General features: G+C 35.4%; 6 protein-coding genes across 7 annotated transcripts; 4 read left to right on the top strand and 2 right to left on the bottom strand.

The window, feature by feature from the left end:
* Nucleotides 1-22205: 22205 nt before the first annotated feature.
* Nucleotides 22206-25924, top strand: LOC133333605 (forkhead box protein A2-A; the record flags this gene model as incomplete). The annotated part of the gene is made up of 4 exons (XM_061541918.1): nt 22206-22377; nt 22449-22959; nt 25493-25690; nt 25811-25924. Coding segments are annotated over 4 exons (961 nt in total), but the record flags the coding sequence as incomplete, so codon positions are not given.
* A 4976-nt stretch (nt 25925-30900) lies between these two features.
* Nucleotides 30901-39686, bottom strand: LOC133333627 (DNA-directed RNA polymerase II subunit RPB1). 2 transcript variants are annotated; one of them, XM_061541934.1, is made up of 5 exons: nt 39561-39686; nt 38975-39499; nt 32898-36672; nt 32639-32827; nt 30901-32040 (listed from the first exon to the last, which is right to left on the bottom strand). In XM_061541934.1, exons 1-5 carry the CDS (start codon nt 39636-39638, stop codon nt 30929-30931), a joined length of 5679 nt encoding a protein of 1892 aa, XP_061397918.1. In that variant the 5' UTR covers nt 39639-39686; the 3' UTR covers nt 30901-30928. The 2 variants fall into 2 exon arrangements, with proteins under 2 accessions (XP_061397918.1, XP_061397919.1); XM_061541935.1 differs by lacking the exon at nt 39561-39686 and having other exon boundaries at nt 32898-36669; nt 38971-39109.
* An 858-nt stretch (nt 39687-40544) lies between these two features.
* On the top strand, nt 40545-41876 carry LOC133333594 (nuclear speckle splicing regulatory protein 1). Its single transcript, XM_061541907.1, has 2 exons — nt 40545-40562; nt 40625-41876. Exons 1-2 carry the CDS (start codon nt 40552-40554, stop codon nt 41874-41876), a joined length of 1263 nt encoding a protein of 420 aa, XP_061397891.1. The 5' UTR covers nt 40545-40551.
* Nucleotides 41877-47719: 5843 nt separating this feature from the next.
* On the top strand, nt 47720-50666 carry LOC133333572 (uncharacterized). Its single transcript, XM_061541884.1, has 2 exons — nt 47720-48971; nt 49326-50666. The coding sequence occupies exons 1-2, from the start codon at nt 47721-47723 to the stop codon at nt 50664-50666; spliced, it is 2592 nt and encodes an 863-aa protein (XP_061397868.1). The 5' UTR covers nt 47720.
* An 11909-nt stretch (nt 50667-62575) lies between these two features.
* On the bottom strand, nt 62576-63315 carry LOC133333583 (NFU1 iron-sulfur cluster scaffold homolog, mitochondrial-like). Its single transcript, XM_061541895.1, has 2 exons — nt 63158-63315; nt 62576-63096 (listed from the first exon to the last, which is right to left on the bottom strand). The coding sequence occupies exons 1-2, from the start codon at nt 63282-63284 to the stop codon at nt 62576-62578; spliced, it is 648 nt and encodes a 215-aa protein (XP_061397879.1). The 5' UTR covers nt 63285-63315.
* Nucleotides 63316-65972: 2657 nt separating this feature from the next.
* LOC133333615 (transmembrane protein 242) lies at nt 65973-66744 on the top strand. Its single transcript, XM_061541928.1, has 3 exons — nt 65973-66084; nt 66194-66432; nt 66608-66744. The coding sequence occupies exons 1-3, from the start codon at nt 66033-66035 to the stop codon at nt 66737-66739; spliced, it is 423 nt and encodes a 140-aa protein (XP_061397912.1). The 5' UTR covers nt 65973-66032; the 3' UTR covers nt 66740-66744.
* Nucleotides 66745-72089: the final 5345 nt, after the last annotated feature.

Below are 72089 nucleotides of genomic sequence, written 5' to 3'. Positions count from 1 at the left end.
ACTTACAATTTTGGGCGGAAATTTGGTTTTATTGAAAAATATCATCAAAAATGATGATAATATTGACACAAAATCATATTCCAATTTTTTTCTAAAGGCCAAATACCCAATATTAAAATTATTTTTTTCCGACCAAAAAAATTTATTAAAATTTTAGTCGGGTTTTATCTGTCGAAAAAAAATAATAACATTCATCAGGATAACAATTATTTCCATAAAAAATAAAACCTACTTAAAAAAATAATTTTTGGTACAAAATTGCAAATAAAATTTTTCAAAATTGGCAACCCTCTTTGACTTGTTCGGTGGTAGTTTTTCTATTTTTTTTTCAATTTTTTTTTTTTTTTTTTTTTTTTGATTTCGTAGGTATGACAGGTAATTGTGAAACTATGTAAATTCATATATGATTTATACACGCAATCTTTATTAACATTTCTTTTTTAAGTGGTTTTTCGCTTAACTTTCTTCTTCGAGGGGCAATGGGGGCTGGAAGGGAATTATGAATTAAAGTTTTTTTAGATAAAAAAGAAATCATTTATTTTATTTAGTTTTTTGTTTTTATTGTTGTTTCTAGAAACCTTGAAAATCTAGTGATAGATACTTAACCTACAGAATAATGGCTTATAATTGGTGTTCATGGATCATATCAGTGGGTTGTGCTTGGAGGGTTGGGTGAGGAAAAATCCAGGAATATGAAAATTGAAATCTAATTTTTTCAATAGAAAAAATAACCCAAAACTGTAGTCTGTTCGATTTTTTTCTATAGAAGAAATATCTCAGTGAACTGAGATCTATGCGATTTTTTTCTATAGAAAAAGAGACCTCAGTGAACTGAGATCTATGCGATTTTCTATAGAAAAAAATACCTCCGAATTGAGGTCTTTGCGATTTTTTCTATAGAAAAAAAATACCTCAGAACTGAGGACTTTGCGATTTTTTCGACAGAAAATAAGACCTCAGAACTGAGGTCTGTGCGATTTTTATACCCTTCACCACACTGTGGTACAGGGTATTATTTCTTTGTGCATATGTTTGTAACAGGCAAAAGAAAACGAGATAGACACATGGTTTCTTTTGAGAATATGCATATAATCACTTTCTGAATCGATTTATGCATGTCCGCCCGTCCGTCCGCCTGTTGTTGTTAAATTTTAAACAAAGTACAGATCGCATTTATAATCCGATTTGGATGAAATTTGGCACATCTCATTTGTTTGGCCCAAGGACGAACCCTATTGAAATTGAGAAAAATCGGTTCAGATTTAGATATAGCTCCCATATATATTTTCGTCCGATTTAGGGTAAATGGGGCACCAAAGTCCTCTATATATTTCGATTTGCATGAAATTTGTCATAGAGTACTGAATTAGGTCTAGAATGACGTGTGCTAAGTTTCGTGAAAATCGGTCCAGATTTAGATATAGCTCCAATATATAGTTTCGTCCGATTTCATGTAAATGGTCCACCAAAGTCCCTATATATCTTTCGATTTGCACCAAATTTGGCATACCGTACTGAATTGAGCCTAGAGTGATGTCCGCCAAGTTTCGAGAAAATCGGTCCATATTCAGATATAGCTCACATATATAGTTTCGTCCGATTTCATGTAAATGGTGTTCCAAAGTCCCTATATATCCTTCGATTTGCACGAAATTTGGCATAACGTACTGAATTGAGCCTAGAGTGATGTCTGTAAAGTTTCGAGAAAATCGGCCCAGACTTAGATATAGCTCCATTATATAGTTTCGTCCGATTTCATATAAATGGTGCACCAAAGTCCCTATATATCTTTCGATTTGCACGAAATTTGCCATAACGTACTGAATTGAGCCTAGAATGATGTCTGCCAAGTTTCGTGAGAATCGGTCGAGTTTTAGATATGGCTCCCATATACATTTTCGTCCGATTTCATGTAAATGGTGCACCAAAGTCCCTATATATCTTTCGATTTGCACGAAATTTTCCATAACGTACTGAATTGAGCCAAAGTGATGTCTGCCAAGATTCGAGAAAATCGGTCCAGATTTAGATATAGCTCTCATATATAGTTTCGTCCGATTTCATTTAAATGGTGCACCAAAGTCCCTATATATCTTTCGATTTGCACGAAATTTGGCGTAGCGTACTTAATTGAGCCTAGAGTGATGTCTGCCAAGTTTCGTGAGAATCGGTCGAGATTTAGATATAGCTCATGTAAATGGTGCACCAAAGTCCCTAGATATATCTTTCGATTTGCACGAAATTCGGCATAGTGTACTGAATTGAGCCAAGAGTGATGTCTGCCAAGTTTCGTGAGAATCGGTCGAGATTTAGATATAGCTCCCATATATTTTCGTCCGATTTCATGTAAATGGTGCACCAAAGTCCCTATATATCTTTCGATTTGCACGAAATTTGCCATAACGTACTGAATTGAGCCTAGAGTGATGTCTCTCATATATAGTTTCGTCCGATTTCATTTAAATGGTGCACCAAAGTCCCTATATATCTTTCGATTTGCACGAAATTCGGCATAGTGTACGGAATTGAGCCTAGAGTGATGACTGCTAAGTTTCGTGAAAATCGGTCAGGGTTTGGATATAGCTCCCATATATATTTTCGTCCGATTTAATGTAAATTTAGTCCAGAAGTTTCGTGAAAATCGGTTGAGATTTAGATATAGCTCCCTATTATTATAGATTGATTTTCAGTAATTGACGCACCAAGGAGCCAACTCCTCATGTTAGTCAGATTGGAATCAAAGTTTGCACAACGTACAAAATTGAGCATAGAATTACGTAGTTGCGTTTTCTAGAAGTACAGACATAGCCCAACGGATGACCTATATATATTTGTTTGAAGTCGATTTGCATACTTTTGTCCCATTGTAACAAACGAATGACATGTTTATGGATAGATCTCGGTAGATTCACATTTAGATAAATATCACATATTTTATTTCATTCAATTTCATGTTTATTGTCCGGTTTAGTATACCCATAGTGGTGAAGGGTATCATATAGTCGGCCCCGTCCGACTTTACTACTTTCCTTACTGGTTTTCTATAGAAAAACTGAGATCAGTGAAAAGTGGTCTATAGATAATAATACCTCTGAACTTAGAACGGATTTGTTTCTATAGAAAAAACACCTCAAAACTGAGGTCTGTGATTTTTTTTCTATAGAGGTCTGTGAATTTTTTTCTATAGAAAAAAATTCCTCATAACTGCGGTCTGCAATTTTTTACTATAGAAAAAAAAACTTCTGAGGTCAGTGTGGTTTTTTTTTCTATAGATAAAAGAAGATCTCATTTCTGTGGCCTCACTTCTGAAAATATAAAAATTGAAAACAACAGCTTTCCATATTTTTAAAAATTGTTCGCATCATTGCATTTAACGTTCGTGTTGAAATAATAATTCAAAATTGTTTAATTGGCATTTACCCTTCTTCATGACCTTTAGCTCGAAGGTATTAACGACAATGTGTTAAAGGTTACATTCCTACCCGGGAACCACCCCTACAATTTAAGGACATTTCGAAGCGATAAACGATCATAAATTGCAGGATAGTTTTCACAGTCAGTCATGCATGTATGACACCCCATATCAAGGGGCTATCTAACCGGAAAGGACAAGCTATGGTCAATAAAATAAATGTGAATTTACATGCCAATATCCGTTCAATTTCTAATTCACGAACAAATGGTTGCTGTGTAGAGGTCCTTATCATTAAACCAATATCGGGGAACATATGACAGCAACACCTGATGTTTGATGGGTGGGTGCTTGTGTGTGTGTGTTGGGGGAAAACGTATGTCCAGCGATGGCATATGACTTTGAAAAGCGGAACTGTAATTAAACATCACGTGGCGCCGGTGCATATCCTTCAATTGGGAAAATAAAGAAAATGATGACCAAAAGTTTCCATCTACCTGTCCGGATGCACTGACACATTGCAATTCAACGGTGGTCTTATGACACAAAATACAACCCTTATTGGAATTAAAGTGAAATTTGAATTCTTACTACAATTTCAACGTTTAGTTGTTGCCCCTTCCTCCATCCCTACCCAAATACCAGTTAAACGTTTTTTTAACGTTATAAGCAAAAAATTATATTAATTACTTTTATTGTCATCATTATACGAATAGTTAATAGTTAGGAGCATTGTAACGACCTACTAGCGAACTAGGGGCGGGAAGCATGACGAAATTGTATTCGATGGAATGTGTGTAAACATGCAAACATAATACAGTTCTGAGGAAAACTTCACTTCGAAGGTAGTTTGTTTATATGAAATAAATCAGATTCCAGTTCTGAGGTTGTTTTTTATATGAAAAAATCAGATTCCAGTTCTGAGGTTGTTTTTTTCTATAGAACAAAATATGAGGCCTCAGTTCACTGCGGTATTTCTTTCTATCGAAAATTTTATCGGACTTCAATTCTATAGAAATATATCAGACCTCACTTATCTGAGACCAGTGAGTGGAGCAGTAAAGTTGGACGGGACCGACCATACGATACCCTACTCAACTACCTCGGAACTCTAACTTTCTGCGGATTTTTATTGCAATCCTGGGCAATATATCGTGATAGTTGCACCCTCTTGCCCGATTAGAGGTCAAGAGGTCACCTCTTCCTTACACTGACATTTTTTCCGAATATTACTAATATTCCGTACAGACCTTCTTATTACTTGCCTATATTCCCTTTACCGTGGGTTGTGTTGTGATGTTCGGCTTAAAATTGTGGCTATAAATCGACACAAAAAATACAAAAAATCAAGTTTTCGGTCCACTTCGTCCCAAAAATTATTATCTGATCATCACCGACAATTATAAGCATTGTCCTTGACCATAACTGGAACATTTCAAAGCGATCAGCGCTATACTTCCGCCCTCCAGTGTTGTAATGGGTTACTAAATAATATCTGAATACGTAAGCACCTGAAAATATTTAAGTGTAGCTCCCACATCCGAGTAATTTGTATCAATTTAAAGGCCAACCACTCTTCTTGGATATACTGTCAACTTCTAGGGTATACGTTCTTCAGAAGAAAATATATCCGGCATAAAACACAAATTTTGTAATTTTTCACACAAAAATCAGGGTTCATTTGATCAACTAAATATTGACCGATTTTTATCAAAACAGGCATGCTTATTCTTTGGTCCTATCTCCTTCTCAATGTAAAAATTCCCGATGTTTGGGCCATAATTGCAGCCCCTGAAATCCATTTCATCCCGTAAATATGAACCGATCTTTACCAAAAACAATAGGGGTCTCCATTGGGCAGAACCCATCCCACATGCAAAATTTCATGAATATTGGTCCATAACTGTGGCCTGTATCGTTTTTACAAATTATAATGGACAGACGGACGGAACGAAATCGACTCTGCTAGTCGAGATATGACTAAAAGGTGGGTCTAGGACCAATATTTCGCGGACGTTACAAACTCTTGGGGCTGCACAAAGCTATAATACCCTGATTACATAGTTGTGTAGGGTATACATATCGGACCTTAGTTTCAAAAAAAATAAATTCACATACATCAGGTCCGAGGTATTTTTTCTATAGAAATAAATTAGACCTAAGTTCTGAGGTCTTTTTCTACAAAAAAATCAAACTTTAGTTCACTGAAGTATTTTTATAGAAAAAGTAGAAGATCTCAATTCTGAGATCTTTTTTTCTGTAGAAAAAAAATCACATACCTGAATTTATTGAGGCATTTTTTTCTATAGAAAAAAATCCCACAGACCTCAGTTCACTGCGGTTTTTTCTATAGAAAAAAATCGGACCTCTACTTACTAACCTCAGTTCACTGAGGTATTTTTTCTATAGAAGAAAATCGCACAGAACTTAGTTCGCTGAGGTATTGTTTTTCTAAATAAAAAAATTCCCCTTCTTCTCTAACAGGTCAGTTCACTGAGATATTTTTTTCTGCGCATTTTTTTCAGTCCACTGAGGAATTTTTTTCTATAGATAAAATCGCATAGACCTCAGTTGACCATTGAAAAAAATCAGGGCTCTGTTCTGAGGTTTTATTTTTTCGATAGAAACAAATCTGACCGCATTTCTGAAGTCCTTTTTTCTATAAAAAAAAACAGTAAGGAAAGTAGTAAAGTCGGACGGGGCCGACTATAAGATACCCTTCACCACTTTGGGTATATTCAATAGATTTTGAAGGACCATTAAAATTAAACATGTCATTCTGCAACCTATACTAAATTTTGGTCAGATATAGAGTTGCTTCTTACAATGGGACAAAATTATGTAAATAAATTAAAAACAAAATATCGAAATCTAAACCGATTTCATCGAAACTTGTCACAGGTTCGGCCTCATTTTGAGTTCTTCATTTTCTTATAAATCCAAATTTCTTGCAAATAGAAGGATATATAGGGACTTCGGTGCACCATTTACATAAAATCGGACGAAAATATATATGGGAGCTCTATCTAAATATAAACCGATTTTCACGAAATCGAAGGATATATAGGGACTTTGGTCCACTATTTACCTAAAATCGGACGAAAATATATATGGGAGTTATATCTAAATCTGAACCGATTTTCACGAAATTTAACACACGTCGTTCTAGGCTTAATTCAAAATCCTATGCCAAATTTCGTGCAAATCGAAGATTTTAAAGGGACTTTGGTGTACCATTTACATAAAATCGGACGAAAATATATATGGGAGCTATATTTAAATCTGAACCGATTTTTCCCAATTTCAATAGGGTTCGTCCATGGGCCAAATAAGTGAACTGTGCCAAATTTTATCCAAATCGGATCCCAAATACGACCTGTACTTTGTTAACAAAAATACTTGGACAGACGGAAACAGACGGACATGCATTAATCGACTTAAAAAGTGATTCTATGAATATTCTCAAAAGGAACCATTTGTCTATCTCGTTTCCTTTTGCCTGTTACAAACATATGTACAAAGACATAATACCCTGTACCACAGTGTGGTGAAGGGTATAAAAGGAATTTGGTTCTAGATATCCAAAATACCGAAAATTGGGGGTACCCTTATATGGGGGCTACCCGAAAAAATTGACCTATATTTATAATTTATAGTGGAGAGATTTGCTACCTAATAAGAACTCGATGTACTAAATTACAGTCAATTCGGTCGAAAAATACGATCAGAATCTCAAAATACCAAAAATTTTGGGACTACCAGAAAAACTGGACCTATATTTATAATTTTTTAGTGGAGTAATTTGGTGCCCAATAAGAACCCAATGTACAAAATTTCAGAGAATTCAGTTATAAAACGAGCCCAAGAACCCGAAAATACCGAAAATTGGGGGTACCTTTATATGGGGGCTATCCGAAAAAATTACCTTTATTTATAATTTTTGGTAGGGAGATTTGCTACCCAATAAGAACTCACAGTACCAAATTTCAACGAATTCGGTCGAAAAATGCAATCAAAATCCCCCAAAACACCGAAAATTGGGGGTACCCTTATATAGGGCCTATCCGAAAAAATTGACTTTTATTTATAATTTTTGGTAGGGAGATTTGCTTCCCAATATGAACTCAAAGTACCAAATTTCAGGGAATTCAGTTTAAAGACGCGCTCAAGAACCTCAAAATACCGAAAATTTGGGGGTGCCCTTATATGGGAGCTATGCCTAAACGTGGACCGATTTTCTCCAATTTCAATAGGGTTCGTCCTTGGGCCAATTAAGTGACCTTTGCCAAATTTCATTCAAATCGGATCATAAATGCGACCTGTACTTTGTTCACAAAAATACATGGATGGATGGACGGATGGACATGCATAAATCGACTCAGAAAGTGATTCTATGCATATTCTATCTCGATTATTTTTGCCTGTTACAAACATATGCACAAAGACATAATACCCTGTACCACACTGTGGTGAAGGGTATAAAAATCAGACCACAGTTCTGAGGACTTTTTCTAATGAAAAAAATCAGACCACAGTTCTGAGGACTTTTTCTATGGAAAAAAATCAGACCTCAGTTTACTGAGGCATTTTTTCTATAGAAAAAAATCAGACCTCAGTTTACTGAGGCATTTTTTCTATAGAAAACAATCGCAGAAACCTTAGTTCACTGTGTATAGAAAACAATCGCAGAGACCTTAGTTCACTGATGTATTTTTTCTTTAAAAAAAATCGAAGATGTCAGTTCTGAGACCTTTTTTCTGTAGAAAAAAAACTCACAGAGCTCAATTCACTGAGTTCACTAAGGAATTTTTATATGAAAAATACCAAGGATCTCAGTTCACTGAGACATTTTTTCTATGGGAAACAAAATTATTTTTTCTGTAAAAAAAATTCGCACAGACCTTTATTCCTGAGCTATTTTCAGGCCATTTTGTGTGATTTTTTATAGAAAAAAAATCGCAGAAACCTCTGTTTACTGAGGTTGGTTTTTCTATAAAAAAAATCACAAAGGCCTCACTGGGGTATTTTTTATAGAAAAAAAATGGAACAGACCTCAGTTCCAAGATTTTTTTCTATTAAAACATCGAAGACCTCAGGTTGAGGTATTTTATAAAGGTCATACCTCAGTTCATTTTTTTTTCTATAGAAAAAATTAGACTTCAAAAAATCATTCACTAAACGATTTTTTGAGCTATTTTTTCACAAACCTCAGTGAAATGAGTCTATGTTTTTCTATAGAAACAAATCGCACAGTCCTCAGTTCCAAGGTATTTTTTCTATAGAAAAAAATTATATCTCAAAAAATCCTTATAAACAAATCTCAGTTCACTAAAGTTTTTTTTCTATAAAAAATTATACCTCAGTTCATTAGGATATTTTTTCTATAAAAAAATTGAGGTCTTTTTTCAAAAAAACTAAAAAATCGCTGACCTCTGTTCTGAGTTTTATAGAAAAAATATTGTCCTCAGTTCCACTGTGGCCATTTTTGACTCAATGGAACAGATGACTCTTAGAAATCTCTGTTCTACTGAGGCATTTTTTCTCCAAAGAAAAAAATTTCAAAAACCTTCGTTCCAGTGAGGAAATATTTTAACAAGACATGAAAAAATCCATGAACTCATGCCTTGTCATTAACATTCTCCTAATTGACTTTAGCAGGCAATCATTAAAAAAAAAAAACTTTCTTCTGGACGAATAAAAAAATCCCTCAAACTACTACAAAGTTTTCTCCACGTTCCTCTCCCTCACTTGACATTTTATATTCGAAATTGTAGGCCTGCAAACCAAACCAAAAACTAAACCTGAAATAATGATATTCACAAAAAATCCATTTGAAATGATGACGACGACAACAACAACAACAACGTAAAAATATGAATAAAAATAATAATAATAAAGAATTGTAATTTATGAACTCGTTCTTTTCTCTTTAGTTGAGGACTTCACAGAATGTTTTGAAAAAGTAGCTGTTCGACTACTGGAACCCCCGAGCACAGAAGAATGGTTGGGATAGAGAGAGATACAACTCCTTTTTGGTATAACGTTTTCTTTTTTTTTGCGTTGTTGTTGTTGTACAACTACAACTATAGCCAGTCAACCATTTAGAGGCGAACGTTTGGACGTTCGGTGGTACCAGGTTACCGATTGGCACGAAAAATCCATCATCAAAAGGATGACTAGTTCGTCGGGCTGGCTGGTCTGGCGGTCTAGTTGATTACTTTCTGTTCTGCTTCATTGGTATTTTCCCACACAGAGAACACCAGTCAACCAGCCAGCCAGCCAGCCAACCATTGAATCTCTTTCTTTTACAGTTTGTCCAAACCAACAAAAACCATTAGGCCTTCTCTTGATGGAGGCTATTGCTATTATCCTTTTACATGGCCATTCCGAATGGAAAGCAACAAAAAAAAAAAACTCGATTACCCTGTGAAACATCAATCAAAACTTTGCATGATTTCATTCGGGGTTTTTTGTGTTTTTTGGTTTAGTTGTGTTAAACATTCGGCTAATGGACATTTTGTAGGAAATTGTCTAATATTTTTTATAACCTTCTTCCTTTTGCCCACACAACGTGTTCGAGGATTGTTCGAACATTTAGGGAAACATTTTTTTATATTCTGACTACATAGAAAACTTAAAATTTTGAATCGAAAATAAATTTTCAAAAATGTTAATCAAATTTTGTTTCATTCCATTTCGTTCCATTGCAATTTAGCTGTATTCCATTTCGTTACATCGAAATGTTGTTTCATTCCATTTCGTTCCACCTCAATTTTATTACATTCCATTTCGTTTCTATTCAAATCTTTTATATAATTTCCATTGTTCTGAATTGTTTTAATTATTAAGAAATGTCCTATGTGGTTAGAAGAATTCGTAGAATGAAATTGGCCGGCGTATGGTAAGGGAGATTTTAAATAAAATAAATTTTCCATAATGCTAATAACATTTTCATTCATTCCAGGCATTTTTTTTGTTTCTTTCCATTTCGTTCCAATATTTTTCTGTTTAATTCCATGTTGTTCCGTAATTAATTATTATAATTATAATCATAATTATTCGAGCGTATAGATGTCTCACAATTCCTAGGGAAATATCGTATACTAATTATTCGAAATTATGTTTGTCCATATTGTTCCATTTCCCGTTCGTTCCATTGACTTGTATTATAATGTTCCGTTTTATATTATTTATGTTCACTTCACACACACTCTATTTTCAATACCAATTTAATAGCATAATCATAGTTTCCTAATGTTCCATTCCATTGTGTTCCCTATAGTATTTGTTTGTTTCTTCCCAGTTGTTCTGCCCACATTATACGAGCTCTCTTGCATTTTGGAAACCATATATAAGGTCTTCGCACTATAAAAATTCCTAGAATGTTTGTTTGTAGAAAATGGTCTCCGTGGAACTGAGGTCTCGGTGAAATTTTTCCTATAGCAAAACATTGTTCCAGTAGCAGCTCAGAGACCTCATCTATAGACAAGCATTTTTTTTCCATAGGAAAAATACCCAAAACTTACCTCAAGATGCTTTGAGAATTCTTTTCAATAGAAACATATCTGTGACTTCACTAAGTGGAATGATTTTTTCCCAATAGAACAAATATCTGGGGCCTTAGTTCTCTGAGGAAAAGTTGAAGCACTCTGAGGTCGTAGCTTCGAAAACGACGATGAAAATGCTGATAAAAACTGTGGTATCCAATTTATAGAAAAAAATTACTCAGAATTAATAATTATACCCTACACAACTATGTTGTCAGGGTATTACAGCTTTGTGCTGCCCCGATCGTCATATCTCGACCAGCTGAGTCGATCTAGACATGTGTGTCCGTCCGTTCGTCCGTCTGTCCATTATAATTTGTAAACACGATACAGGCCACAGTTATCGGTTAATATTTAGTTACAAAATTTGTATTCTATGGCGTATATATTAACTCCTGAAGGACATAGACCCAAGAAGTTGATAGCATATCCTTTAAATTGATAACAATTATATTTTCGTATGTACTCAAATGTGGGAGTTACACTTAAATATTTACAAGTGCTTACGCATTCAGATATTATTTAGTAAACCATTGCCACAATAAAGGACAGAAATAAAGCGCTGATATCTTTGAAATGTTCCATTAGGTTCCAGTTATGGTCAAGGGCAACGCCTATAAATTTAAGTGATGATCAGATAATAATTTTGGGATGAAGTGGACCGAAAACTTTTTTTTTTTTTTTTTTTTTTTTTTTCGAGTCGATCTATAGGCCACAATTGAAAGCCGAACATCACAACACAACCCACGGTGAAGGGAATCTGGCCAAGTAATTAGAAGGGCTGTACTGAATATTAGTAATATTCGTAAAATATGTCAGTGTAAGGAAGAGGTACTGTTGACCTCTAATCTGACAAGAGGGTTGAATTATTACTAAGTATTGCCCACGCTCGGAATAAATATCCGCAGAAAGTTAGAGTTCCGTGGTAGTTGTGTAGGGTATAGGTCGGCCCCGTCCGACTATACTGCTCCGCTCACTGGTTAAGAATTTACGTTAACGGACGGATTAGTTCAAAAAAAAACTATTCCGCAAAAGGAACGATCGGTTCTAGGCGTGCATGTTTTGTTGATATAATTTCAGAAAATTTTTGTTCAATAGAAGAAATTAGAGACCTCAAATCACTGAGGCAACTTTTTCAATAGCAAAAAGTTCAGTTTAATTTTTGGACATCCTACTTAGAATCAAATTAGTTCAAAAGAACTATTCAGCAAAAGGCACGACCGGCACTAGGAGCGCAAGACTCCTAAGTGGTTTGGTATAACCTCCATATATATCATATTATGATACGGTATTTTGAAGGTAATCGGAGATATAGTTAAATTTTTTGGCATGGTGAATCTCGTTCAAAAGAACTATTCCGCAAAAGGATCGATCAATACTAGGCGCGCATCTTTTGTTTATATATTTTCAGAACATTTTTTCAATAGAAGGAATTAGTAACCTCAATTAACTGAGGCTATATTTTCAAAAAAAACATAAGCCCCTGTTTTGAGCCATGGGGTTTTTTTCAGTATTCTCCTCGTCCGTTAAGTCTAAATTCAAAGTTCACTTTAAAATTTTGGACACAGCACTCCTAAGACTAAGAATCTGGAACGAACTAGTTCAAATGAACTATTCTGCAAAAGGAACGATTTTTTGTTTTAGTCTAAATGAAGACTGTGATCAGAATTGTTCATCTAGACCAATGAATGATTGAATTGAAATGAACTATGGAACTAAGTGTATGAACTAGTTCCTTTTGTAGAGCGAGCAAAAATGTCAAACGTCAGGGTATAGGTTGTCTTATTTTAACCAGGAGTAGCGACTAACAATTAGGTCTATTTTTTATATAGCCCTCTATTTCGGAGTTTTAAATCTTTAAGTCATATCAAAATCTCACCCCAATTGAGATATTTCATAAATTGAAGTGGTTGTAATTTGAAATACCAGGTATGCACTTGAGTCGTACCGGAGCGAACTAGATCAAAGGAACTATTTTGTAAAAGAAACGATCAGAACTAGGTAAGGGTATTTTGTTTCGATGTAAGTGAAAAATTTGATCAAAGTTGTTCATCTAGACTAATGAACGATCAAACTGATAGGAACTATGAAACTAAGTGAATAAACTAGATCTAACGCGAGATTTGAGATTGACCCATTTTCCTTGTTTTATATAGGCCACATTTTCGGTATTTAGAAGATATAAGCCGAATTGGCTCTAATTAGGCATTTCGGGATCTTCAGGAGACAAAAGGTCCATTAGAGGAAATTGTTCAATGTTTTCACATAGTACCCAAAAATTAGCCCTATAGATTATATGACCTTTAAAAATCCATCATCTTAAAACTTCGACGCAACTGAACGTAATGTCCTTTTATATATTCTTAATTACATTCCACCCTAATATTCAACCTGCATGTAAATATGTATGTTAAATTTATTGCTATCATAATATACCATAGCCATTTTCCCCTCACGCTAAAACCCAATGGTGGTAATAAACAACAAATCGATTTTGAAATGACAACCTGCAACTCCTGCAAATGGACGAAATAGACTTTTCTTTTACAATCGAATAGACAGACAAATAGAAAACATGTCATATTTCGTTTTTGGGCTCATTTACATACATCCAATATATTTGTGTGGGTGATGGCTGATTGGTGGTGGATTTGCCCTGCCTCAAAGCAATATTTAATATTGATTTTTTTAATATTTGGACATTTTCGTTTAGGTGCACCTGCTTTCCAAGGGGGAAAGATGAAATCATATTTGGACATATGTGCTATTATTTATGAGGACTAAAATGAAATATTACAGAATATTAATTATTAAGGTGGGGGAGGGGGTGTAAGCTGTTCCGTACGTATTTCCTTTCATTTGGTATTTGCAGAGAATAGATATAGGACTATATTATTGACATTTCGCTATAGTCCATCTTTTGATATAGCCCCCAGATAAAGGTTCCACTCATAACTACATTTTTCAATCGATGTGCCTGTAATTTAGCATTCCGTGTTCTCCTGTAATTTAGCATAAAAATATTTGCAGAATATTTCTAATATATTGACATAGCCTTCATGGGGAGGGACACCATTTTTGAAATTTTGAAGGTTTTAGTCGTGTTTTTCTTCAGAAGTGGTTGTCATTCCAGGTTCTTGGAGGGTGCAAAACCCACATCACATAACATATTCGATGTAGATAAATGTTTTGTCGTATCCTTCACACAAAACTTCCGCCCTATTTTTGGTAGGTCCATATATTGGCATAACCTCCATATATAAGTTCCTCCCCTTTTTTGACATTTTGAAGGCTTTAGCCGTGTTTTTTCCGAAGTGGTTGGCATTTCACGTTCTTGGCTCGGTATAGTTCCATGTTTCCCCCATGTTTGGTATTATGACGGTTTCTGCCACATTTCCCCCATCGATGTGGCTGAAATTTCACACACATAGTTCGTTGAGAAAGTGTTCGATATAGGTCCATGTTTTCCCCATATTTGGTATTTCAAAGACTTGATCCTCATTTTCAAACATAAAGTGGCTATTATTTGGCATTCCGGGTTCTTGGGGATGAAAACAAATTGTCGATTTCTTTTGGGACATAGGCCCCATACAAAGGACCCGTACCGTTTTCAGTAATTCAACATGATGATCCATCACACTAATTTTAGTATTTCGATGTCTTTGACTACTTTTTCCCGACAGAAGTGCCTGTACTTGACATTTCGAGTTTGTGGGACTGAGATTTTTAAAAGCCTCATATAAAGGTCCTTTTTATATCCTTCACAACACTACGGTACAGGGTATTATGCCTTTGTGAATATGTTTATAACAGGCAAAAGGAAACGAGATAGACACACGGTTCCTTTTGAGAATATGCATAGAATCACTTTCTAAGTCGATTTATGCAAGTGCCCGTCTGTCTGTATTTCCATGTTGAATTGTAAACAAAGTACAGGTCGCACTTATTATTCGAATTGGATGAAATTATGCAAAGCTCATTTTTTGACCCAGGCATAACCCTTTTGAAATTGGGAAATATCGGCCAAAATTTAGATATAGCTCCCACATATACTTTCGTCTGATTTAATGTAAATGGTCCACCGAAGTCACTATATATATCTTTGGATTTGCAGGAAATTTGGTATAGCGTAATGAATTGATCCTAGAATGATGTGTGTTAAGTTTCGTAAAAATCGGTCCAGATTTAGATATAGCTCCCATATATATATTTCCACCGAAGTCCCTACATATCTTTCGATTTACACGAAATTTGGCATAACGTACTGAATTAAGTCTCGAATGATGTGTGTTAAGTTTCTTAAAAATCGGTCCAGATTTAGATATAGCTTCCATATATATTTTCGTCCGATTTAATGTAAATGGTCCACCGAAGTCCCTACATATTTTTCGATTTGCACGAAATTTGGTACAGCGTAGTGAATTTTGTGTAGAAAGATGTGTGTTAAGTTTCGTAAAAATCGGTCCAGATTTAGATATAGCTTCCATATATATTTTCGTCCGATTTAATGTAATTGGTCCACCGAAGTCCCTACATATTTTTCGATTTGCACGAAATTTGGTACAGCGTAGTGAATTTTGTGTAGAAAGATGTGTGTTAAGTTTCGTAAAAATCGGTCCAGATTTAGATATAGCTCCCATATATATATATTTTCGTCCGATTTAATGTAAATGGTCCACCGAAGTCACTATATATCTTTCGATTTGCACGAAATTTGGCATAGTGTACTCGATTAGGTCTAGAATGATGTGTGCTACGATTCGTGAAAATCGGTTCAAATTTGGATATAGCTCCCATATATATTTTCGTCCGATTTTATGTTAATGGAGCACCGGGCCCCTATATATCTTTCGATTTGCACGAAATTTGGTATAGCGTAGTGAATTTAGTCTAGAATGATGTGTGTTAAGTTTCGTGAAAATCGGTTCAGATTTAGATATAGCTCCCATATATATATTTTCGTCCGATTTAATGTAAATGGTCCACCGAAGTCACTATATGTCTTTCGATTTGCACGAATATAGCTCCCATACATATTTTAGTCCAATTTTAAGTAATTCATGCCATAGGTTATTGTATCTATAAGGGTATCATATTGTCGGACCCGTCCGACTATGAACTTTCCTTATTGGTTTTCAATCCACAGTAAATCTGCACAGTTGGCAGAATTTTGAGTCTCGACCAAGGAATATTGGGTTTACGTTTCGATATACGCCCTGTATAACGGTACCGGCAAACTTTCGTTATTTCAGGCTTCATCCAATAGAAGGGGCTTTAATAGAGCATGTTTACGTTTTTTTCAGAGAATTTATCCTTTGATACTACGAAATTTTTGATAGAACATATTCTATGTAGGTTCTTGACATAGCATATCAAATATGAACCCTATCGTTGTTAAATATTTTCAAGGCCCAACTCATGGTAGAGTGTATAGCGTGTTGTAATTCTCGCTTGACTTGGAAAAACTAGAAAAAATTATAATCAGGCTATAAGCAGAACTTCAGGACACATTTTATGGCAAACGGTCAATAAATAATGGAATAAATAAATAAATGAGATAAAAAGCCTACAAAAATGCTTAAGTTCTACTAAAATATTTCCTTTAAGGCCTATACATTATATTCATATATACCTCGAAAGCTCATGTAAGCCTTCCATAAGGGCTCCTTCTTATAAATTATGAATCTACAAGCAAATAATTCCCCATCCTCCTAACCTAAACAAAAACTTATTTCCCTTGAACAATAGGCTATTCCAACCAACCCCTTAATATACTCCAGCGCAAACTATAGCCATTGTCCTAACTTTTCATTGGCCACTGCAGTTTACTACAAAACATAAATTACTAAAAACCATTTACACACAAACACAAGCTATAATAGCCAATGATATACGTTTGTATGTATGTGTGTATAGCAACAATATGAAAAAAAAAACTGAGACACATTAAAACTTTTTTGACCAGTGGCAATTAAAACTTTGCTTTCCCCCATTTCAAATAAAACATACACACACAGTAAGAAGTGAATGCCACAGATACACACACATATATATTTGAGTGAATGCCGTGACAGCAGTATAATATATAATTTACAAATACATATAGATACATATATAGGTATATACGTTTCCTATTTCCCCTCACTAACCATAGGAAAACAAAAAAACTTTGCAGAACTTTTTCGTTCGTATATAAAAGAAAGAAAGAAACGGAAGGGACATCGCGTATAATGCGCACACTCTCCACAACACTGGTGTGAGGTCATCATCGGTAGTAGCCGGAATATTGTATTTGAAATTATGGTCGTTTGAGAAAGTTTTCGCATACGCTTTGAAACATTTAAAATGTAAAGTGTACAGTCATAGGCATAATTATTATGATCGGGTTGGCTAAGGTATAAATACCAGCTCACCACTATTTTTGCCACCAAACACCACCCCATCTCACCCACACCCCAAAGAAATGTTGAGGCTTTGGTGCTCCACAGAGATGGCCTGTCAGAAACAGTGACGTAAATGACATACATTTCCGATGTATAATACATACGTCAGAAACGTCGGAAACCTACCCAAATTCATTAGGTTTTCGACAAAATAACTATTTCCATTAATCAATTTGGAAATTATGCATGCTTTACTCAAATCTATATAAAATTTCAAAATTTTCTTCTCGAAAAAATTTTAAAATTGTTATCAGTTCTAGTAAGGAATAGTCAGATATATGTAAAAATAATATATATTCTTGAAAATAATTGTGTATGCTGATAATATTGATATAAATGACGTTTACTACGTTTATTACATTTTATACAGGTATATGACGTTTTCGACGTTTACACCTTTTTGACAGTCGAAAACCTAAAAATTCGTCACACGGACCATGACTGGTGCTCCATTAACATGATATCGTACGAAAATGTATATGGGAGCTATATCAAAATCTGAACCGATTTTCATGAAACTTAACACACATCTCTCTAAAATTTAATTAGTACGCTATGCAAAATTTCGTGCAAATGGAAAGATATATACGGACTTTGGTACACCATTTACATTAAATCGGAAATCGGAAAATATATGTGGGAGCTATATCTAAATCTGAACAGATTTTCACGAAACTTTGCACACATCATTCTAAATTCAATTCAGTACTTTGTACCAAATTTCGTGCAATTCGAAAGAAATTTGGGCACGTTGGTGCTCAATTAACATAAAATCGGACGAACATATATAATAGAGCTTTATCTAAATCTGAACCGATTTTCGAAACTTAGCACACACCATTCCAAACGTAATTCAGTACGCTATGCCAAATTTCGTGGAAATCGAAAGAAATTTAGGGTCTTTGGTGCTCCAATAGCATAAAATCGCAAGAAAATATATATCGGAGCTATATCTAAGTCTGAACCGACTTTCACGAAACTTAACATACATCATTCTAGACTCAATTCAGTACGCTATGCGAAATTTCGTGCAAATTGAAAGAAATTTAGGGCTTTGGTGCTTAATTAACATAAAATCGGACGAAAATATATTTAGGAGCTATATCTAAATCTGAATCGATTTTCACGAAACATAACACACATCATTCTATATTTAATTCAGTACGCTATGCAAAATTTCGTGCAAATTGAAAGAAATTGAGGGCTTTGGTGCTTAATTAACATAAAATCGGACGAAAATATATCTAGGAGCTATATCTACATCCGAACCGATGTTCATGAAACAAATCGAAAGATGTATAGAGACTTTTTTCACAATTTACATAACATCGGACGAAAATATATATGGGAGCTATGTCTAAATCTGAACGGACTATTGCTTTATAAGAGGTCGGCAAAGTTTTCTTAACGAAACCCCAAGTGTTACCAACCTGCCATTAAGTCGCAGGCCGGCAACACTTATTCCTACTTCTCATCTTATCGTAAATAGCAGAGACAGAGGCCACACTTGACTTGAAAAGGCTATCCACCAATATACCAAATATCTTAGGATAATTGTGATCGGAATCTATATTTTATAAATCGGACCTTCTCTTAGTCTTAAATATATTTCATAGATATTCCAAACCTAAGCATTTCGGGTTCTTAGAGGGGGGTAAGAAATTTCTTTTAAGAACATATTGGCTTGGGTCAATCCGGTTCATTACATTTATTTTGATGGTCCTACGTACATTTTCACGATATCCATCTTTCAAGTTTATTTGACTTGGAAGTCAAAGGGTTCTCCATACAAAATATTCGATATAGATCAATGTATTGGCATAGCACACATCTAAAAGTATCACTGCATTTTCAGTATCACTTTATTTTCGGTAAAGATCGTAATCGTATGTTCCGCCCAAGTTTCTGTAATTTCGTAGTCAAGGTTCCCAATTCAAAAAAGAAAAATTCATCGTTTATAGTTTTCTAAATAAGCAATTTTATGAATTCTGAAGGATTGAACATCGTAACGAATGTATCGGCCTATATGGCTATTTAGCTCCCTGGTTGTAACTCTCCAATAGAGGCTCCTTTTTTATATAGCTCCAACATATATTCTTTGCATCAGGTATCCCAGGGCGACTTTATAGAAGAGCTGAAGGCAAGGGAGTCTTTATAGACGAACTAAAGGGCTAAGAGTTTGTATAAAGCAATTGAAGGCAGGGAGTCTTTATAGGCGAGATAAAGGGCAGGGAGTCTTCATAGATGAGCTAAATGGCAGGAAATCTTTGTAGACGAGCTGAAGATCAAGGATTCTTTTTTGACTAGCTGAAGGGCAGTTAGTCTTTATAGACGATCTGAAGATTGTAACCGCATTTTCGCCTAAGTTTCTGTAATTTGGTAGACAGTCGAGTTGAAGGGTTGGGAGTCTTCATAGACAAACTGAAGGCAGGGAGTCTTTATAGACAAGCTGAGGGGCAGGGAGTCTTTACAGAGGAGCTGAGAGGCAGGGAGTCTTTATAGACAAGCTAAGGGGCAGGGAGCCTTTATAGACGAGCTGAAGGAAAGGGAGTCTTTATAGAGTCTTTATAGGCGGTATAAAGGACAGATGTCATCATAGATGAGCTAAATGGCAGGAAGTCTTTGTAGACGGGCTGAAGATCAGGGATTATTTTTTGACTAGCTGAAGGCCAGTTAGTCTTTATAGACGATCTGAAGATTGTAACCGCATTTTCGCCTAAGTTTCTGTAATTTGGTAGACAGTCGAGTTGAAGGGTTGGGAGTCTTCATAGACAAACGGAAGGCAGGGAGTCTTTATAGACGAGCTGAGGGGCAGGGAGTCTTTATAGAAAAGCTAAGGGGCAGGGAGCCTTTATAGACGAGCTGAAGGAAAGGGAGTCTTTATAGGCGGTATGAAGGACAGATGTCATCATAGATGAACTGAAGGACAGGCAGCCTTTACAGACAAGTTGAAGGGCAGGCAGCCTTTACAGACAAGTTGAAGGGCAGGGAGTCTTTATAGACAAGCTGATGGTCAGGGAGTCTATATTGACGAACTGAAGGCATGGAGTCTTTATAGGCAATATAATCGGCAGATGTCATCATAGATAAGCTGAAGGGCAGGCAGTCTTTATAGACACGCTGAAGGGCAGGGAGACTTTATAGACAAACTGAAGGCAGCTCATCATAGATGAGCTGAAGGCCAGGAAGTCTTTATGGACGAGCTGAAGGACAGGCAATCTTTATAAACGAACTGAAGGGCGGCCAGTCTTTACAGACAATCTGAATGGCAGGGCGTCTTTATAGACGAATTGAAGGCAGGGAGTCTTTATAGGCGACATAAAGGGCAGGTTATTTTCATAGGTGAGCTGAAGTGCAGGAAATCTTTATAGACGGGCTGAAGATCAGGGATTCTTTTTTTACTAGCTGAAGGGCAGGTAGTCTTTATAGACAAGCTGAAAGGCAGGGAGACTGTATATACAATCTGAATTTCAGGGCGTCTTTATAAACGCATTAAAGTCAGGGAGTCTATATAGGAGTTATAAGGGGTGAGCTGAAGTGCAGGGAATCTTTATAGCCGGCTGAAGATCAGGGATTCTTTTGAGACGAGTTGAACAGCAGGGAGTTCTTATAATTTTGTAGGTTCCCAATTAAACAAAAATACTCGCCGAAAATTCATCTATAAACCATATTACAAATTTTGAAAATTATAACTTCGAATCGCATATTTTTATTAACCTATATGGCTATGTGGCCTCCTGGCTGTGAATATACGTTCCTATTTTTATATAGCCCCTACACATCAAATTGCTTGCATTAGATGTTCCAGAAAATAGTCCATCGATTTGGAATTATCTATAGATATCATAAATATATTCAAAACCTGTAGAATTGGCTTCTGCGATATTCCATTTATTTTTTTTTTCTTCCCAAATAAATGCAACAAATATGAAGTAATTATATTCCATACCACCTCCTCTTCAATTAGAACAATCACATATACATTTACATATTTTCCGTATGTATATCTCCATATATAATAAATATATAATTGTGTTATACTATAACTGAAATAATATGCATGACACGCAATCATATCGAGTCAATTAAATATGCAGGTGAATTTGAAATTGGGGAGTATATACGGACCACCATTTGTAAATACAACAGCGACAACAACCACAACACAGCCGAAGCGATACAAACCGGAAAGGACATTTAAAAAAAAACATTTTATTTTGAAATGTCCTGAAAAAGTTGGAAATCTCTTGTCATTGGTTCGAGGTGAACGAAAAATGAGAAAAATTAGGTCTTAAATTTGAAATTGATATTTGCCTAATGAAATACAACAACTCGCTCATTTCTCCTTCCCCCTCCCCTTTTTTTTTTTTGGTTCTCCTTCACCAATGCCATGAAAAATGTTTTTTCTTAAATGGTCGCGTGCTATTCCAATTTTATTGCCCAAAAATGTGATTTTTTTTCGTTTTGTGTGTGTATGGGTGTGTGGGTATGTGTTTAGAGGTTGGTCTCCATTTTTCTTCTAGAAGTTAATTTACAAAAGCAATGACATACTAACTGTCCTCCATAATGGCTCATCCCCCAAAAGGGAATAAGGGGGAAATTTCTCAGTAAAGTTGAGGGTGGAAAGAAATGTTTTACTGGTCTCCCAATTGTATTGGGAGAGGATGGAACAGATACCTTCATCAACTTATAACGATATTTATATACTTGTATGATGTATATTATGTGTATAATTTTTATTATATAAATAATATATAGACTAGATCCAAAGAATTACAAATATGCCTTAATCCCTAATTGCAGAGATCGTTTCCCCTACTACAAGTCCAATGATGATCGCTGGAAGAACTCGGTTCGACATAACCTCTCCATAAATCCACATTTTCGTAAAGGACACAAAGCTCCACAAGGAGCTGGCCACCTATGGACAATATCAAGTGGAGATTCCGCTGAGAATGTACTGGCCTGGGAGCATGTAAGTACAATTTTTAAAATGCAATACCTTTAGAAATTTTCTAACCTCAAAAATTTCCTTTTTCCTTATAGAAAAAACAACGATTGGATTTATTTTTCAAAATGGAATCAATGAACCGCGAAAGACTTGCCCAACAGCAGCTGCAACAACAACAACAATCATCTGGTAACAGCAGTACAAGGCATCAATCCCAATGCAAAAATCCCAAACACAATAGTTCGCAACAGGATCCCTCGTTATATGATGAGGCAGCTGTGGCAGCAGCCGCCATACAACAGGAAATGTTACAACAGCAGGGACACACAACCTCCGGCAAAGATATAGCACATCATCAACATGCCCATCATCATCAGCAGCGAACGATATTGCATGCCAGCACGGGCCAGCCGCAACAACATCATCATCACCCTTCTCATTCTCAAGCGTTACACGATCTGCCCTATAATGAACTTCTGTCCGAGGAAGAATTACGAAAAACAGCTGGCCAAATCCTAAATGGTATCCATCGTGAGGTGGAGGTACAATCGGTTAATCATCATCAATCGTTAATAAGCACCTATCAGGATGTTCTATTGGAAAATGGTAAGTTTCGAATAGACGGCAGGAAATTTTTATCGACGACCTAAAGGGCAGCGAGTCTTGATATGCGAGTTGAAGGGCAGGATGGATAGACAAGCTTAAGGCGTAGGGAGTATAAGGGGGTTAGGGAATATAGATAAACGAATTGATGGTTGGGGAGTCTTGATAGATGAGCTGAAGTGCAGGAAGTCTTAATAGAAGAGCCCATGGACAGGGAGTCTTTATATACGAGCTGCAGGGCAGGGAGGTTTTATATACGAGCTGCAGGGCAGGGAGTCCTTATAGACTAGCTAAGGCCAAGGGAGTCTTTATAGACGAGCTGAAGAACAGGGAGCCTTTATGGACGAGCTAAAGAGCAGGTTGTCTTTATAGACGACCTGAAAGGCAAGGAGTCTTTATAGACAATATGAAGAGCAGGGAGTCTTTATAGACTTCAGCTCGTCTACAAAAACTCCCTGCACAGGGATTCTTTATAGACAAGCTAAAGGGCATACCGTCTTCATAGACGAGTTGAATGGCAGGAAGTATTAATAGACATGCTACGGGGCAGGGTCTCTTTATAAAGGAGCTGAAGGTCAGGGAATCCTTACAGAAGAGCTGAAGGACACAGAGAGTCTTTATAGACAAGGTGAATGGTAGGGAGTCCTTATAGACAAGCTGAAGGCCAGGGAGTCTTTATAGAGTCTTTCAAGATGTCCTGAAGTTAGTCTTTATAGACTAACTGAAGGAGAGGGATTCCTTATAGACGAGCTGAAGGACAGAGAGTCTTTATAAAGGGCAAGGAGTCTCTATATACGAACTGAAGAGCATATAGTCCTTATAGACGAGCTAAAGGGTAGGGAGTTCGTAAGACATGAGCTGAAGGTGCTGTGGAGAGCACAGCATTTATATAAACGATCCGAAATTAAAAGCGTAGATCTGAAGTTAAGGGATTCTTGATAGAAGAGCTGGAGTTCTGGGAGTTTATATAGAAGAGCTGAAGTTCAGGGAGTCTCTACAGGAGAGTCAAAGGATAGGTCGTCTTTATGGGATAGCTGAAGGAGAAAGAGTTTTTATAGACGAGCTGAAGGTCGGGAAGTCTTATAGACTAGCTGGAGAGCAGAGCACATATATAAACGATCGGAAATTAAAGGCGTAGATCTGAAGATAAGGGAGTATTGATAGAAGAGTTGGAGTTCTGGGAGTTTTTATAGAAGAGCTGAAGTTCAGGAAGTCTTTAAAGGAGGGTCAAAGGGTAGGTCGTCTTTATAGGATAGCTGAAGGAGCTGAAAGTCGGGAAGTTTTTATAGACTAGGTGGAGAGTAGGGGGTCGTAGGGAGTCTTTCTATAAGATCTGAAGGGCAGCGAGTCCGTATAGATTTACTAAAGAGCAAGTAGTCTTTATAGACCAGCTACGAGGTCAGATAGTCTTTAAACAGCCGAAGAGCAGGGAGTCTTCGTTGATGATCTGAAGGACAGGGTGTTCTTATAAACGAGTCGTCTTTATAGATAAACTGAAGGGCAGGACATTATTATAGACAAGCTGAAGTGCAGGGAGTCTTTATAGACTAGCTGAAGGGTAGGCGGCAGTCTATGTAGTCGAACTGAAGGACCTGTAGTTTTTAAAGACGAGCTGGTAGGGAGCCTTCATCGACAAGCTAAAGTCAGCGAATCTTTTCATACTAGCTGAGGGGCGGGTAGTCTGTATAGACGAGCGGAAGTGCAACGAGTCTTTATAGAAGAGCTGAATAACTGAGTCCTTATAGACAAGGGTCGTCAATGCCACCACTTTTTGAATTTTAAATGCAAAAGCTTGGTATTGGATGTATTGATATTCAAAGTATTCGTTTTGAATTTCAAATGCTACTTTTTGGTATTAAAAATATTCGTTTTGAATTTCAAATGCCAATGTATTCAAAGTATTCGTTTTGATTTTCAAATACCAATGATTGATATTCAAAGTATTAGCCTTGAATTTCAAATACAGCTTTTTTGTATTTGAAGTCATCGTTTTGAATTTTAAATACCAATGTATTATTGTATTCGAAGTATTCGTTTTGGATTTCAAGTGTAAGTGCTTGGGATCAAATAAAATGTTTTGTATTCAAAATATTCGTTTTGAATTTCAAATGCCAATGTTTGATTTTCAAAGTATTCGTTTTGAATTTCAAATGCCAATGCTTGATATTCAAAGTATTCGTTATGAATTTCAAATATCACATTTTGGTTTCGAAGTATTCGTTTTGAATTTCAAATGTCAATCTTTGGTATTCAAAGTATTCGTTTTGAATTTAAAATACCAATGTTTGGTATTCGTTTTGAATTTGAAACGCCAATATTTGATATTCAAAATATTTGTTTTGAATTTCAAATGCCAATGCTTTGTATTCAAAGTATACGTTTTGAATTTCAAACTCTCATATACATGAACATTGAATTGTCTTATATCTCCCCTATAGTATTCTAGGGTCAGAATACAGACCTCTTAAGAGATTTATTTCTTTATTTCTTTTCCTTAAACTAATTCGAATTTAATTTATTTTTCTCTCCCTCGCAGATTATCTCAATCCAATACATAAAGATGTTGCCGTCAATGAAAGTGGTCTACATCAAGTGAATACAACAATGCCCACAAGCCTTAATCACAATTCCAGTCATTCGACAGCAACAACAACGACACCGTATTATGTTACCGAAATCGATCCAATGGAGCTGGGCATTCAAATGTCAGCACATCCAAATCCATTGGTACACAGTCAGGCCCACAATAATAATCAGCATCATCATAACCACACTCACCACCAACAACTTCATCATCATCACCATAATTCTCATCACCCGCATGGCGATCCGAATTCTTCGTTAAGTGCGGAAGATACCGATGTGATTTTATTTAACGATGAATTCAATTTAAATTATTTCACCTATAATCCCACCACCGATATTGTTGCTTGACCCAAATATTTGAGAGAAACGCTGCAGCAGCAGCAACAACAGCATCAAACGCAGCAACAACAACACCCAGGACAACAGCTGACATATCAACAACCCCTTATCACTGTCGTTATACCAACAACACGGCGGCTACTATCTGCTGCCGCTGCTGCAGCGGAACACAATTAGTTATTAGAATGTCGTGAACTTCCTAGTCAAAATAACCAAAAAAAAAACAACAAAAAGAAATTATTCGAAAAAAATTAGAAATTATTTTAGTTATTTATTAAAGTCCCAAGTATTCAATGTGCCTAGAGTATAATTCAAAATCTATAAAGCTGTATATTGTAAAGCTTCAAAACAACATAGACTATTATTATTTTTTTTTTAACCTGCACCGTTGCCTTGTTTGTAATACTATTCGAACCATTCGTTTTCGAATTATTAACTTAATTACCGATAGAAACATTGATTACAATTTCCGATTGTAGGATAGAGAAATTCCAGTGCTAGCATAATTTAAGATATGGTCGGAGGTTCCACCGACCATGACACTATTTTACTTGTGTTTTTAATATTAAGAATATTTGTATTGATTCAAAACCCCTAAAATGTAAACCAAAGACCAAAACCAAAAAAAAAACCAAAACCAAAAAATTTTATTTTAGTAATAGATTTTAATTGCACCTCAGATCTCATCCTAAGTAGTTGTAATTAAAAAAATAAAGTAATTCAAATATATTATACCGACATGTGATTCTTCTCAAAGGGAGACCAGATTCTTTAAAGACAATATAATGGAAGGGGGTCTGAAGTTCAGGAAGTCTTTATAGACAAGGTAAAAGGTAGAGCGTATCTATAGAAGATCTGAAAGGCAGGGAGTCCTTATAGACGAGCTGAAGGTCAAGGATGAAGTTCAGGGGATAGAGCGAAAAACCGAAGTTCAGGAAGTCTTTCTAAAAGTTCAGGGAGGATTTAGAGAAGATCTGAAGACCAGGAGTCTTTATATACGAACTGAAGTTCGGGGAGTCCTTTGTAGAAAAGCTGAAGGGTAAGGCGTCATTATAGACGAACTGTATCACAGGGAGTCTTTTGTAGACAAGACGAATGGCAAGGAGTTTTATAGACATGTCGAATGGCAGGGAGTCTTTATAGACTAGCTGAAGAGCAGGGAGACTTTCTTGACGGCTTCAAGGGAAGTGGGTCTTTATAGACAAGCTGAAGGGCAAGTCCTTATAAACGAGTTGATGGAAAAGGATGAAGTTCAGGAAGTAGAACGAAGAACTAAAGTTCAGGGAGTCTTTATAGAATATCTGAAGTTCAGGAGTATTTATGAACGAACTGAAGTTCAGGGAGTCTTTATAGAAAAGCTGTAGGGTAAGGCGTCATTATAGACGAGCTGTATCACAGGGAATCTTCATAGACGAGACGAATGGCAAGGCGTCTTTATAGACTAGCTGAAGGGCAGGGAGACTTTCTTGACGGCCTCAAAGGGGAGAGGGTCATTATAGACAAGCTGAAGGACAAGTCCTTATACACCAGCTGAAGGGAAGGATTAAGTTCAGGCAGTAAGGCTAAGAGCTGAAGTTTAGGGGGACTTTCTAAAGTTCAGGTAGTATTTATAGAAGATATGAAGTTCAAGAGCCTTTGTATACGAACTGAAGTTTAGGGCGTCTTTATAAATTAGCTGAAGGGCAGTGAGACTTTCTAGACGGCCTCAAGGGAAGAGGGGTTTTATAGACAAGCTGAAGGGTAGGTCCTTTTAGACGAGCTGATGAGAATAGATGAAGTTCAGGCAGTAGAGCGATGAACTGAAATTCATGGAGTCTTTCTATAAAATCTAGATATCAGGCAGTCTTTATAAAAGATCTGAAATTCAGGAGTATTTATGAACGAACTGAAGTTCTGGGGGCCTTTATAGAAAAACTGGAGGTTAAGGCTTCTTTATAGAGGTACTGAAGGAAACGTAGTCTTTCTAAATGATCTTAAGTTCAGGTAGTCTTTATAGAAGATCTGAAGTTGAAGAGCCTTTGTATACGAACTGAATTTCAGGGCGGTTGAAGGGCAGTGAGGCTTTCTATACGAACTGAAGTTCAGGGCGTCTTTATAGATTAGCTGAAGGGCAGCGAGACTTTCTAGACGACCTTAAAGGGGAGAAGGTCTTTATAGACGGGCTGAAGGGCAAAGAGTATGTAACCTTCCGATATTTCACCCCCAAAATTCTTTACGTATGAAGGTGAATGTATGATCATGATGTAGGGTCCTATCTTTAATGAAATATGTTAACGGTCGATTTGTCTGAGCCGGATGGCAGGGAGTCTTTTAAGACGAGATGAAGGAAACCGTTATTGACGAGCTGAAGCTCAGAGATTCTTTCTATACGAGCTATAGGGCAGGAAGGGGTCTTTCTAGACGAGCTGGCGGGCTCTTCTATAAAGAACTCCTGCGTTATAAAAGAGCTGAACGGCGTAGTCTGTTTAGACGAACTGAAGTACTGAATGTCTTTCTAGAGCAGAATCTTTAGGACTTGAAGGGCAAGGAATTTTTCTAGAGGAGCTGAAAGGCAGATCGTCTTTATAGACGACCTGAACGGCAGGAAATCTTCTTTATATATGCACTGAAGAGCAGAGATATAAATCTTCAAATTTCCGAGAATCTGTCGCAGTCTTTAGAGACGAGCAGATGGTAGATGAAGTCTTCATGGGCGATTTGAAGTGCTGGGAATCTTTATAAACATTGTTTCAGGGTTTCCAGGTTCTAGACGACTTAATTTTATGGATTCCAAAAGTTGTTTTTGGACATCCAATTCACTTTTAACTATTTCCAATGATGTTGCGCTCGTCACATTGTTTGTTGATTTCTTCGTCATGTTCATTTTGATTTAAATCGATTCACATTTAGATAAAGGTTTACATATTTTAGTTCATCCAATTTCATGTTAATGACCCTTCTGTTAAGATGCATCTTTTTAATATACCCATAGTGGTGAAGTGGTTGGAATCTTTATAAACGAGCTGAAAGGCAGGGGTCTTTCTAGACGAGGAAATCTTTAAAGACGTTTATGTATGTTTTTATTAATTGATAGTAACAATAAAATTTTTATTAAAAAATTTATAAAAATTACAATCGGACTGAAAAAAGTACACATTTTATTGAAAGCCAGTACAATTTGAATAATTTTGTTTTGCATCCCTGGTACTAAACTTTTTTCCATCGGTGGTCCCATCGAATTGAGCTCATTTTCCATTTTTTCTAAAACCGAGTAAGAGACTCTTTGCACCCTTTATAGAATCCACGTGCAATATCAGGATGTAATTCCATTACTGACACTAAATGCTGCAATTGGGTTTATTTGTCTTCGTCCTACAAAGAATTAATTTATTTCTATTTCGATTTATATTTGAAAAACCATACTTACATTTATATCTCTCTTCGATTTTTGTGAGATATTTTTAGAGGAAAAATCGAACTTTCTTATGATGCCTACCTTTTCTCCCTTTGAATCCTATTTTACACTATTGCATAAAAATAGTATTAAAATATGAGATGTTAAAAAAGGGAATTCCGCGCCGATTTTTTTTCCGCACTGAATTATTTTTGACGATTGGACTGTATATCAAGCCTCAGAACGCCGTACTCTACTTAACCATAGAAAGGATTTCAAAGAGTTCGCCAATAATATTTTCAATCGTTTCCATTAATTTTGATGTACGGGCTGCAGAAAAAAATTCCGGGACATCATTGCAGCTCTTACATTAATTCTTGCCAAATATGAAATTTCTCAGAAGATGCAGTTAGACTAGCACTGTTCAGATCACAGGGACAGGAAACTCACGTTAAAGTTTAGTGGGATATATGGTTAATATGTTGCAACATTAGAAACGATCTCGAACCCTGCAATGAATGATGCTAGGACCACCTCAGTCTCATTTAACGACGAAATCGAGCATACCGGGTGATACATAAGGTCTTTAAACCAGTACGAAAGCAAATAGTGCTCTCTGAAATGCGTTTCAAATTCGAGGACTCTTGCAGCCGTCTGATACTGACACAACAAATCGGCAATATCTTCAAAAGTTTTTGACGATGTCCCCTTAAACGGCTGTCGAGAGGTAATAAAAAAAAGAGTCTGCCAATAGTCCTCCTCCTCAAGATTCAAACCGAAAATTGTTTGAAAAAAAAAAAACACAACCACATTTGATTTAAAGTCTCGGTACCAATATATGTTTCGTTATATTTAAAATTTAAAATATTACATACTTTAAACAATATTTTGTTTTTGTTGTTGTTTTTTTTTTTAATAAAAGAAAATTAGAATCAAATGAAATAAAAATATTGCTAATATATTTCTTAGTTTTTTGTTTCTGTTCTGACATTCCAACATTTTAATTAAACAGTTTGTGTTTGAACTATACAATATAAATATGAACAATAAATGTTGGGATACAAAGAATAAAATCTCTTAGCTTTTTTAACCAGTCCATTATTAAGGATGGATTGAAACCAAAAAAAAAAACTTGTTTTAAAATGTAAGTATGTCACAACAGTGGGGTTTGATTCACTTATCATTATCTATTTTTTTGCTTTTAATTCTATTGAATATGACGTCATTATTTTTTATAATATTTTTTAGTTTTTTTTTTTCTTCTTTGTTGTGTAAAGCAATACATAGTGTGTTTTTGTTCTAGTACGAAAAAGGGAGTAGGGCAGATAAAGACAATGGAAGTGGTAATAAAGGGAATAAAAAGATTATAACAAAAGAATATTGAGTTAAATAATAAATGGTATCCTCTGCACTTGAAAAAAAAATTCTTATTTCAACAATCCTTACTAAAATTCATATTATAATGAATATTTTTTTACTTATTTTTAAATATGTTTTTTTTTTTGTGTTAATTTTTTTGTCCAATCAGAAAAGGGTTTTCTGAAAATGCACATACGTTGTCGTCGTAGTCTTAACTAAAAAGTGTGTGTGTGTGTCTGTGTCAGTGCTAACAGCATCACCACCATTATGGTCGTCGTCTTCGTCATCCTTATCAGCTGTATCAGCTGCAACACCTTAATCTTCACTATCCTCGAACGTGGGACTACTTGGCGAATATGCTGGACTAGTGGGTGAATAGCCATGTGAGGGAGCCGTTGGCGAATACATCGGAGATGCTGGCGAATAATTACGTGTTGTTGGAGTGTACGTTGGCGACGTGGGTGAGTATTTAGTACTACCCGGCGAATACACCGACATATTGTTGGGCGAATAACGTGGCGAGGCAGCCGAATAACTCGAACCCGTGGGACTGTATTGATTCGCTGGCGAATGTTGGGGCGATGTCGGCGAGTACAGTGGTGACGATGGCGAATATTTGGGTGAAGCTGGAGAATATTGCGGTGATCCGGGTGTATATTGTGGTGATCCTGGTGAACCATCGTATGATGGTGAGGGTGGTGAATATTTCGGCGATGATGGCGAATATTTCACACCTGTTTGAGAATAGGCCGGTGATGCCGGCGAATAGTGTGGAGAAGACGAATAGTTAGGTGATGATGGTGAGTATGACGGAGTCACAGGAGTATAGGCTGGAGAAGATGGTGAATATGATGGTGAAGTGGGTGAATAACAAGGCGACGAGGGTGAATACGAAGGACTTGAAGGAGAGTAGGATGGTGAAGTTGGCGAATATGATGGAGAATTTGGCGAATAATTTGAAGAAGTTGGCGAGTAAGCACTTGTTGGAGAATACATATTCGAACCACCGCTGCCTGTATACGAAGGACTTGAAGAGTGGAAAGGTGATGTGGGTGAATAAACCGGCGACGAGGGAGAGTAACGGCTTGTCGATGGCGAATAGCCAGTTGATTGGGGATTAAAGTTGGGCGTAGTCGACGAATAACGTGGTGATATTGAACCATATGCTGGACTTGTGGGGGAGTAGTTTGGACTAAGTGGTGAATAGCTTGGCGAAGCACCTCCTGGTGACGAGGCCGTATAATTTGGACTAGTTGGCGAATATGATGGTGACACACTGGGTGATGGTGGGAAGAAGGGTGACATTGGTGGTCCAGGTGAGCTGGGTGAAGAGCCCGGATGGGCTGGTGACCAATTCGGTGACATTCCAGACGCTTCGGAGGCAGCGGAGGGCGAGAAACTGGGTCCGCCAGGTGTCATGCCACTCACTAGAAATAAATAGAAGAAAGAAAAATTAATAAATATATTTATTTAAATATATAAACCATATTCTAAATATTATTTTCCAGGGAATAACAGAAGTTTATAGACAAGACGAAAGGGGTGCATAAGACTTCTTTTAGTCTTTATGGAGAAGCTAAAAAAGCCAAAGGAACCTTTATAGCCGAGCTGAAAGGAGTCTTTATTGACGAGCTGAAGGCTGTCTTTCTAGACTAGCTGAAGGCTATGGGCAAAAAAGAATGTTTTTGAGCAAAGGACAGTCTTTGTAGACGAGCTAAAGGCGAGCTAAAGTTTGTCTTTAAGACGAGCTAAATAGTCTTTAAGACGAATTAAAGGAAGTCTTTAAGACGAGCTAAAAAGAGTCTTTAAGACGAATTAAAGGGAGTCTTCAAGACGAGCTAAAAGGAGTCTTTTTAGAAGAGAAAAGACTGTTTTTATAAGAACTGAAGATGGGAGTGTTTCCAGAAGAGCTGGTAAAGATTGTACTTAAATACGAGCTGGAGTAGGAAGCTTTCGTAGACATTTGTGGATTTCCCCGAAGAATATTTAAAACCTTAAAAGTTAATAAAACAAACTGTAACTTACTTTGACCAGAAGGTGAAAAATATCTTGGTGTGCCACAATTCTGCCAAGGTGTCATCGGTGGTGACATGCTGGGTGTAGATACAGCGCCAAAGAACATGCCAGAACCACCCAATATACTGGAACCAATGGTGTTGGCAATTTCAATACCGTAACGACATTTTTCGGCATCCAATAACAAATCGAAACAACCTGAAAAGAAAAACCCAACAAAAATATTAATTTCTTCCAAAATTTGAATCTTTTTAAAAATTCCTCTTACCTGTTCCCATTTTCGGTAATTGTCCCATAATAATATTTTCCGATACACCTCTCATAGGATCTGTCTCAGCATGAGCCGAGGCATCCAACAACACATCTACCGTTTCTTCGAATGAACATCTCATAAGAGCACCTGTATCCTGTCGATTGATACCGTGACGTGTAATGGCCATCAAGTGACCCTTAGCTGTCATTACGTCACACAACAAGGCCAAATGACGATAGTTTACATAAAGACCGTAAAACTGCAAGACAGCATTCATTTCCTTTTCGACAGATTTACGCACAGCTTCAATACCCAACACTTGGAAAATTTCACAAATATCGTTAGACGATGTACGCACAGGATCCACATCACGTTCGGACAGTACTTTCATCATTGAAGTACCGTCAGTTTCCAGCAACCATTCACCAATGGCCTTAAATTCACCCGTTTCCGTAATAATAATACGTTTCTTACTGTCCGTCTGCGGCAAATGCATGTACACCTTGCCAATGGCCTCAATGCCCTGCAGCGTCATGTCCGACAACATGTTGGCCTCAATGCAACGCAAGAACATATCATCTTCCATTTTGTCAACAGCCTCGTCTTCGTCTTGGAATTTGTTCTCTTCGTTGTTCATGATACGAATACGTAAGACCAGCTTATCGGCATTGTCATCATTGAAGATACAATTGAGATCATCACCAAAACCAGCATTAATTTTCTCAGCAATCTGTTCCATAGTCAATTTTTTATCTGTCATACGCTTGCGATCGAGTTCGATACGCAGCAGCCATGGTGAGATACGTGTGGGATCGAAATCGGGCATTTCATAGTAGACATTGACGAATTCTTGATCTTCAGCAATGACGGTGCGCTGTGGATCGGGATCGTAGTAGATGGCCGTGTTGGCTGTGACCTTACGTAGAGTGGTGTGTTCCAGGCGACACAAGACGTTCTTTGCCTTTTCGGCATCACGAGCAGCACCGCCCGTCAAGAACACAGTTAGGGAAGGAGCCTTGGGCTTCTTCGAAATATTGATAATTTCCTTTAGACGCGGTACACCCAATGTTACGTTCTTTGAGGATACACCAGCAAAATGGAAAGTGTTCAGTGTCATCTGTGTGGCAGGTTCACCCAAACTCTGGGCGGCCAAGGCACCCACCATTTCACCAGGGTTGGCTTGAGCCTGTTGGAATCTGGTTTCAATTTCACCAATCAACCACTCAAAGGCCTCGGTGGACAAACGGAATTCCTCCGCCACGTACTTGGTACACAATGTGGAACGTACCAAACATTGGAACAATAGAGTGGCGTTTTCATTGGCCTGTTTTGAGATACGATCATTACCCACCACAATGACACAACGTTGTAGCAAGTCACGCACACCATTAATAACTCTGAGGGGTGACAAGTCTGTGGGCATACGTTTGTTGATGTGGAAAATCTTTTGCACATTCCAAATCATTCTCTGCAAATTGCAAGGCAATACAACTTTGGAATCACCATTAGGGAAAATTTCTCTCAGAGCCTCACGATCTCGGCACAGTTGGTCCCATTCTATTTCCAATTCTGGCAGGGCATTACCGCTTTCGCTCAGCTCCTTTATGACCTCATCGGTGAACACCTTTCGCATGTAACGCTCGTTGGACCAATCGAATTTGAATCTCTTTTCAAATGACTTGTTCGATAGTTTAACGGTGGGCAAACTCTGGAACTCTACCGTTTCTCCCGCCAGACCGTCCTCACCGTAACGCAACTGAATCAGCTGACCCACAGAATTACGCACGGTACCGTCATAGTTTACCATTACCGATTCCATAGCCTTTATAAGACGACGCTGGATATAACCAGTTTCAGCAGTTTTTACAGCAGTATCGATAAGACCTTCACGACCACCCATAGCGTGGAAATAGAATTCGGATGGCGTCAAACCGGCAAGGTATGAATTTTCTACGAAACCTCTGGACTCAGGACCGTAATCGTCCTTGATGAAATGTGGCAGAGTACGCTTACGGAAACCGTAAGGAATTCGTTTACCTTCTACGTTCTGTTGACCTACACAAGCAATAACCTGGGAAATATTAATGTTGGAACCCTTAGAACCAGACACCACCATAGCCTTTAAACTGTTGTATTCAGTCAAAGATTTCTTAGCTGAGCCACCAGTTTTGTCACGAGCATCGTTCAAGATACGATTTACTTGATTCTCGAAAGTCTGACGCAGGGTATTACCGGGAGTGGGTTCCAATTCCATGTTGTGGGCCTTCTGAATAACGTTGATGACATCGTCTTTGGCTTTCTTAATGGCCATCTGAATTTCATTATAGGTCTGAGGATCAGCAATTGTATCACCAATACCGATACTGTGACCTTCCAACAGCAACCAGTTGTTAATGACAGTCTGAATGTTACCGTAGAAACGACCGGCAATCTCATGACCCAGTTCCAAGAAGACAATATGCAGCAAAGAACCGGCCGAAGTACCCAGGGTTTTCTTACACAAAATACCCATAATCAATTCGCCGTGTTCTACCATTACCTTGGTATCACCAGGTGATATCCATTTGTAGGGACCATCGTCCTCGTCGTCAGGATGTGTTGAATGGGTACGTATCATGTTTACGTTACCGGGGATAATCAGTGTGAATATTTGTTTGCCTGTCCACAGGGGTTTGGGCTTTAGAATACATGGCTGTGGCATTTTACCATCCCAAGTGGGCAAGAACATCAATAGGTTCATGACTTGTTCGCGCGTGATGAATACATCACGTTTGGTCATTTTACGTACAGCTGTCAGTGTGTCCTGCACAATACCCATGACGGGTTTGTTGGCCTGTGGTGTAATAATCTGACGTGGCGTTACGTGAATATTCTCCACCTCGGCTCTGGTCTCCATAGATTGTGGCACATGCAAATTCATTTCGTCACCGTCAAAATCAGCATTGTATGGAGAGGTACAGGACAGGTTCATACGGAATGTTGACCATGGCAGCACTTTGACACGATGACCCATCATACTCATTTTGTGTAGCGTGGGCTGACGATTGAAAATAACCAAATCATCATCACGTAAATGCCGTTCCACTTTATAGCCACATTGCAAATGTAAATCGGATGGTTTCGGGTGGAAACGTAAATCGATACGTTCACCATTGTCTCGTACAATGTACTTGGCACCGGGATATTGTGAGTTGCCACGTCGTACCAATTCCTGCATACGATCAATATTGAATGGTGTAACCAATTCGGGGAAAGTTAAATTTTGAGCAATGGAACGTGGTACACCGACTTGATCGATACGTAAATTTGGATCGGGCGTAATGACAGTACGTGCTGAGAAATCTACACGCTTACCCATCAAATTACCACGAATACGTCCTTCCTTACCCTTCAAGCGGGATTTAATGGCCTTCAATGGTTTACCGGATTTTTGCATAGCCCTAGGCATACCAGGCATATCGTTGTCGACCAGTGTTGCCACATGAAATTGTAACATTTTGATATTTTCCAAAATAACGTGTGCCGCGGCACCACTGGCCTCGTTTTTACGCAATTCATTATTCGCCTTGATAATATCGGAAAGTTTGTGCGTTAAATCGTCCTGATTCTTAGCGGCGCCGAACATAACAACAGCAGGACGTACAGCTAATGGTGGCACGGGCAGTACAGTGATAATCATCCAATCGGGACGTGCATATTTTGGATCCATGCCCATAACAAAGCATTCTTCGTCGGTAATGTGTTTTAAAATTTCCCATACTCGCTCAGCGGTGACTTGAATTTTTTTCTCCTGAAAAATTCCACAAAGTAAAAAAAAATATTTTAAATAAAACAAAAGAAATAAAACTAAATACTTTTTAATATTATTTGGATTGATTTGGATTAAGAATCTTTGCATCTTTTACAGAGAAAGGGTGATACTAAGAACTATTTTCTTGAGTCCGAACATTTAGGTCAATATAATTAACAACTAGAATTATTTTCCAGTTTTTGTCTAACTTATTTTTTATTTTGGATAGCCAACGTTTTTCTCACTACCATTATGATCCACTCCATCGTATTAACAATTATAATTATTTTCTAGTTTTTGTCAAACTTATTTTTTATTTTAGATCGCCAACGATTTTTCACAAGCCGGCGATTGTAGTGAGTACACTACTTGTGAAAACACCAAAGTACTCCATAAGATTCCCAATTAGAACGACATTCTATGTTTCCAACCCCTTCCCAAATTCTCTTTTTGATTTGATAAATAAACCCAGAGGTAGGACTGCTCCTAGCAAAAAATAGTTAATATCTGATAACTTTTTAAAGATAATCCCTTTAAAGGTACCTTCAGATATTTCAAATTTTGAGGATATTAGGCTCAAATTTGAATCGATTTTGATGAAATTTTATATATTTTCTGAATTCAAAATGGCTAAAATAACTCCATGCAAAAAAATCTCTCACTTTTTAAAGAGGGTTCCTCTAGAGATACCTTCAGATTTCACATATTTCGAAATTTTAGAAATGTTAATGAACGGATTTAGCTATAATTTGAACAAAGGATTAATAACTAGTAGGGAAAATCCATGCAAAAAATTATCAAAATCGGTCACTTTTTTGAAGATGGTTCCTTTACAGGTATCATTCGATTTAATGAATTCCGAAGATTTTAACCAAGGTTGTATTTTTGTATATAGGTTTCATTCATTATTGGTGGGCACCTTTAAGCCTGAAAATGATCACGATCGGTCAATATTTCATATTTTTGACATTAGTGGTTCTTAGCCGGTTGGGAATCTCCATTCTACAAATTATGAAGATTTGTTCAGTTTTTGGAAGAAGTTCCCTTTAGAGATACCGTACGACATGACGAATTTCGAATTTTGTCCACATTTATGACCGGATTTTGATGTAAATTGTCATTTGCGATTATATTGATGAATAGAGAACCTCTGTACAAAAAATTGTCACGATCAGTCCCCATATTGGGAGAGGCTTCTCTAGGAAACCTCCATGCTACAAATTGTGAAGAACTGTTCAGTTTTTGCAGGCGAGTTACTCTAAAAATTCCAACCGATTCAACGAATTTATGAACGGATTTGTATCTAATTTGACATTTTGCCGATTTCGATGAATAAAAAAATTTTGTGCCCAAAAAATGAGGGATCTGAATTTTCAAACGTTTCCACATATTCAATAAAACCTAATCATCTTTAAAACTGTATACGTGGCATTGCACATGTCGTCTTCGACCTTTGACAATAATCATATAGGCTTGTACGTGACCTATCTGTTCTTTTTCGCTGCATTACAATGTAACGCACTGAGCTAGCTCTAAACATAGTTAAATTATCAACCATATTCTACAAGTAGAAATAAAAAAATTACAAAAAAAATTACGTGTTTAATAAAGATTCGGTTACTTCATAATATAAGCTACGTAGCAGGTTGTGAAATTCTGTATCATATTTTTTATAGATTGGAATGTTGACAGAATCCTGATAACATTTTAATGGAGTAGTAATAAATAGCATGAAATTATAAGTGGGGAACTCGACCTAAGAACGCTTAATTTCATGTAATTGGTTTCATAAAATTATTCTAATGTAGACAGAGACTTAAAGGAAATTAAGTAGATTTTTTGGTAGGGGCCTACTGTATATTCAATAACATAGATGGGAAAGTTTCGGTACGAATGTAGAGGTTGTGATTTTTAGAACCAAGCAGGATTTCGAACCTGTTTGATCTAATATCTACAAAGTCTTTGTTTACACATGCAACATTTCTCAGCAACGCCGCTGCAGTTCTGTACGATTTTCTTATGAATTGCTTCCCCTTGTCACTTTTTGTACCACTCTCTTTCTAAGAACTCAGCAGAGTTGCTTACAAAAGTTGCATGTGTAAACCCTGAGTAAGGTATTAAAATACTGCAGGTTTTATATTTGAACATTTTGTTCTAATCTGCTTTCAAACTGTAAACTAATACATTGCTTTTTGTTTCGCCTGAAAAATATATAATTTAAAAATTCCGACTTTTACAATTGCATATTATTATACTAAAAACATGTTACCATAGTATTTCATTTCTTTATTTTCCAACTCACCTGTGAATCCTCATTAACATGTTTCCATTCAGCAGTCAAATCCAAACCAGTTCTACGCAATGATGGCTGATAATGACCACAACCACCGTGTCCAGGTTTCTTATTGGGATCAGCCGGTTGGCCATCCTTTGTCATATCCATATCCTCACCACCTTCGCAAATTTTCTTGCCCTTACACAAGTCATAGACATACGCCAGACGTTTACGTGGCTGTCCTTTGGTTTTCAAGACGACTTCTTTAATTTTGGGATTTGAGGGTGATACCAACATTTTGGAACAATAAAAGCAAACACATCGTAAAATTTTGATGGTTTTTGTTATAAAGCCAATGTGAAAAACAGGTTTAGCCAAATCTATGTGGCCAAAATGGCCAGGGCATTCTGTCATGTTGCCAGCACAGGTCTGGCAGCGTGATGTACGATCGATAACACCCTGACGGGGATCCATGAGACCGCCCAGTTTGGGACGACCGCCTTCCATGGTTTCGGCAAATTGGACGCCACCCTCTGTCACAGACATACGACGCTGTAATAACACAATACTTGGTTATAACGATTCCCATTTTAATTTTTTTTATAAAACTTACAATTTCATCGGGTGATAGGATGCCAAACTGCACACGTTTCACCTGGCGCAAAGGCGCCTTTGAGTCGTTTGTAGACATTTTGTGTTTTTTTTAAATTATATCATTAACAAAAAAAAAAAAAAAATTGTTTTTTTTTTCTTGGAGTGTAGTTAGAGCCCCCTGCAGCACACAACTTTCCCTTGCTGTTGCTTCAGTGGCTAACCTCTAGCTTAAGACTCCGCTAGTTGGCTGCCCGCCTGCCTGCTGCCTTACTTTCTGGCTATTTCTCTTCAACTGTATGCGATTTTCTGTGTCTTCGGTTCTGATCGTTTTTCAATTCGTTGCGTCTCGTCGTTAACGATATGTGAGTGAATTTCACAAACTGAACAAAGAAATTTTTGCATTCAATTTTTACGCAAAAATTTCACGAATTTTGGCGAACTGTTATTGGAAATGCATGGTTAGTGGTCTAAAGCTTACTTTTGTTATGTTTTCCGTTAGTTTTCTTAAGCTTTTCCGGCCTTTTCACAGAATTTTCATCAAACGCTCGCAGCAGGTTGTGGCAGCCGTCTGAAAAATAAAGCATTTTTTTCCTGCTCGCTTTTGCATCGGAGCGCCATTTTGCACAGTGTTGCTCAAAAGGGGTATCAAAAACGGCCAAGCGTATAAACTAAATGAATACGCACGGCGATGGCGTCAATGATTGTAACGGCGTCATAGGGGATATAATGCGGTAATCAGGGCTTTTGAAAATACAAGTGATTTTTAATAAAGAAAAATCATAAACTAATAAATTATTTGAGGATATATGAACTAAATATTGTTAAATATGCTAAAAATTAATTTTAAATTTTAAAAATATACATTTTTACGCCTTAGTTTACGCTCTGCGTTCGTATCTTGTCAAGCGAAATCCCCAGGGCTGTACATAGTTAGTATTCCCGCATAACATTGCCACCAAAATTATCAATCGAAACATATGGCAACACGAACAGGTAAATAAAAGAAAAAAATGTCAAAACAGTAAGTAAAAAATATAAATATTTCGTATTCATAAATACTAATTTTTATACCCTTACAATCAGATATGGTCTCATTATACCGGGCCAACAAAAGAAGGCCCCTCCCACAGCTCAGCGTGAGGTTTCCAAACCTTCAATTTTCGATGAAAGCAGTAGTGCCTCCGATGACGATGGACCACCACAAATGCAAATGAAGAAGCCCGCATTGGGACCCAGTATGATGGAAAGGCGGCGGGCCAAAAATCTTCAGGCCCAGGCATTGGCTGAAGATCCCACCATCTTTCAATATGACGAGGTATACGATGAGATTGAAAATAAGCGTGACGAAGAAAAGAAGGTCAAAACCAATGAACCCAAAAAGCCAAAATACATAACGAAACTATTGGAAACGGCCGAAAGGAGAAAATTGGAAAATGAGCTGCGTGTCGAAAGGCAAGTGCAAAAAGAACGTGAAGCAGAAGGAGAACAATTCAAGGACAAAGAAGCCTTTGTCACCTCCTCGTATCGTAAAAAACTCGAGGAAATGCGTAAATTGGAAGAACAAAACAAACGTGATGACTATTTGGAAGCTATTGGGGATGTTCGAAAACAAAGAGATCTTGATGGGTTCTATCGTCATCTCTATGAACAAAAAATGGGTACAACTAAAGAGGTAATAAAACCTGAATTAAGACCCGAATTCACAACATCCGGTGTGGGTGATGATGAGAGCGAGGAGGTAGCATATAAACCCATTAAATCTGGCAAACCTTCACAACAACGAGCCTATCGTAAACGCCGTTCATCCAATGAGGAAGAAGAAGAGGCCACCAAGGACACAACTCTCTCTGATGTGGCGGCGGATAAAAAACAACATTTAACCAATAACATAGATGCTGATTCTGATTTTAGTATAGATGATTCATCATCCTCCTCTTCAGCGGAAGACAGTGATAACAACGATGAAAACAAATCTCCAAACAAAAAGAAGAAGAAAACGAAATCGAAATCGAAGGAATCAAATAAGAACACCACAGAACCTGCAACAAAGATAGATTCTAGCAAAATTGCTCTTAATTTAGATTCTTTGAAAAGGGATAAAACGGAAAATACAATAACAGAATCTAAAATAAAACCCGATGATAACAAGGAAGAGATACCCGTAAAATTACCAGTTCCCTCGGTGGATATTGAGGAAGAAAATGAAACACCAACACCACCGCCCAAACCAAAACGTGACAAAACGGAAATCTGGAAGAAGCGTACTGTGGGTGAAGTTTTTGATGCCGCTGTTCAGCGTTATTATGAACGTAAGGCAGCAAGAAGTCAAGCTTAGTTTAAGTACACAAAATTTATATTTTAGTTAAAATAAAAGTAATAAAAAATATTATATTTAAATATTTCGTATTAATTGTAATTGATTTATTTTGATTACATGTAAAATAGGGACCATTCATACTGTACGTAATGAGCAAATACGGTCGAAAAACATGCTGAAAACCAAAAAAGGGAATTTCTATAAAAAAAGTGTTCCTACTCCCCAAAATTTGGGTGGTACTGTTATAAATAATAATTTGCTACCCATAATAACAAATCGGGTAGAAAACCGAGTATTGTGATGTGTTGATATATAAGGGGATACACCAATATGTGGTCCGATATTTCAAGCATCCTGGGAGTATTTCAAAAGCTTCATCTTATATATTCCTATATCTATCGGAATTTCAACAAATATGCATATTCTCAAAAAGGATTTATGCATGTCTCTTTGTCCGTTCTTCTGTCTGTCCATGTTTTGTTGTGAACAAAGTGCAGGTCGCATTTATGATCTGATTTGCATAAAATTTAGCACAAGTCGCAAGCATTTGGCCTAAGGACGAGCCCTATTGAAATTGGAGAAAATCGTTTCAGATTTAAATATAGCTACCATCATATATATTTTCATTCGATTTAATCTAAATGATACATCAAACAACCAATATTTATCCGATTGATAAAAATTTTGCACAGCGTACTGAAATAGGTCCGTATTGTTGTGTTCTATTTTCTGTGAAAATCCGTTCAGATTTAGATATAGCTCCCATATATAGTTTCATCCGATTTTATGTAAATGGTGCAACAAAATCCCAATATTAACACAGAATTTTGCACAGAGCACTGCAAAAGGTCCACATGGATGTATGCAAAGTTTTGCGGAAATCGGTTCTAATATAGTTTCGTCCGATTTTACAAAAATGGTGTACCATAGTCCCAATATTTGTCCGATTCGGACAACATTTTGCAGAGGATACTTAATTAAGTCCACTTTAATGTCTATGAAGTTTTGTAGAACTCGGTTCAGATTAAGATATAGCTCCCATATATAGCTTCGTCCGATTTCATGTAAATGGTGCACCGGAAAGGGTTGTTGCCCTATTGCTTTTACACAATGGTCTGAAGTGATAGACGTTGGCCGAGTAAGACTCGGGTCGTTTCGGATCGTTGACCCCTCTGTCGTGGAACCGAAAAGGGTATGTTTGAACGATTTACACGAAATTTGCAAGAGGTGAGTTTAGAGTGATATGCACTAAAGTTGCAAAAATCGCTTCTGATTTATATAAAGATAAAAAAAGAGATCAATTAGGTCCAAGTTTACATACATACATTACATTGCTCAGCTTCATACAAATGGTACACCAAAGGATCTATCTCTCTCCGATTGACATGGAAATTTTCATAGATTTCTGAATGATCATACACTTAATTTCGGCCGATTCTATACAAAGGTCCTCTAAAGATGATATGTCTGTTCTATCTACAAGATATTGTATATATTAGCATCTCTTGTATGTACCCAAAGTGGTGATGGGTATCATATAGTCGGCCCCGTCCGACATTTGAACTTTTCATACTGGTTTTTGTTCGGAATGGGTGCAGATACAGAAATAGCTTCCATTTATATCTCGTGTATGGAGTTTGCTATAAATCGATTTACATAAATTTGTCCCATTGCATGCATAAAATGAAATTTAGCATAGGTTGCAGAATGTCAATGTTCCTCGGCATGTACATTAGAACTTTTTGCAGGGTTAACCCACTTTATGAGGATTTATTTGACAAATAGGCAATGGAATTGACAATTGAAACCCACTGGGTTAACTAAATCCGGTACAATATAAACGTACTATTAGGATGCATATGTAGAATATACCCAAAGTAGTGAACGGTATAATATAGTCGGCCCAGTCCGACTTTACTACTTTCCTTACTGGTTCGTAACAGTACGTTTACATTTAACCGGATTTCGTTTAACCCTGTGGGTTTCAATTGTCATTTCCTTTGCATATAAGTCAAATAAATCCTCATAAAGTTGGTTACCCCGGTAAAAAGTGCTAATGTACAAGGAGTTTAATGAATAAATGTGGTGTGGAGGTGAGTATAATTATCATACATCTTTAAAACCTGTTCCATGTTACTATTATTCGATATCATAAAGGAAAATTCGTAATCGTAGTAAAAAGTAGTAGATTATTGCAAAAAAAAATACACCTCTATCTTGTGGCTTGTTATGTCTGAATAAAAACATATGCAACAAGTCATTCTGCACATTAGACATATTTTTAACATTTTACTAAAAACACACCAAAAATGACTGGAATGTTAGGTTTTCTTTTCAAAATCGAGATAGGAATATTAATAATTTTTCAAATACTTTTTATACTTTTCCAAACATTACATACACATTTACTCTTTTTGTAACTACATTACGCCCTCCACTAATCATCAATGTTACTTGAACGCCGTTGCCATACAACATCCAGAACGACTTCGGTCTCTTACAACGCTTCACGAAACTACAACGAAGACTAGACCTTCGTCGTTTTCATTTGGTTGGTTTTTGTATTAAAAAGCCAACGTCGTCGTTCCTCGCTTTTTTGCTACAAATTATTTTTTAATTTAAATAAATTAGAAATAAAATAATTTATTTAAATACAGTAGAGTAAATAGTAGCATTAATAATTAAATATTCATAAAAAATATTTAACTAAACGAAGAACGTGCATATAAAAGTAAAAAAAGTCTTTTTACCTTTAAACACACACGACATACAGAAAAAAAGCAGACGACGAAAAAATCATCACGTAAGAAAAAAATTGATTTTTCATCGTCACAAAGAGAAGAACTACAAATTACAAAAAAAAAGAAAGCGAGGCGGCGGCTTTGGTTATAATATTATAGAAAAAAGTTATACATACAAAATTATAACTTTTCGCAATTATTAGAAGTTAAAGAAAAAAACCCAAGTATTCTAATAAGTAAAAAACTCAGTTTTCTAAAACGAGTTTTTGTGGAACAAAAAAAAAAAAAAAATAAAATACATTAGGTAAGTTGCAAAAGAAGCCATTTGTTTCGTATTATTTTCCTCGTTTCTCGTTTTTTTTTCTTTATTTGATTTACTTATCCATAAAATGTATAGTTTTTTTGTATCATTGTATGTATGTGCTGCTGTGTAGTTATAGGGTTGCCAGCCAACCATTATCACAATGGGGCTTTGCTGTTGCAATTGTGTGATGTTGTCGTTGTTGTATTTTCTCCCCATGGTGGTCGGTCGGTCTTCTTGTATCTTCTATTATTATTTCTTTCTATACCGAAATCCATTAAACCCGAGTACAAATCCACTGTATTCTAAATAATATAGGGGTTGTTTGGAAAGGAGGGTGGTGACTACTACAGGAGTACATATATATGCATTTGTATGTCATTGAATACGTTGTGAACCTTCATACATTTTCTTGTAACCGACCGCATGTGTATATTTTATTCAACAAAACTTGTGTTGCTGTTTTCAATTTTTTTCATTATAAAAAAATAAGGTAAAGAAATTTGATAGCTTTTAGTTTTCTTTTTTTATAAGTCCAAAGTGAGTTTCAATTCTATAAAACAGTGATTATGAAATTCTTAGGTAGTGTTGTGAAAATAAGCCGAATGATGGTCTTCGGGAAATCTCTCTTCGCGTTGTGTTCGCATCTGGTAATCACAATTCATTAAACAAAAAGAAAATAAAATATTGACCCAGACACATGGTACAACAATACCATCGATTTGATAAATCACCTGAAGTTGAGTCGATTTTGAAGTATCGTAAAAATCAAACATGCCAAAATATCTGCAAAGATATAGGGTCATAGTGTATAAAAAATATGACTTAAGTCTAGTGTAAGGCTCGATCGCGAATCGAATTCGAAATTTCTACCATAAGCTGCATTTCAACGATATAAATGTTTTCGCGTGGAAATTTATATTTCCAAAAAAATGAGTCTCCAAAGTTCCGCTGGATCACTTGAATTTGTCTCTTGCATTTTATACCCTGCAATAAAACTTAAAATTGGAAGTGCTGGTAGGGTTAGTTGTTGCCGGAATGAGTAAAAACTATTCTTGTACGCAGGAATAATAAAAAATCTAAAGAAATAAAAAACAAGGTATTTTGGAAGAGGAATGAACAATAGTGAATTTGGAACAGGGCCGAAGCGATTTTATTTACAAATGAGAAAAAAAGGAACACACAGTGAAAACAGAAAATATTTGCATTTAGTACCATGAGAGAGATTCAGATGTAGGTGAAGAGAAAGAAAATTTGGAAATAGAAAATAGGGTGACCAGCTCAGTCAACCTTGGCGTTAACAATATCGAAACTTAGGTTAGGTTGAAAAGATGATACCACCACATGTCCAACATGAGATGGACATACACATAAGCCAATTGAGGCCTGTTGTGCGCTCTAGAAATGCGGAGAAAGTCAAGAATTAGTGAAAGTTTATTTTAAAAACATTTGGGTTTGATTACTCTATGAATCTAGGAATTCCGAGTTTTTGCGAACTCCTTCAATCTTCTCCATTCACACCACCTCAGATCGGTTAGTCCGTGAAGAGTGTCATTGTCATGTCCCAAGAATTGTCTCCGAAGACATGTAAATGCTGGGTAATACCACAGGAAATGTTCCAGCGTTTCACTGTCTTCCCCACACGCTCTGCACATGCTGCTACCTTCGCATCCAATCTTGAGGGTTGAGGTGTCAGAATACTTGTCAGTCGGCTTATTTCTTTTTTGTTTAGCGTTAGGATTTGCTTAGTTTTGTCTTCACTTGGGTCGCCCGAAAGGGTTTTGTGGGTCTCATTCGCCCATTCCCTCATTTTTTTTTTGCGTGTTTCGCTAAAGGTTTTGGCGGTATTCACATCTATTGTGGGTAGTGCAGTAGCACTCCTGGCTAGTTGATTCGATATCTCGTTGCCTATGATTCTTTGGTGAACCGGTATCAAAACTTAGTTTATTCCAGAATTTACTCTACCTTACGTAGAATTTATTCTATGTGCATATTCCTTTGCGGTTGAAACAGAGATTGGCTTATGGTATACTAATGCCTACGACACGACATGGTCTGGAGGTCATTTCTGGGACTTTATCTTCGAATTTGCATATGTTGAAGCGACTAATTAACTCAGTAGTCCGTTATGCTTATAATCTGAATAGACGTGATCACGCTAAACTACTGTTGAATTAAAGGATTTCTATCGTTTCCAACATTTCCTTATGACTTGTTATGATTCTTACACGAAGTTTCTCTTCCACTGGATTTTCTTCCGTCCAGATGTACTATGAGAATCTGCACCAGCTTTGTAGAAATTGCTATGGGAAGTAGAATTATTGGTTACTAGGGCTCACTTAGGATTTCAAGAATGTTAGTTCTTCATTAAAAGTTAAGATTATTGCTGTTGGGAGATTGGGTATATATTTACATATTTTTATTATGAAATAGAACTATTTAAAAAACTCATAAAAATCCTTTTAATAAATTTAAAAATATATTTGTTTTCTATTCTTTTTTGGTCTACAGGAATTACTATCCTAATATATCCCAATTGAAGATAAATAAAAAACCAACAACAAACGCTATTATCTCTCGTATTTTTCAATTATCCATAAATTGATATAAATCGAAAAGAAGAAGAAGAAAATGTATCCAAACGGTTATACAGCAACTGCCCCTGGTGTCGGTGCCGGTGCACCAACTCAAACCTATGGCAACGGTAATGCCGGTGGACCACCACGTACAGATCGTCCCCATTATCAGCAACGTAATGCCAACGGCATGGCTAATGGAGCTGCCGTCGGTGGTGGCATGAGCGGTGGTTATGGCAACAATATGACTGGAGGCTATGGTGGTGCACCACAAAATGTTGGCGCTTATGGTGGTGGTTATCGTGGCAACAATTTTAACCCCATGCTGGCCAATGGCGGTTTCTACAACAATGCCAACGGCGGAGGCTTTCAACCACGTGCCAAAAATCCCAATTTTGTACCACGTCATCAAAAGCCACAAAACGGTGGAGGCTATCAGGGCAATAACCCCTACAAGCCCTCAATTAACATGGCTAATTTGTCAAAGGAAGAACGTGCTGAATTGCAGCGTGAAAAAGCCAAAAATCCCGGACGTACTCTCTCCACACCGGAGTGGCAAAATTTGCAACCATTCAAAAAGAATTTCTATAATCCCCATCAGAACACCTTGAACATGAGCGAACAGCAAGTTGCTGAGATGCGTGCTGAATTACAGATTACCGTGTCGGGTAATGACATTCCACATCCAATTGCTTCATTCGAAGAGTGCACTCTGCCCGAATACACCATTGAGGAAATGAAACGTCAAGGTTTCACCAAACCAACAGCAATTCAGGCTCAAGGTTGGCCAATTGCTCTATCTGGACGTGATTTGGTTGGTATTGCCCAGACCGGATCGGGCAAGACATTGGCCTATATGTTGCCAGCTATGGTACACATTGCCAATCAACCGCCATTGCAACGTGGCGAAGGACCCATCGCCTTGGTATTGGCACCCACACGTGAATTGGCCCAACAGATTCAGTCGGTGGTACGTGACTTTGGTCATTTGTGCAAACCCGAAATCCGTCACACTTGCATCTTTGGTGGCTCCTCTAAAGTACCACAGGCCCGCGATTTGGATCGTGGCGTTGAAGTGATTATTGCCACACCTGGTCGTCTCATTGATTTCCTTGAAAATCGTAACACAAATTTACAACGTTGTACCTATTTGGTATTGGATGAAGCTGATCGTATGTTGGATATGGGTTTTGAGCCTCAAATTCGTAAAATTATTGAACAAATTCGTCCCGATCGTCAAGTTGTTATGTGGTCTGCCACATGGCCCAAAGAGGTGCAAGCCTTGGCTGGTGATTTCCTCAACGATTACATACAAATTAATATTGGTTCAATGAATCTTTCGGCGAATCATAACATCCGTCAAATTGTCGAGGTATGCCAGGAAAACGAAAAGCCACAACGCGTTGTCAAGCTGTTGAATGAAATATTGCCAACCACAAATAATGCGGCTAACAATAGCAATAAAATTATTATTTTTGTGGAAACGAAAATTAAGGTGAGTAGAAGAATACGCTTATTTTTAAAGGCATTTTTATTATAAAATATAAATATTAATATAATAAGTATATACTTTTATTTAATAAAAACAAATACAAATTTCTTTTTTGTAAATTTTGCTTTCATAAAAAATTTAAAAATAAATTAATTTTTATTTGTATCAAAAGAATAAAAATATATTTTTATGAAAAATAATAATTTATTTTTTATGAAAAATAAATGTTTTTATAAAAAATAAAAATAAATATTTTTATAAAAAATAAAAATTTTTTTATAAAAAAAAAATAAATTATTTTTATAAAAATTTATTAAAAAAAATTATTTATAAAAAATACAATTTTGTTCCTTCTAGGTTGAAGAAATCTTACAAATCATTCGCAATGAAGGCTATACAGCCACCTCCATACACGGCGATAAATCTCAAGCCGAACGTGATTCAACCTTGAAAGATTTCCGCAATGGTAAGTCGAATATTTTAATTGCCACTGATGTAGCTTCGCGTGGTTTGGATGTTGAAGATTTGCAGTATGTCATCAATTATGATTATCCCAATTCATCGGAGAATTATGTACATCGTATTGGCCGTACGGGACGTTGCCAACAATTGGGCACAGCCTATACATTCTTTACACCCGACAATGCCAAACAGGCCAGAGAATTATTATCGGTTTTGGAAGAAGCTGGCCAACAGCCAAATCCAGCTTTAGTTGAAATGGCCCGTTCAATGGGTGGTGGTAATGGCAATGGACGCAATAACAACAATAGACGTTGGAATCAAAATGGCGGTGGCAATCAACAACAACAACAACAACGTAATAATCCCTTGAATTATCAGGCAAATGGAAATGCCGCCAATGGCTATGGCAAACCCAGTTACCAACAATATGGTGGCAACAGTTATCAAAATGGTGGTGGAGCACCTAAAAATGGTGCCGCTGGCGCTATGGGCAATTGGAATAATCGTTCTAATGGCCAGTATAATAATGCAGCCAATGGTGGTCAAGATCAAGCTAATAGAACTTATCGTCCAAGGGCACCGTTTAATGCCCCCAATGGTGCTGGACCGCGTCCAGTAATGGGAGGCTTTATGCATCCTCATATGCCACCCCACATGCAGCAGGGAGCCAATGGTTATATTCCACAACAACAATATCGTCCACGTGGCCAATATATGCCGCCAAATGGCAATGCCCCCCGATTCCAACAGCAGCAGCAACAATACCAGAAACGTGACTATCAGCAGCAACAGCAAATGAATGGTGCTGCTGGTCCATATAATAAACAACAACAGCAGCAAAACGGTCAAATGATGGATAACAATCAGCAGGGACAAAATGATAATGCCGCAGCTATGGCAGCAGCAGCCGCCCAACAACAGCAACAACAGATGAATAATATTGCTGCAGCCGTGGCAGCCGCTGGTGGTCAAGTCGAGTATCCTAGCAATGTGTCGACACCACCTGCCGGCGCTTTATATGCTGCACCAGCTCAGTCGCCACCAGCAACCGCCGGTGCTTATATGTATGATGCCAGTGGTATGTTGGCTGCGGCCGCTGCTGCTGCCGGCAATCCTTATGCTGGTCAATATGGACCACCAGCCACAGCCTACTATGCTCATCCGCATCAGTTTGCGGCAGCCACAGCCAATGGCAATGGAGCTGCTACACCGGAAATTATTGCCCAGCAACAGTAAGTTGTGAACGGGAAAAGGTGGGTGGGTGGTGGTCGATGTTGTTGAAACCAAAAGAGAATCTTTTTTAACAAAACAAACATTTTCAATTTCTCTTAACAACATCACCAACCAATCTACGGTAATATAAGTCCACTTCTTTTCAATTAAAAAAATATTACTACTACTACTGAAAAAAAACAAAAGCAAAAAACATTATGAATTATCTAAAAATAATTAAATATTAACATAAAAATATCAATTAATCACAATAATGCTACTAAAGGAAAAAAACAACACACAAGAAAAAATGATGATTTCTTTTTCTCCAAAAACGGAACAAAAAATCGTTAAGAATCAAGAAACGATGATTTTTTGTCGATAACGTAATTTAAAGCAAAAGCCAAAGGAGTCAATTTTCCAAAATAAACGGGAAATTTTGATAATCAATTTAAGGACACAGCATTTTATATAGCAGACAACAACATCTTCTCTATTAGATGCTGGTCATCTAAGATTATACAAAAATCAAAAACAAACAAACGACGAACTCCTTTTATTTCAAAATAATTAAGAAAGAAACAAATCAACATTTCCACCAAAAAACAAAAACACATAATTTTTTATTCAAACAAAATCTAAATGAAATATTTTGACATGTCTCTACTTTTGGCCATTAACACAAAATGGCAGGCACAGGAGGGAGGCACTCTTCTGTACTTGTTTCTTAAATAAATTTTAAAAATTTATTTTAAACCATTTTTGTAAAATTTTGAACAAGCTGAGCTTCGTTTCCCCATATTTAGACAGAAAAATAAAAACACAAGTAGAAAGAAGTAGGGCCGCCGCCGCCGCCTTTGTGAAATGGAGAACGAAGCCCCAGAGACATTTCAAATATTGATTTATATTATATATATCACTATATATTTAGAATTATGAATGATAAATGATGATTATTAACCATAGTAATACAAGTTATTTTTTTAAGACAACAAAACATCAACAAGCCAACATCAACAATCAACAAATCATAAAAAATATATTTTTTTTTTTTGGAAAATTGGATTATTTTTGTTTTTTGAAAAATGAGAATTTCATAATTGTCATATTTAATTTTTTTCCTTTATTAGAACGTTTATAAGTATACATACTATATATTAATTTTAGTTTCTTATTTACAATAATATTCACTTTTTTTGTAAATTTACAATGAGTAACAACAAAGAATGTTTCCAAAAAAAAAACAAACAACACAAAAAGTATTTCAAAACAAATTTGATAATAACTTTAATGAAAGAAAGAAACGAACAAACAAATAACCAACCAAAAGAAAACAAAACTAAAAATTAAATCAACATTATTAGTTTAATTTAAAAAAGAAATTAATGAGCAACAAACAACAAAATTTGATTTTTTTTTTTTAATGAATAGCTACCAAGCAAGAGTTTGTTTTCAATGTATTTAATTCCAATGGAAAAAGTAAAAAAAAAACAAAGAAACAAATTTCTATGATTTTATTTTTATTTAGAAATTTGTTAATTTTTCGTAACATTTTTAATCCCCCCCTTATTTTTTTATTACTTACTTATTCTCTGTGAAAGCAATTTCTTGTTGAAAACAAGTAAAACACAAACTGTAATTAAAAACAAATGTAAATTTATACTTGCCAAAGCCGCCGCCTCGTCCACCGCATCGTCGCCTTTTATTAAGGACATTTAATATTTTTATATTCTCTCCAAGAGAGAACAAAAGAAAAAAATAATTTTTTTAATATTTAATTTTTTTCTTTCTTTGATAAATTAAATGCCTTGGACGACGACTTGAAAGTAGAAATAATACAAAAAGAACAACAACAACAACAAAAAATTAATCATCATTAAATTTTTCAAATACCTACTAAGAAAAACAAATTCGAATTCATTTAATGATGATAATTAACTATGAGAAATTGAAATTTTAAATATGATATATAATAACCAAACCAACACAAAAAATGCGCCACATTCATCCATACAAATATATAAAATAAAACAAAGAGATTTTATCTGATTTTTTTTAAGGAAAAACATCATACCAAGGAGATGAATTTCTCGCTGGTCGGCAGAAAACATATTTTAAAATCTTGATTTTCTGTTTTTTTTTCTTGATTTTCTGTTTTTTTTTTTAAAAATAATGATTTTAAAAAAAAATAAAAATTACAAAATTTATTTTTTTTTTATAAAAAGAAATCAATAAAAATAGATTTTTTATAAAAAATTGATTTTTTTTAATAAAAAATTTGTTTTTTTTAAAAAAATAAAAATTTTATAAAAAAAAAATAAAAATTTGCTTTTTTATAAAAAATTAAAAATTTTATTTTTTTAAAAAAAAATAAAAAATAGATTTTTTATAAAAAATTAAAATTTTGATTATTTTATAAAAAAAAAAATTAATTTTTCATAAGAAATTAAAAATTTGATTTTTTAATTAAAAATTGGATTTTTAAATTAAAATTTTGATTTTTTTTTAAAAATTGAATTTTTAAATTAAAATTTTGATTTTTTTAAATTAAAAATTTGATTTTTTAAAAAAATTAAAATTTGATTTTTTATAAAAAATTAAAAATTTGATTTTTTATAAAAAAAAAATTTGAAAAAAAATTAAAAATTTGATTTTTTATAAAAAATTAAAAATTTTATTTAAAAAAAAAATTAATTAAAATTTTGTATTATTTTATATTTTTTGTAAAAAAAAAAATAATTTTTATTATAAAAAATGAATTTTTTTAAAAATCAATTTTTTAATACAAAATGCTTCATAATAATTTTTTTATAAGAATAAAAATTAATTTTTTATAAAAATAAAAATTAATTTTTTATAAAAATTAATTAAAAAAACAATTGTTTTTTTTTAAAAATAATTTAAAATTTATTTATTTAAAAAAAAATCAATTTTTTTATAAAAAATCTAATTTCTTTTTTTTTATAAAAAATCTAATTTCAATTTGTTAAAGAAAAGAATTAAAAATTTTTATAACAATTCAATAATGCATTTTCGATCCGCTGACCAGTAATGAAAATAATGTCTATCTACCAGGTGGATGTGAAAAGAAACTTATGAAAATCTCTACCAAACACACTCTATACTACACACATAGTTTTTGGAAAGAAACGACGTTTAAATAAAAAATAAACTTTATATATTTTTTTAATAACGACTAAAAAATGGTTACAACAAAAATAAAAAAATAAGAATCCTTTTGATGTGTGTTGTGTTTTTTAAATGAAAACATATAAATGATAACAAAGAACAAAGACAGAAGAAAATTATTAAAAGCAAAAGCGCGCAAAATAAAAATAAAATTTTTAACTTTTTTTTTTTGTTTTCGTAACATTACTAACCCCAAAAAAAAAAAACAAATCGGCTATATTATTTAATATTAAATAATATATTGTTGCCACAAACAATAAACATACAAGATACGAACCAAAAGAATACAATTTGATAAATATATAACAAAAAAAAGTTATTTGAAATTAAAAATTCCTTTTGACCGAAAAAATGAAGCAAACAAAAACAAAAATTTGTTTTTGTTGTTTAAGAAACAACTCAAGTCATAACTAATGTTTTTAATTAAAATCGAATCGAAGGAGTTTTCAAAGAAAATCAAAATAAGAAAAGAATTTTGATTTTCCTTTCGGAAAACTCTTTTTTTTCTCTCTCTGTGATGATGTGTTAAGAAACCTCTAAAAACCACAACAAACAAATGAACAAAGGATCTCATATTTTTAATTACTATTATTACTATATTATTATTTTTTAATTAGTTACTTATATTCACTCTCTAATATTGCTATAAAACAAAAAGAAAAATGCTGTGAAATCTTGTTTTATTTTGTTGGAACTTTGATCTTTCAACAATAAGGGAAAAATCCGTAAACAAAAAGAAAGAGGAACAAAAAATAATAATAAAAAAACAGCAACAAAGTATAAACAATATTTTTGCATTTATTACAAAATACAACAACAATAAACGAAAAAGAAGAAGAAGAACAACAAAATACAAATCAACCAAACAAATCAAGTTGAAATGTTGTGTTGTGTGAACTATGTTCACAAAAAGTAAAAAAGAAAAAGTTATTTTTTTTTTCGTTTTAAATAAAAATAAAACTGAAAAATATATATGTGATGTGATATAGGTTTAAAAAACAAGCAAACAAAAGAAGCTAAACGAAACTACATTTTTATGGATGATATGAGGCACATTCTCTTTTTAATAATATTATTTGTTTTTTTTTCATAATTTTTTGTTTTGTTTTACTAACTTCTATGGAAATACTAATTACTATTTATTTTTACCACAACATACATGAAAAAACACACTCTTTCCATAATATTACAAAACGAAAGAAAAAAACAACCAAGAATAACTTTAAAAATGTTTATTTATATAATATTATAGTAATGGAAACAAGAAATGGCTATTATTATATATGAATTTGTTGAGGTTTTTTCTAATTCTCACAAAAGAAAAGACTGAATTTAAAAGCAAAAACAAAACAAAAGTTCATAGATTTTTTTAACCAACAAATATCGTATCGTATGTTAATCTCTATCTCTGTCTGTCCCCTTTCACAATAGTAGATGCAACCAACAAAACCAAACAAAAAATGTGATAATTCCTTGAAGAAAAATAAAAGGAAGCAAAACAAAGAATGCAATTGTTTTGCCCATTTTTTATTGAAATTAAAAAAAAAAGAAATTAAAACAATAAAAAATTTGAAGATAATATATTTTGTTTTAGAAAAGATAGCCAGCCAACAATGTTAAAGAAACTTGAATCAAAATGAAACCACTTGGTATTTTAATATTATTTATCAAAACAAAATTTTCAAACAAGAAAAAAAATTGGTGCTAAACTTTTCCAATCGCAAAAAAAACACAAACTTTTTTCCTTAAGTAAACAAAAATTCAACAAAAAAAGAGTTTAACTATGAAATCACAAAAATTTCCTAGTTCGTTCTCTTTTATTTCCAACTTCTTCACTTAATGAAGAATGCGAAAAAAGTAGGAAAAAAATAATTGTGTAGCAAAAAAGCAAGCAACTATATAAAAGACTTGAAAACTATTTTTTTAACAAAAAAGGAACCTTAAATAACAAAATAAAAAAAAAACATACGATATTATATTGTAAACCTAAAAAAAGACAGCAGCAACAAAAACATTTTTTTTTTATTTAAATAAATTGTTGTTCTCATTGATTGATATAAATTGAATTAAATGAACAAAAAAAAAACAAAAACTATATAAGCATTTTTTGTTTAGACAATTTCCTACTCATCATTACATATTTCCATTATTAATATTACAACAAATATTTTTTTTTCATTGTTATTATTTAATTTTTTTCTTTTTGTTAAAATCATTTACCAAAAATCATTATACACCCTTCTCAAAAACCTTGTTTTTTGTGTTGTAAAAAAGGCATAGAAGAAAAAACTAAACCAATAATGTATTTAAAATGAAATGAAAAATGAAATATTCCGCAAATTTAAATTTAATTTAACAAAAAACAAACAAAAAACACAAAGAAATGAAAACAAATCCTATAAACTTTCTTTAATTACTCATTGTATATGCAATAATATTTATATGTTACCATACAATTTTCTGTAAACCAAAATGGATGAACACCACACAACCCCATTAACAATTCTGTAACACAAATAAATTGAATTATTTTTTGTTTAATTTTTTTCAAACTATAAACAAATTGGCTTTTTTAATTGTTTTTACTTTTTATTTGGTAAGTTTTTTTTTAATTTTATTAAGGAGGTAAACGTTTTGGAATTCAAAATTATTTAAATTGATGACAAATATATGGAATATTTGTCTTTTAGGAAGGAAGTAGGGGGTATTTGCTGCCTGGTGGTCAGTGGAATGTAGACCAGAGGGGTCTACGATCCGAAACGACCCGAGTCATATTCAGCTAACGTCACCCCATTTTCAAGTTATAGCCACTTTCAAGTTATAGCCAAATTGCCCCACTTTCAAGTTATAGCCAAATTCAGAGTCCTATGGGAGCATGGTTGGCTGCTTCCCAGAGTGCACCAAAGCCGTCAACAGTTTTCACGAGGAAATCTCTCGACTTCCTGTTCAAGTTGTTTATGACTTTGGCGCCCTTCTGCATGAAGGCACTGCCAAACTGACGATCCTCGTGATCCGACCCACAGACTACAGCTGACCGAAGCGCTCCTTCAAAGAGCAACCAATGACTGTCACTAATCGTACCATAAGGATCACATTTGTCAGCAGCTCAGCAGCCATATGACAGACATACCATATGACTTCCTCTTGGAGTTAGCTTTTCCAGAGGAGGGAGGTTGATGCCTTCTCTGTAATAGGCTTTTTCTTGATCTCGACTTCACGTGGCTTGTGATCTCACCAACGATTGCGAAGTTATCGTCTTCTCGGATGAAGGTTGCGGACCTTCTGATGAGCGAATACGCTTCACAGATTTGCTCTGCGGGGCGGCATTTGCTCTCCCAGGAGACGATGGTTCCTGGTTACGGACTTGCCATTCTTCCTATTCTGACCATTGGTGGATCCACTCAAAGCTTTATCACTTCCTCCGGAAGTTATTCGGCTTGGAATTGATGCGCTTGTAGCGGATACAGCTGCAGGTGCCATAGCATCCACACCTAGAACAGCCGGATCACAATCGTTTGATCTCCACGACACGTGGCTTGTGATCTCACAAGCCAGTACCGGCGGCAACGATTCCCTGCGCCGGAACTTTATTTCCGTTTTCTCTTTTTAACCATCGTCCATTTTGGCCCACGGGGGATCAGAAGTTCCCCAAGGTTTATACGAAGAGCAGGGAAAAGTTGACCTAGGTCATTTTCACCCTGCACGTCATGGATACCCCCTCTCCATCCTCCATCCGGGAAGAAGCGCCTAGTAGGAGATTGGCAACTCCCCTAGGCATAGCGATATAACGATACACCCCTTTTTTGGGTATTTTGGGGAGTTTGGACAATTTTTTCTTCGGTTATTCTAGAAAAAGAAAAAGAGAGTGGAGGAGGAAGGAGGAAATATAGTGAGAGAAGAAGAGCGGAAAAAAGGTTATTTTAGACATGTCAAATTTTTGACAAAGCATAGGATCTGGTTTGGGTCTATTTTGGAGAAGAAGACTAGACTATCAATTTCATATCTTCCAAACTGTTTATGTCTTCTGCTAATCAGCGATGGACATTTACAGAGGATGTGTTCAATTGTTTCCAGTTCTTCTTCGTCCTCACACAGACGACAGTAATCCTCTCCACTGGAGTCCCTCTTCGAAGTGAGAGATCTAATCTTGCAGTGACCTGTTATGATACCCACAGCGATTTTGATCTCCCTCTTATTGTGTGTCAGCAGCGAAGACGTTCTTTTACGAGAGAATTCAGGCCAGATAGATTTTGAGATTCTACAAGCAGGTTCTCTTAGCCATCTGTTGCCGACTACCTCGCAGTAGAACGCACGGATTCTGCCAATGAAATAGCCGATGGGAGGTTTCACAGATCTCTCAATCGGAAGATTGGACGACTGGGAGCCCCCTCGAGCAAGCTCGTCGGCTCTCTCATTCCCTTCAATGTCGCTATGTCCTGGAACCCAACATAAACTATCTGTCGTATATCATTCAAAGCGGACTTGCAATCACGAACTGCTTTTGAGTTTATATTACGCGACTTCGCCGCTTTAAGGGCCGCCTGACTATCGACATATGTAGTCACTGGTCCCGTAATGTCGGCATTAAGTGATTTTACTATCTCGGCCGCTTTCGTGATTGCAAGAATCTCTGCTTGGAAAACGCTACAAATATTGTTGAGTTTATATGAGTTATATGTTCCTAATGACAGACCTGGCAGAGGTAAGGAGCCACTAGTCCAGGATTCGAGCGCTCCTCAGCATTCCTATTCCACGTTAGTTTGCGGTCAAGGATGGTGCCAAGGTATTTTGCTTCTTCAGAAAGGGTTAAAGACACGGAAACTAGGAATCTTACGTTTCCTAGTGGAGAGCACCAGTTCTGTCTTAGTGGGGTTTACACCAAGACCTTTGGCGCAAGCCCAGTTAGACAGGACCATATGAGTATAAATAGGCATTTCACTAAGTTTTTACCAGATTTTGTCACAGACTTGTTTGAGACTGTAATCATTTGTCCATCCTGGAGGTTCAATAAAAAGAAAATCAACATTAAACTCTAGTCACCCACTTGAGCACCGCCTATTTGATAATATATGCCGACTTGCAAATTCTATGATCTTGGTATCATGTTTGCTATGAATCATTTGAAATATTTAAAAAATACAAAAAAATCCCAAGCGTTTACCGTAAATATATCAACATCCCATCCCATCTATATTACCTAACGAAATATTTTCTTTTTTATTTAGGTTATGTTGAATTGAATGTGATTTCAAGAATTTTTATTATCGAGTATTGAAATCTAACACAATGAAATAAATATTCTCAGTGATATAATTATAATTATCAGTTCTCTTTATTGATGGAAAATATTTCGGTTTTTAGTTTTCAAACATTAAGAAAGAAAATTGCATTTGAAAATGAAATAAACAACAACAAAAATAACAAAATAATGTTATTTAGATAAATAAATAAATACAACAATACAAAAAATGTATATTGTTGTATGACAACAAAATTATATATTTCATAAATCAATTTCCTGATAATATTTTCTTAAAAAATGTCAAATTTTTTAATGCAAGACAATTATAATTAAATTAAAAACGACAATTGTTAAAAACACAAAATATAAATTTGTTTTTAAATTAAAAAAATTGTTAAAAAACAAACAATATTTTTTTCCTTTATATATTTTTTTTAGTAAAAAAATATTATGTTCTTTTTTGAATTGAAGAACCCCCCTTCTAATGTTCAAATGCAATTTAACTGTAATTAAACCTGACATCGTATCCAAAAAAAATATGTAATCATCTTTTTATTTACATTGATGTTGTCCTTTTCTTTGCTAAACAAAAATATTAAATTTAAAATATAACCATAAAATCCATGTTTTCAATTTTTTTCTTTACAATTTCTTTAAAAAAAAAAACTTATTTATCGAAAGACATACTTTTTTTATTTATTACCCATTCCAAGTAAATGTTGAAAAAAGCAAGATCGAAACATGCTCTGAATCAGTTTAAAACAAAAGTAATGAAAATTTTTCATTGCTGAAACGAAAAACAAGCCTAACGATCGATCGACCGACCGACCAATCAATCACATGAAATGTTTGAAATATTATCCTCCGGCAAAAAAAAAATGTTTCCCAGAAACATGTACCGGACGGAGGAATAATACCAAAAAAGAAATCAATTGTAACATTTTGCAAATTGAAGTTATTTTGAAACAATAAAAAACGTGAAGAAAAAGAAACCACAAAAAATCGAAACGAGTGTTTTTATTTCAATGGAAATTTTCTGTCGATAAAGGTAAGTATTTTGAAAGACATGTACATAAGTATTTTGAAAGACAAATCCAGTAGTCACTAAACTCGTAGATGTTTGTTTCATCCTGAAGAGTTTCCCGCCCCGCATAAGAAATTGCCTTAAATGCGATTCTAAATCTCCAATCGTGGGGTTATTTTTCGGTTTTTTGGATGAAAACAATGGAACACTGGTATCCGTATGAAGCGGATGCTAATATGGCAGCCCCGCGTTCTTTAACATAACTTAATCTAGGTATGATAGCATAGCAATGTAAAATCGTTAGTGATGGAGGCTATAATTCTTGCTATGCTTCTTCTTAGGTTACGCTGAATTCCTAAGGCATGGACTTTTTAAGAAATTTTTCTAAGGCCGTATTGAGGCTTTAAGTCGCGGATTTTTTAAGCAATCTTTCTTAGGTTGGGCTAAAGCCCGGTATCTGTTGGGTCCCATCTTCGGACATGATCTAGGGTTGGTAAATGTAACAGGTTGTGCAAAATTTGGTTCACATCGGACATTCCATTCGACTGATATTAGATTTATAAATATTAAAAATTTCGATAATTTGTGGGGGAGTGGACCCATGGGCCCCATCTTCAAATTTAATCTATGCTTGGTAAAAATAAGAGGTCATGTAAAGTTTGGTCATGTAAAGTTTGGTTCAAATCGGGCATTCCATTCGCCTGAGATTCGATTTAAAAACATTGAAAATTTTAACCCTTTGTGGGGGAGGTACCAGAAGGAGTTGACCTGGGTTGCATCTTCAAATTTAATAGGTCGTACAAAGTTTGGTTCAAATTCCATTTGACTGAGATTGAAGTTAATAACATTGAAATTTTGTCGGGATGGGTCCAGATGGAGTGAACCAATGGGTCCCATCTGCGGACTTCATCTATACTTGGTAAAAATAATAGGTCATGCAAAGTTTGGTTCAAATCGGGCATTTGGTTCAAAGAAACATGGGGTCTAAAACTAATATTTCGATGAGGTACATTTTCACCGTATCCAAGTGTATATACCCTCATTAGCTATAAGGCTGAGGGTATAATCAAAGCTGTGCTCAGGATTTAAGGCGTTTATTTTTTAGGGAACTTTTGTAAGACAGTTCTGAGGTGAATTTTTAAGGCCTTTCTGAGGCTCTAAGTCCTGATCTTTAAGGAATTTGCCTAAAGCTGTGCTGAGTTCCTATGGTAGAGATTTTTAAAAGAATTTTCCAAGACAGTTCTGAGGCCTTAGCGCATGGATGTACAAGTGTTTTTTTATATATTAAGAAATTTTTCTAAGACCGTGTTGTCGCTTTAAGGTGCGGATGTGTTGAGGCCCAATATCGTAGATTTTTTGAGGCCTTAGCGCATGGATGTACAAGTGTTTTTTTATATATTAAGAAATTTTTCTAAGACCGTGTTGTCGCTTTAAGGTGTGGATGTGTTGAGGCCCAATATCGTAGATTTTTTGAGAATTTTTGTTTGCATCCTCAGCCTGGACCTCTCTTCAAATTGCGACGAGCTGTGTTTAACCTTTATGAAGAGACCAGAATGCTGTTAGTCAACCAATATTTTGTGTTGTTAGCTATGCAGTTCCATTTACCGTGTTAACCATCCCACTATGATTGCCGCTCCATCTACGTCACAGATCGGACGATAACAGATCGTCGATAGCGAATCCCATAAAAGCTATGCAATAAAGTCCTAAACAAATAACCTCCTGCAATTTCGGATAGTGGAAGAGTTCTTTTTAGGCAAACACGTTTCATTCTGTCAGAACAAAAGTAGGGATATATCATCGTTCTAAATTCATGTCGAGTCCCAAATATGTATCCTTCCTAGAAATCCCTCACGACACATTCATTAATTTGTATTGCCCCTAAGAACCCTGAAATATTCATTCCACATGACTGAAGTCAATAAAGTGGGTAAAATGTTTCGTTTACCTTTTCCCAATTAAATTCATACATTGAATTAACATTAAAAGTAGTTCAGCTAATACCTCAGTGTCATATAGGTCACTATAAGAGGACATGACTGACTATTTAATTTACCATTACCTATCGAAGGATTTTTGCTCCCTGTGTTATGCAAACTGTGAACGTGCCGGATAGAATTCTATCCGGCACCTCAGCAATTTATGATTAAAATTCGGAATAGCTGTATATTTGTGTAGAAAATATATAGGAGAACCTTAAGCAACACTGCCCTGTAATTTAATAAGTTCATTTCGTTCTTAAATAAAAATTATAGCCTTTCAACATAATCTGTCTAATAGAATCTCCCCTTAACTACCACTGAAAAGAAATACCAATATTTAATTCATTTAATAACATTTATTTACGCTAGACTCAAAATTATAACGCTTAAGTTAATTTTATCTTATCACACGCCATGATGAAAATAATGGTTACACCTTGGGTTACACATTACACATCCTTCGAGTTTGTCGAAACTAAATTACAATGTCACAATTTTACTTCGCCTCAGTTGTGGCACCCTTATCTTTGCCATTTAATTTTTCTTCCAATTTTTGAAATTCTTTATCGGCAATTTTATCCGATTCATCAAAAACCTGTTCCACACCCTGTACTTCGGGTATATAGAATTGCAACATATTTTCAACGCCATTCTTTAGAGTGACAATAGAACTGGGACAAGATGAACAGGAACCTTGCATTTTCAATTTGACAATACCATCTTCAAAACCCATAAAAATGATATCACCACCATCTTCTTGTACGGTGGGTCTAATGCGACTATCCAGCAATTCCTTGATCATCATTACTGTATCATCATCTTCATCGTTAATTTGGGTGTCTGCATTGGGTTTGGCTTCATTCAAGATGGGTAAACCGCTGGCAAAGAAATCCATTATGACAGCAAAGACTTCTGGTTTAATTATTGCCCATTCGGCTTCCTCATCCTTGGAAATTGTTATAAAGTCACCGCCAAAGAATACGGAACGTACACCCTCAATGCGAAACAAAAGTTTGGCTGAAATGAAAAGAAAATAATTATTAAAGTTATTCTAATAATTTCCCTATAGTACACTTACCCAATGGACTGCAGTATGCAGCCGATACACCAGGGAAATCATATGTATTGCCTTTACCCAAGACATCCACGCCTGGTAGAAATTTCAAGCTATCTGGATTTGGGGTATCTTGTGTCTGTATAAACATGCTACGTTGACATTGTTGCAGAAGTTTTCCAACCGTCTGCCTGGTCTCCAAAAGCGGTGTGTTACTCTGAGATTGTTGTACTTTCCAGCCATTTTGCATCAATCCCCTCTTTTGCATAACATCTCTATATTCAAGGGGGGAAAGTGATTTGTTATTATTTAGGCCATATTTTATTTTTGAATATTTCATACCTGATTACCAGTTTATTGGCGTTATTTGTAATATTACGTGAATTTCGAATTGCGTTCAAAATTATTCTAGACATTTTCGTTTTGGTCGGTGTTCTATATGTTCTGTGTGCTGCCAAAAAATTAACCTTTATTTTGGTGTAAACATTGACAGGGTTGTATTGCAAACTACATGTATAACAGCACTGAACATACCACATGAAGGCGAACTAATATTAGGTTCGTTCGTTTACTCAATAATTTGTACGAATTTGTACAAATTATTACAAAATGTTGTTCGTTTACCCAAAAGTCCAGTAAAAGAGAGTGAATTGAGAGAGCAGATTTGACAGTTGTGTTACTGAGTATTTGCAAATTCTTACAAGGAAAATTTACTCAGTAAGAATTTTCTTGTACCATCAGCTGATATTTAATCAGCTGTTTTGTTATGTTTTGTAAACAAACAAAAAATTGTTCTCAAGAAAATTGATTGTTTTTTGAATTTTATTTTGATTTTGTATCATTAAATACCAAAATGGATGAAGAAAACGCAAGTATTTAAAAATAAGGTAATACAAGAGTAATTGGCGAACGATTTTTTAGGTTCCAAATCCAAACAAAAAAGTGTGCATCCCTAACATGTCTGGAACACCATCACAATCCTTTTAAATGTTTGTGGGGAACAAACAACATCAATTTTGCGCTTGTTATCCATTTTTCTAATAAAAATGCTGTTTTTAGTTTGCGCCAATTTGTTTCTTGTTTTAATCAGCTGTGTCGAAACAATCTTCTTACTGGATGTTGTTCGTTTACTTTTTGCAGTTTTCTCTCTTGAGAAGGAAAAATTCGTATTTACTCTCTGCAAATTCTTACTGAGTAAATATTACTGGAAAAGTAAACGAACGAAGCTATTGTATCAGCTGTTTTCTATCAAAAAGCCAGAGTCATAGGAAAAGTGGTCACGGGGTAACATATTATTGTTCTGAATCCTTACCCAAAAAGTTTTAAATCTGTACGGGTTTATAAAGGGAAAATCGAAAACAGTTTCGATCGAATGAAGATTCTTGCATGATCGGGAACAGAACATATGTCAGACTTTTTTGGAGGTTCTCCCTTTCAGCTGTTTTCTATCATAAAACCATAGCAAAATTCCTGTCGGGTAGTAAAATTTTTCGACTTTATAAAGAAAAGAATTACGTCTCTATTTTCAAAATGGGAAATAAATAAATTATAACATTGCCGTCCTTTTGAGGCGGGCATTAAAAAAACATTCCATCGAGTGTCAACAGATCGTCGATAGTGAATGCGATGAAATCTTTGCATTAACAGGTGTTTGCCACAATGTCAAAGAGAGGACAGGTCATTAGGATATTAATGTGTTGTTAATTAGGCAGCTCCTATTGGCATGCTATCTGCCGTGTCATTCCAACCATCACTCAGGCATCCAAAACGTTATTCCATCGGACGTCGAAAGATCATCGAAAGCAAACGAGATGAAGTCTGTGCATCAACAGGCGAAGCCATAAATGGCAAAGATTCAAAAAAGTCAGAGAGAGGACAGTGAGAGACTTCTTCCTTTGCAAACATCTTTAGATTATGGCACAATTAAGACCCAAGTATAGCAATAGATTCAATTTGTATCGAGGGCTCATTGTCCCCGGAAGCATAAATAAGCATCCCTATTGACAGCAAAGCCTTCACGATGCACACCAACTATTCAATTGTCCTTCCGAGCCAACAAATCTACTGTCGTGTAAACGTTGAGACTTTTTAGGAAAGCTAACTGAAGCTATGGATCCATATAACCCATTTTGTGAGGGGTTATAGTCTTGAAAAAAAAAATGTTACAATGTGAAATTATTATATCAATTGGAATACCTCTATCGCAAATAAATTCACATTTCTTGTTATGTCCAAACATAGAACATTTTGAAGGCATGTATTCGGAAGATGTGTCTAGAGGTCTACGTTGCCCCATGTCAATCCTCACCGTGGTATCAATTTTAGCTTCTTCCTCTACCCCTGATTTTAAAATATTGCACCGGGTCTTGGTATGTTCCCGTACTGCAAGAATCTACTATTTTTTACTCCGATAACACTTTTTTCCTTTATGATATCGAAGAAAATAGTAAAATCGAGTAGATTCTTGCAGTACGGAAACAGACCATCTGTTTACCCTATAAACCGAACTGTCAAATGCGAACTTTCACAACCATTCGTTCACTGAACATACCCCACTCGTTGAAATGAAAAGTCAATTTAGTGACATTTCGACCGCCAAAAATAAAATGTAAATAAAAGAATAGACAAAAAGAAAAAATCCCCTCTCTCCCCTTTGATACAAAAATTTTGACGCCACTGTCCCTTAAACTTCACTGACAACTAATAAATTTCTCAACTATTCGTTCACTGAACATACTCCACTTGTTGAAATCAAAAGTCAGTTCAATGACATTTTCGACCCCCCAAACAAAAACAACAAAATGTAAATAAAAGACTAGACATGAAAAGATAAACTATATATGCGGAATTCGGAAAATACTTTTAAAAGAAAAACTAAAAGAAAATTAACAAAATAAAGATGAGTGAACCGCAGACAACAATTACAGATGATAAAAAACACAGAATACAAGGTATGTGAGTGGGTACACAAAAGAAACAACGGTTACTTGTGCATGCTGCAACAAAGTGAGATTTGATTACAAAACAATATAAAATTGCGCGTGTATCATAACATTGCAGGAGCCGCTTTTCTTGGCCTAGTTGGAGGTATATCGGCATTATTTGGTTTCTCGCGGACACTTGGTAAGGCGAAAAAGTCAGAATCAAAACTTCTGGAAAAGGGAGGAACCAAGACCTTAATACTTCTGGACGAAGGTTCGGCATTAGCTATGCGTGCACTTGGTTATGGTACTCTATATGCTGTTTTGGGTACGGGAGCATTTTGTTTTGGTGTTTGGAAATTATCGGGAGCCAAGAATGTAAGTATATAAAGACACAATATTTCGAGGCACATGTAGTGACAGTAGCACTATGGAGGCAAATTATAATTAATTCGGAATAATCGTGGTCCGTTTTATGGAAGTTGAACTATATTTTCAAAATCATTGTTGAGAGATTTCAATAATCCATAAATATATCTATATTTAATTACAGATGGAAGAATTCCGCATGAAAATGGGTAGTGCTCTACCAAAACTGACCAGCGACGAGCCACCCAAAAGCCGCACAGACTTTGAAAGTTTGACTGATTTAATGAAATACTTAGCTGCCTGGGGCAAAGAATAATAAAACACTGTTCCAATGCAATGCAATAATAAAATATAATTAGTTTCTATAGTTTAGTTTTGTAAAAGAGAAGAAGAAAAGAATCATATACGATTACGTATGTAGAAATAAGTTTGTATTGTTTATTTTTTCAAATGCTTGCGTTTTCATTTCTAAAATTCCCTCCTAGTCGTCGTGCATTTTGGAAAATTTGCCAGATTTTCACAAATTCTTTCAGCCATTACTTGATTGAGACGATGTTCACACTGTTCCTCTAAATTTGTAACATAATCCATAATATTGGCATAATCCAACTCTAAAAATACATAAGCTTGTTGTCGAAAATCCATTGATTCTCTGATGAAGTTTTGCAAGCATGGTGCCTTTTCTAAGTATTCCACTTTCTCGGGGGATAATATGGATTTATCTATAATGGGATGTTTTTGTTTGGCCTTCTTCAGATCGCTGTATGTTTGACGTAGTAGAGTTTTCCAATCTTTCATCTCCTGATGTAAACGGGATTCATAGCTGAAATGATATTTTATATTATTTATTTAAAATGAATTAAAAAGGGGTATTTTCAAATTACTTACGCCTTGAATTCTAAACTATGTTGGTCCTCTTCGTCTTCAACTGTAAAAGAGAATAAAAAAATTTAAGGTCGTTTAGAAAATAGTTCAACAAAATATTACCAACGCTGGTCCATTATTCGGTATTTGGTAGCTTTTGATCATGTTTGTCAAGAGGATTGGTTATAATTTAATATAAGGAATCTCATTGAGTAGGAAAACCAATTACTAAAATATCATGTTTTAGAGTAATGGTAGCACCCAATATTCTGTATTTCAGAGCGTTTCGGTAGAAAATCGTCCTACTAAAAATTATCAATATTGATCCACTATTTAGGTGAACCCCATATAATATTAAGTTTCGGTATTAGGGTACGACGATGCAGATTGGCTGTAATTTTATATTTTAGAATCTCACTGATCAGAAAATCTCCTTATAGAAAAAATATCAATATTGGTCCAAGTTTGTGGTAAGCCCCAATATAATAGTAACCTACATTATTCGATATTTTGGGGAGCAAGACCGAATGGGCTGTAATTTAATGTTTCTGGTTCTTATACGGTGTCAAAATGTCCTACCAAAAATTATCAACATATAAGCTTTAAAATTGCTACACCTCGTCACTAGACAATGATGCTCTAGACTTTCTCAAAATCAATATAGGATACAAAAGTCAGATTATATATAAAGGCTTAGGTTATAAATCTGTCGGCAACATCGACTGATTCACTGGTACCATCCACCGAGTCGTCGCAGGAAGGGTTCTGTGAAGACTTACAAATATGTCTGATTTTCGTCTTCTTATGGCATCCATCGCCAGTGTTGTCGTTCGAAAAATATTGGGACCAAAAAGTAGGTATATGGGACCAGTCAGATTTTCGGATAAATATTTAAAATTTATGGGAAATTCTCCTAAATTATTAGCATGAAAATAAACCGAAATGGCTAACAATCGGGCCAAATTAAAAACTTATTTGTTTTTCGAACACTGTCCCTCTTGGTTACAACCGAAACAGCCTTTAGAGTAGACTCTGAAGGTTCCCGTAAAGACTTGCTTATATATCCGACTTTCGTTTTTCTAGTTGCAGCCGATCAGGGAGATTATACGACCATGTGCAAAACAATCAAATTGCAGCCGAAAACTCGACAAGCCGCAACATGTCCACGCCTTTTAAAATGTGGTGCTATTTTCGAAATTTTGGGAACAAAATTAATCTAGCTGTAATCGGGATGAAAAGAGATACATTAGTGTACTGAGTGATGCACTCAAGATTGGATCAATTCCATTAGGACATAGATCAATTTTAGTATCTGTTCACGTACACAAAAGCTGGCAAATCTTTTCAAATTTATAAAATCAAAATATTTTCGTTTAAGAAGCTATTGAAGATTATGAAACAGAAATCTTTACAATTAATTTAATTAATTCAAGATCCCCAAAAGTTCGTTATACTCACAGTTCTCCAATGTCAAATTGAATAAACTTTTTGTTACATTTTGTGTTGCATTGCTGGCAATTGTGGCAATTCTTTCCTCGGGATCTTGTTCAATACTGGTTTCAGCTTCTGTATCAATATTTATTGCAATATTTGAATTATTTGCCATTGTTGAAATAAATATGGACAGTGAAGGTGGTGGATTATACAAAGCAAGTACCGTCAACCTGAAATAAAGCAAGCAGATAACACGTTAATTTATTTACATTGAAATTCCAGTCAGCTTTAAATTTAAATTCCGTAAAATTCTATCTCAAGGTCCGTTCGCGGATCGTTTTGAATACATATATATATATATAACATTTATGTTTTCATTGACCTGAACATCCAAATTTCCGCGGGACCCTTGTATTTCCGTTTTTTTTCTTCTTAATTTCTAAGGTAGTATTAGTATAAATTTATCTCGGTTAAAATCCTGATTACAAAAAAGTAATAATCTTGTCCTTCATTCTCTGTTCGTTGATATTACCATCCATATATGATACATCATACAATTGAACTGGCACAGCTCAGTGGACGAACAACACAAATTAAACATGTACATTCGCTTCCTAAGATCTTCAATGTTAAAGGAACGACTGGAAATCACCAAGAGGCTTCAATTTATACAACTGTCTATTGCTTCTGCGAGCTGTTGCAGAATCATCGGATTGATGCCGTTGCCTATGTGGGTTAGCTTTTAGATACGCTCACATACAGAAATTAAAATATTATTCCAATTCCTTGTATGTTATAATTAATACTTACTGAAATATTATCTAATCTAAATCTCATCGCAATCCAAAATTCAATCAATTGCAACCAATTCGTTTGTTTTGAGTATAGTCAACTTTTGCGCGCCTTATAACCAACCTAATCTAAAAACGTTCCGTTTTGCATGTTGCGAATGGGAAACACAAAAGAGAATGGCGTACCTTATAACCAGCCTTATTTAAAAACGTTCATTTTTTATGCGTTACGTTTTGGGAACAGACCATATATCTCTGTCTGTTAACTCGATATTTGGTAACAATTGTTACCAAATGTTACTAAATGTTGTCTGTTTACACAAAAATCCAGTAAAAGAGAGTCAAGTGAGAGAGCAAGTTTGACAGTTGAACAACAACAAAGTTGCTGGAGTTTACTGAAAGAATTTTATTCAGTAAGATTTTGCAACTCAACCATTTTCGGATCAGCTGTTTTCTGACCAAACACAAAAATTATTTAAAACATTTTTTTAATTTGCAAAGTAAGTAAGTAATTTTTTTTATTGAGTCTTCTTCTTATTTCGATAACATGGTTAATGTAAAGTAAAATGATGACATGATAATTTAGAACTATATTTGTCTTATTCTAATCCAATAATTAAATGCATTGATGCTACATGCTTAAAATGAATATACAAATATGCGTACGTGCAAAATGAATGAAGAGCAAGGCTTGCTCACGGCCTTAACATTTTTTAACAGAGCGTGTGTGTCTGTCGATAATAAATCACTTAAAAATACATAACAATTAAAAAGAGATAACAAGAAACTGTTAATATCTTTATCAAACAGCGAGTATGTTAGATGAACATATGGTTAAAAAAGTATGTATGTGTAAATATCACAGATGGTGTTTAGAAAATATATGTCAAAACAAAACACATAATTTAAAACGAAAGAGCATAACTCAAAAATTGAATTTATAAATATAATGTTTAGCCTCTGTGGGCTCTTTGTGTTCTTTGTGTTGGCTTATATAAATCAGGTACATCACAATTGTCTGGATCAATGTCGAGGCTTTCGTTGATAATGCCAATGGCAGATAAATATGTCGAATTTGACCAAGATACGTGTTTTTCCGTTTCATATATAGAGTTGATAATACGATTTTCGTGTGACTCTAGCCCATCTACGAACTTCTTTAAAAGATAGAAAGGTTGGATTCCAGCTTTACCATAAATGTGAGAGTTTGAAAACTTCTTTGTCGGGTTTTCGTAATGTTTATTTATACATTTACGTAGAATATAACGTTCAAATATCTCCACTTCTTTGGCCAACTTAATTTGCAAAGTTCAATTTGAAGTAAATTACTGAAAATGGTAGAAAATTCGTAAGTAATGCAAAGTTTCATTAAATTAGAAACTAATTCCTTATATATTTTTAGGCAAGTTCCATATAGAGGGCAATGTATTGATGCAGGGAGCTTAAATTTTCCCGGGGGAAAATACCAGATCAATTTTTCTTTTTTGTTGTTTATTTTGGTGCAAATCAAATGTTTTCTTGGATCACCTGTTTATTTGCTAAATCTTACTAAATGTTGTCTGTTTACTTTTTTCAGTATTATCGCAAAAGAGAGTAAGAAAGGCTTACTTTCTGAACTAGAACTTACTGAATAAATGTTACTGGGAAAGTAACCAGACACACCTTATGTTTACGAATGAAATTGAAGCAAAACACCATCATGTTTAGAAACAAAGGCATTAAATGATCACCATTAACTGATATATTTCAAGAATGAAACGTTTTGAAATTATCTTTCGATTTTTCGGACCCAGTAAACGAAAAATTTTGAAAAGCTGGATTATTGATTTCAAACAAAATTAAGGGCTGAGAATCGATGCGCATATACCAGGAAGACATCCCAGAAAAGGTCTTGAAGTCATCTTTCCAATTAAGAATTTACATATATCCTATATCTTTTCAGATTCGAGAGATATAAAATTTTATAAAAATCCAGTACATTTCCTATTTAGGGTCACTTTTAATAAACCACCGTAATGAAACGGTTCGCAGTACATGTACCAGGAAGACATCGCTGGTAAGGTATTGAAGACCTATTTCCAGTAAAGAAATAAGAAATATGCTAAATTTTACCAGATTTTAACTATTGGTCTGTTCCAAAACCTATGTAAAATTGTAAAATTGTTTACAACAATAAAAATTTTTCCTTTTTGATATCGAAGAAAATAGTAAAATGTTTTAAGGGCTAAACAGAATGTTCACGTCGAGCCATCCGTCGCGTTATACAACAACCACAAGGAAACGATATGCGTTTGTGTTATCGTTTCCTTGTGGTTGTTGTATTTTCCATAATAGTACATTTACATTTAACCGGATTTCGTTAACCCAGTGGGTTTCAATTGTCAATTCCTTTGCATATACGCCAAATAAATCCTCATGAAGTAGGTTAACCCGGTAAAAAGTTCTAATGTACAAGGAGTTTAACATATAACGCGACGGATGGCTCAACGCGAGCATTCTGCTTAGCCCTTTAGATTGTTGAAGTACGGGAACATACCATATGTGTTCACTTTTTGGAAATGTTTCAGGGGCTTTCCT

Source organism: Musca vetustissima, unplaced genomic scaffold, assembly GCF_032173495.1.
Source record: "Musca vetustissima isolate MV318-11 ecotype Yass unplaced genomic scaffold, APGP_CSIRO_Mvet_v1 utg435, whole genome shotgun sequence".
Taxonomy (NCBI): Eukaryota; Metazoa; Arthropoda; class Insecta; order Diptera; family Muscidae; genus Musca; species Musca vetustissima.
This window is presented reverse-complemented; position numbering and strand designations above follow the sequence as displayed.

Excerpts from the sequence above, each read along its gene's own strand:
- LOC133333615 (XM_061541928.1), top strand. The coding sequence starts at position 66,033 with ATGAGTGAACCGCAGACAACAATTACAGATGATAAAAAACACAGAATA. Across the intron at positions 66,085-66,193 it reads TAAAAAACACAGAATACAAG|GAGCCGCTTTTCTTGGCCTA; the intron begins GTATGTGAGTGG and ends ATAACATTGCAG. Across the intron at positions 66,433-66,607 it reads AATTATCGGGAGCCAAGAAT|ATGGAAGAATTCCGCATGAA; the intron begins GTAAGTATATAA and ends ATTTAATTACAG.
- LOC133333583 (XM_061541895.1), bottom strand. The coding sequence starts at position 63,284 with ATGTTTATACAGACACAAGATACCCCAAATCCAGATAGCTTGAAATTT. Across the intron at positions 63,097-63,157 it reads TGCATACTGCAGTCCATTGG|CCAAACTTTTGTTTCGCATT; the intron begins GTAAGTGTACTA and ends TTTTCATTTCAG.
- LOC133333572 (XM_061541884.1), top strand. The coding sequence starts at position 47,721 with ATGACTGGAGGCTATGGTGGTGCACCACAAAATGTTGGCGCTTATGGT. Across the intron at positions 48,972-49,325 it reads TTGTGGAAACGAAAATTAAG|GTTGAAGAAATCTTACAAAT; the intron begins GTGAGTAGAAGA and ends TGTTCCTTCTAG.
- LOC133333627 (XM_061541934.1), bottom strand. The coding sequence starts at position 39,638 with ATGTCTACAAACGACTCAAAGGCGCCTTTGCGCCAGGTGAAACGTGTG. Across the intron at positions 39,500-39,560 it reads TCCTATCACCCGATGAAATT|CGTCGTATGTCTGTGACAGA; the intron begins GTAAGTTTTATA and ends GTGTTATTACAG. Across the intron at positions 32,828-32,897 it reads ATTACCGAAAATGGGAACAG|GTTGTTTCGATTTGTTATTG; the intron begins GTAAGAGGAATT and ends TTTTCTTTTCAG.